Genomic DNA, 63,373 nt, shown 5'->3' with positions numbered 1-63,373 from the left:
GAGTGTAATGGCTAGCCATGTGTTTGTAAGCATTGTTCTCTATGAAATTTTGAAGGCTTTCAGAATGCTGTGGAAATCTTGTCTTGGAAAAGTAGACAAGCATCCCTCCACCCCCCTTTCCCCTTCCCACATGCCTTCAGCAAGCCCTGATCTGTTCACACCAGAATTCAGATACTGGTGAGTGAACAGTCCCCCGCCAGAACAGATGCTACCTGAAAGAAACAAAAAAATATAATGTCCCACAAGCCCCAGATCCTACCTTAAAAAAAATTAGAGAGAGATTGCAGAAGGAGGTGAGAGTTTTATGCTTGAGCTGTCCTTTGCAAACCAAATTGTGGAATATTTTTGTTAGGAAGTGAAGAGCAGACTGCAAGAGGAAAAGAATGTCCTTCTGAGTTACCATATGCAAGTTGCCCTACTGATGGTACTCTCATTCTCACAGAGATGAGGATGAGACTGCTTGCCTTTCGTGGATCTCTTTCATGCCAGTAAAGATTCTCCATCTTCTCAGCAAGGGGGCACTGGAATCGTTCTGGGAAGGTTCCACTGGCAGGCAGAAGCTCCTTCTCCTCCTCCCTGCCTACCACTTCTGTGCCACAAACACCTGTCCTGGTTCAGATGTGGGTAGTATGCATCACTACGTCCTAACAAAGCGTGGAGTCTAGGAAGGTCATGGCCGAGCATAGCCCTCTAGTCTTTATTTGCAGAGGTTTGCTCTTATTTATTTTTTTTTTAATTTCCGAATGTGTTTGTTAGTAGACATAGAAGTTAGTTAATGTAGAGCCTTTTGAAAGATTGTGAATTGACTTTAGGTATTTTTTTTTCTACTGAATTTATTTAGGTTGTTGGAAAGTAAGTTAGACTTAATTGAACTTTTTTTTTAATGTTGCACTATTTTGAGGAGCATTTTGCTAAAAATATTTAATGAAGCTGCAAACTTGCATGTATTTAATTTATTTTGTATTTTCCAAAGTTTTATATTTTCTTTCTTTATGTGCATGTGCACTGCCAGAAAATGAACTGTGAACTTGCCGTATGCAATCTTCAATAAAATCACTAATTCAGAACTACTCTGTGCTAACTTATCAGCTATTCAGAGCTGAAATTTCTACTATAAACTAGCAATCCTCTTGTTTTGCTTCTAAAACGGTTGTCTGGGAGAAGATATCAAACTGAATTGCTGTCAAAGATTTTGTACTGTAGTAAAACTTTTGTTCTATCTTGAATTCAAAGTTCAATATGGAAGTGCATTGTAGGTGCAGCATTAGCTTAAAAAAATGTATTAAACTCCTGCTACCATCACTGTTAGTTATGTACGGCAGTTTAGACAGCTTTCTTCAGCTTGAGTAATAAGTTAGCTTTGACATCTCTTCATTGTGCTAGTGCTGATCAGCCAGTCAGTTCATCTAGCTAAAATAATGTAAGTTTCTCCAAGTTAACTTTTACATCAAGACTGTAGGAGGACTTTCTATAACTGAAATGCTAAGAAGATGCCTTAGGCTAAAGTTCTCAAAATGACATACAAAAGATATTTACTTGATTGGAAATGATTAGTTGTCAATTGAACTTCCTCTGCTTATGTATAGGTTCTTGGTTTGTAAGCCTATTTTAATTAGGCAACTTAAGTTTGTATTGTGTATTGTAAATTCAACTTTTGTACCATTTTTAAGTCTTACACATTTTATATAGAGAAATGAAAACCACATCTCTGCAGAGATCAAAACCTGTGTCTTGCTATTTCCACTACTTGATGCTCTCTGAATTTCTTTGCTATTTGAATGTTGTGTTATATTTTCTAGGCTGATTTTAAAGTTGTATTTGTATAGTGCAAATCAAATTTCACATCTAATATGTCATGCATGGGATAAATTTTGGTGGAAATACCGTACATGAATGGAAAACATAATTCAGATGGAACTAAAGTGCATATTGTTCTTTTTGCTAGCAATTAAATGTATTTCCTGCTCACTTGAGCTTCTCTTAATTATATGTTAAAATATCTTGTGTTTATGTTCAGATATCTTGTATTTGTCCTTGAGTTCACATTTCATTAACTTGCTTTCTCTAAAACAAGGAAAGTTTTAAACCTGGAAAGATCTTGGCTGATGCATTTTTTTAAGTTTGGACTTAATTCAGCAAGGGTGAGAGCGGATTATCCTGAATATATTGCAAATTAAAAAATAAGTCACAGTAAAATTATACAATAGTTTTTGCTTACAGAACCTCAAGAGTAACTTTTATATTTCATTTTATAAAGCCTAATGGACAAATATACACATTTGGCTGAAATATTTATAAGTAAGACTTAGAAATACACAAAATAAAATATTGTAAGCTGAACATTGTCTTATTTGAATAAATGGTGATGAAGGTCCAAAAGGAAAGAAAAGGCCTGATCAGATTTCCATTACTGGAGGAGAAAGACCTTGTGTAAACAAGAATGAAGTACATGTCAATTGGAAATGGAAGGGGGGAAAAAAATCAAAATTGGCAGGATAATCTTAATCTACCCTTGCGCTGATTTCCATCTTCACTGTGCCTGAACTGTAAAGTGCACTGGACAACACCCGCTGTGCAGGATGGGACACTGATCCACCCATTCCTCTCTCGCTCTCACAGTATTGTCCATTGAAACACTTTTTGTTGTGGGAGAAACACGGGGGTTGAGGCATTCTGTAAATTATACCTGTCTAGTTTGTAAAGTGTGTAATGTGTACTGCAGATGTGTATTCTCTGGGCTCTATGTATCTTTACAGTAGTGTTCAATTTAGGAAAAAAATAAATTGTGGACACGTTTTGCTGGTAACAAGGGGAAATTTTTTGCCATTGCATCAAACGATGCTGAAATATATTAAACTCTTGATAGCAAACCCAAACCCTCTTCCCCCATCCCATGGAGATAAGTCTTTTATCTTCATTCTAAAATTCTATCTCAGATGGATGGACACTGGCAGACTGCATGATGTATCATTCAAAAACCGCTACAGTGGAAAATAAAGCTGAACTAAACTTTGCGGTGTGCATGTTGTGTGACACGTTACGTACGGCATCTCTGGTACGTACAGGCACTCTGCCTGTGTTTGTGACATGTAGGAGTGACCCATTCACTGGAACTGTGCTTGAGAGTGTGCTGGAGCCCACATCCAACACAGCTTTCTGGATTTTAGCTTTTCCTCTAAGTCTGTAGCAAGTAATTAGAAGACTTGGATGACTCACTGGGAAATGAACAAAGGATTATTTTTATTTTTTTGATAAATGCATCTTCTCTGCTACCCCTCCATGGAAATATTTCTTCTTCCTACTCTTTTTCAGTAGCCTGGAGGATGACGGGGAGATTCTTCCACTTGCATGCATTTCTACTTTATAGGGATGTTACACTCACTTTATATACAATGTAATGGAGCAAAAGTTCCTGTGTCCTTGCCACCTCCCCCAGGTCATACATAGGAGCTTTATGAACAGCTTATTTTCAGTACTTATTATGCTGAGCGTTTCTCAATTCTATTGTTAACTTTTCTACTCAGGAATGCAAATTTCTGGCACTCCAGAATTCCTGTAGGAATTAATTGGTTTTGCTGCTGAGTAGATTTCTGATGAGGATTATGTGGGTTTGCACTGTTACGTAGGGTGTGCTCACGCTGCTTTCAGCTGGGGCCTGCTAGGCACCCAGAAGCACAGGAGCCAGGCTCTAGCAGTCCTCTTGCTGGAGATGGGTGGCCAGTGGTCAGTGGGGCAAGTGCAGATCTCCAGGACCTAGGTAAGATGTCACTGGGCAGCTAAGCATTTAGATGCACTGACTTACATAGATACACTAATATAGTCATGCTGATAAATATTATGTGTACTAGGACAGACCACTGTTGTAGCAAGCTCAGAACTCTTAAAATTTGGAGTCTACTCCAAATCAGAATGAACTTTTGATTGCTCTACTTTTGGTGCAGAGAAGGCACTTCTTAATGCTTTCTGAGCAGCTGCTACCTGCAGTATGAAGAACTTTGGCTCTAGCAGGAAGAGGCTTTCAAATTTGGATGGTTTATATTAGGCAGAGCAGGGAGTGCTGAGCATTCCTCACTAGTACTGCAGAGGAAGGCAAACGCTGTGTGGTGCTATGCTACAGACCTTCCATGAGTCAAAAAGATACACTCTTTAAGATCTCTTAGATAAAGCTTGTGCCTGGAGGACAAACTCAATTGTAGAGCAGACTGTTTGCAAGCATAACCCTACAATTTCATTGTCAGAATATAGCATTGCAGGAGTTAATTAACTCTTATCAAAACAACACAAATTAGTGTACCCATTTCCAAGATTCAGCTTACACAAGAGTGCAGTGGAAAACAATGGATAGGGGTTCTCATCCACAGAAAAAATACTCATTGCAAATCCTAGAATCCTAGAATGGTTCAGGTTGGAAGGACCTTAAGGACCATCCGGCTCCAACCCCCTGCCACAGGCAATGACACCTTTCACTACACCGAATTGCTCAAAGCCGCATCCAGCCGGTCCTTGAACACTGCCAGGGGCGGGGCAGCCACAAAATGCACGAATCTATCACTACTGATAAAAACACTTATTAGCTCAAAATTAAATACTTCAAATTTATCTTCCGGCAGAGCTGAACTCAGTGGTGACTATCCTAAACTGAGGACCTTCAATAGTTTTGGCTTAACACAGCAGTCATGCTTCAGCTCATACTTTCTGTGCTGCTGATGTCCAACTCAAACTGGTGTGAGGCTAGGGGCAGAGGCATTCATTCTTGTGGGTACCTGAATGCCAAGAAGGTACTCGCAAAGTCGCAGCAGGTAAGGGAGGTTTCAGGAGCTGCTGTCAGGTGTGTTCCCTGGGATAATGCTGGCAGCGCACCTCCCTCTTGCAGGTTCCAGGATCATCCAAGCCCCTTCAGAAGCTTTGCGTTCGCTTTAAAACACCGCTTTGTCGTTGACAATCTCCCCAGTGCAGACGCCCAGCATCTGAAGCACTGTGAAACTGACTCAGAGCGAGGAACGCGCAGACCGAGTTCCTCAGCTGACGGTGCGCCTCGTCTGAAACCTCCTGCCATAAAGCCGAGCGCCCATCAGCTTCGCTACCTGCTTTGCCGTACAGCTTACAGGCTGAGGGGTCGCTGAGGCCCGGCCTTGCCTCGCGCCCGGACCCTCCGTCTTTGCAGCCTTCGGGGCCCGGAGCCTCTCCGGCGGCAGGCGGGACCGCAGCGCCGCCCTCAGCCGCCGGGCGCGGCCGCTACCCCCGGGGCAGCGCCTCAGCCTGCGGGCAGCCCACCCGCCCGGGCGGGGGTACGGGGCGCCGGGGGGGGCGGGCATGGGGGTGTCCGAGCCGCTCGCTCCCCGCCCCGGCCCCACCTCCGCCGGGCAGCCAGCACCGCCCGCCTCCCGCGGAGCCAGGGGCGTCGCTGCCGGTGTCCCACAGCGGCTGCCGTGTCACGCCGAGCCCGGGGTCCGTCGGCTCTGACGGTGAGTTCCCCGGCCCGGGCAGAGGGAGTCCCTGCGAGGCGAGGAGGGAAGGGACTCAGAGCACAGGGGGTGAGGTGCGGGAAGGGAGGGAGGACGGTCCGGCTGCTTGCGCCGGTCCGGCTCCTTGCTCCGGTCCGCTCGGCCCGGTGTCTTCCTCCCCGGGTGGGCGCCGAGCCCGGCTGTTAGCCGGGAGCAGGAGTCTCGGTGGAAGCCTCATCGTTCGGGGCGGCAGATGCAGTGACACTTGCGGGGAAGAACGAGGCTGTGAGAAGCAGAGGGTGCTCAGCATCAAGTGCCTCAGATCCAAAATATAGAGTGTGTTTTATAGGTATGTCGTAAAATTGCAGTTATTACAACATTGCTGTTCGTGATTATATAGCTGTGAAAAGAAACAGCTCCCCTGGATTCACAGCATGTCAGCAAACTTTTCGCTCTTTTTACAAGTGCATTAGGCTTCTCTGTAGAAAATAACAAAATACTAAAATACATATGTTATGAAGCAAAGGCAAGTAAGTAAATGAAATAAGTAAGTAAAACATGTGAGAGTGCATCGGCAGGTGCTGGTCCCTTGCTGGCAGGTTGTAGGCGTGCAGCCCTTTGCCTGGCGTTCCTCCTGAGAACCACTGTGGGTTTCTTGTGTGTTTCTTATATGTGAGTGTGTGTTCATATGTTGAGCTAGGCTGTGAGGTCCCTGGAACAATGTCTGGCAGTGTTTGTGCAGTACTGAGGGCTTGGTTCTTGTGAGGCCTATGGGTGCTCTGGTAATACGGTTAATGAAAACAGTCCCAGGGTTGATGAGTGTACATGGTTCGTGCAGATAGAACTGGTTTGCAAGACTCAGCTGGTTGATTCCTAAGGGCAATCTCAGGAAAATAGGTTCTTATGATTTCCCGTCTGTCAGAGGGTAATGCGGGTAGAGCCTGGAACCGCAGATGCAGAGATCAGAGCAATTGCAGGGAGCCATGTACTGCACCTCTTTCATAAATACAGTACTGGTAATCCCAGATGCTCAGATAATGAGTCAAGTTTCCCTCCCTCAATAAACATGTTTTTGTTTAAAATAATAAAATATTTAATGCTGAGATTGCTGTTTCTCAGTTTGGTTCTGGATCGTTAAGTCTAAAGTTTTTGGGCTTTGTCTAGGAATTTACCTATTGCAGCACCCCATTCAGGACAAAACCCTAAAGGTTTACAGTAGCAAAGAGTCAAGTCCTCCCTTGCATTTGAGGACATATACACCAGCTTGGAGAAAGAGAATTCAAAGCTGAAAGGGTACATCCTCATACTGGTGCAGCTGCCTTGCCTTGACAGTGCCAGTTGGACCCTACCGAGTATGGCCAGGCCATGTACCAGCGGTACAGTCCTGCAGGTGAATTCCAGAGGTAATTGTGGATGGATGTTTTATAGCAGGGATGAAAGGAGTTGTCCTGTTCGTTACAGCGGGCATGTCTTGGTGATTCATCAATCTCTGCATGGTAATACTTTTGCTCTTCTAGTCAATCCACAATTAACTTTGCTACCACTGTTGCTGATGAGAGCTTTGCCCTCTGCTCATCGTGCATTACTTGCTTTAAGTCAATTAGCATTTCCCAGCGTGATAATTGCAGCACTCTGTTCACAGCCAGCCACATCCTCTCAGTGACATCCCTTCCAGAGCAGATAATCTTAGGACTTTTTGCCTTAGCCTGGTTTTGTTAGAGCTGTACCTCCAATGCTTGACATTCAAGACTCTGGTTATGTGATGTTAACTGTCAGGAGTCAGTAAATCCTGTAATCAGTTTATATAGGATGGATCCCATGTGTTGATCCTCGAAACACTTCTGATGAATTCCATTCTCTAGCTGGCACCAGGTGCTGGATGCTTTATCTGGCAGAAAGAAGAGGGGGAGCCTAGCCAAGGAGAGGGTAGATATGGTTTCTTTGTCGGGGAAGCATGCAGTTGGCAAGTACTAGGTGCTGCAGGGGAAAGAATCTGTTACAAGAATAGGCACCTTTTCCTGCACCCTTGGGAGCTCTGACAAAGAGACACCTGTACCTTGCTAACTCATATGCTGATTTTTATGGTTTAGTGTGAGGTATCCCTGCCCATGGCAGGGGGGTTGGAACTAGATGATCTTGAGGTCCTTTCTAATCCTAACTATTCTATGATTCTATGCCACACAGTTTACCACAATCTCTTCTTGCCTTATTTTCCATTTGACCAAACTTGAGAGATAAAGATGTCATCATACAGCTTTACTCAGTACTTGTCAGGCCACACCTCAAATACTTGTTGAGTTTTGGTCTCTGCTATACAAAAAAGATGTGGACAGGCTGGAGAGGGTCCAGAGAAGGGCCACAGAGTTGATCCAAGGGCTGGGAAGCTGTGTGAGGAAAGGCTGAGAGAGCTGGGTTTGTTCAGCCTGGAGAAAAAAAGGCTCAGAGGAGACCTTATCATCGTGTTCCAGGATTTAAAAGGTGGCTAGAAAGAAGGTGGAGGCTTCCTTTTCACAGGGAGTCACACGGAAAAGATATGGGGAAATGGGTACAAGTTACTCCTGAGGAGATTCTGACTGGCCACAGTTTTCACCATGAGAACATCAGCCATTAGAATAATCTCCAGAGGGAAGTGGTGGACTCTCTAGCACTGGACACGTAAGATTCGGCTGGATATGGTACTAGGCCATCTAGTCCTGGTCATGCTTGGCCTAGAAAGGTTGGACGATATGATCCTGGAGGTCCCTTTCAACTTGGTATTCTGTGGTTCAGCTGCTGCAGAGGAGACAGGGAATGTTTCCTTTTACCCTGTTGATACAAGCTGTGTCAGTTTTGTTGGAGAGCCCAGTCTGAAATCGGGAGTTGCAAACTTGGGGTTCAGATCAGAAGTCACTCGGACTGTTGGGTGAGCTGTAGTACAGCGTGTCCCACCCCTCCCTGCCAGACATCTCCAGTGCAGGCAGCAGGTATGGCACGGGGCAGCAGAGGTGAGGGAAGGAGAATTGAGTATTAAGGGTGCTTAATGCCTGTCCAGGAGAATAGGGTAGTTGAAGGGTGAGGAATTTTCCAGAGCTGTTATTTCTCAGTCCAAATGGGCCCTACACTGCGCCTAAAAAACCAAACAAGAGAAACTCAAAACACTTCCCCTCTACCTTGCTATCTTTCTAGAGGGGTAGTTTAGAACCAAAGTCTTCCATCTGGAAACAGATTCTGGTATGCATGAATTCTGATACAGATTCTCCTTTTTTTTTTTTTTCCCAGGTCTAAATTCCTCAATATTTTCTTCCCTTTCTTCATGTCTAGGAGCTGGATATTGTGAACTCAGAGGAAAGGAATGCTTCGGTTATTCACGTGTGTGACTCAAAGGACTTCTGGATGAGGTGCATGTCTAACAGTTCAGAAGTGGTGGAAAGGTGCGTACAATAGTGCCACACCAATAAACTTCAGAAGGAATTTCAGATTACAGCTTTCCTTAAGGATTGAGTTATATTGTATGATGCATGTGCTGCTGGCAGTTATTTTGCCATTAATTGCTGTGAGAATCTTTTAGTCTAAGTAAGAGGCTTCATCTTCTAGCCTTTGCATGTGCTTTCAGCAGACATCTGATTACTGGGCTGGTTATTCTGAGTGCCAAATGCTGAAAGGAAGGTTCGATGTAACTGTTTGCATTTGTTGTTTTTCTTGCTCAGAACGTAGTGCCCCTGAGAAGCCAGAACACAAGGCACAAGCTACAGTCAGTTTCCATGGTTCTACTCTAGCTATGCCAACAAAACTAGATTGGGGTTTCTTGCCTGAAGCTTGGGGCTTTTTGATGTACCCAGGCTTTGGCGAGGTACCAAATGAGGGTAAAACGGCATTCATGTGGTCTAGATTTAGCTTTGATATTTAAACAAATCTGAACTGTTGTGTGAAACCTGCTTAATAAAATTACAATATCACTTTACAGATCTGGAAATAGGATGGTAGAGGATTAGAACATGAGACTTAGTGAAAAAATCTAGGCTCTAGCTATATTCTGACTTGCTGAATGGTTCTAGACAAGTCCATCTTTTTCCTACCTATTTCTTGTCTTGTTACTAATAATAATGATGACTTCTCTATTTCCAGGGGTTGCTGTGAAAACTGATCAGTTTGTAAAGAATTCTCAGTGCAAACAGCACTGCAGTGATAGCATTATTAAGGGTGTGGGTTTCACTCCAAGGAATTAAAGTACTTGAGCTTTCCGATGCTCCACTCTAACCATGTTCTGCAGTACATATGGGATGTGGAGTTCTCTCATTAAAGATGGCAATAGGTCAGGTGGGGTGGTGGGAATGGCTGGGATGAAGGTGTCTACTTGGAAGTTTCTGTAAAGCCTATAGCATGACTAGAAAGTTATTTTCAGTGTCAGGTCATCCAGCTTTAAATTGTCAGAGCATTTAAAAAATCCTGCAAACTCTATTTCCTTTTCTGTTTCTTCTCACAGTCCATAAAATGGCTTAATAACAAATCCCATCTCTCAAGAGTGTGGTGGGAAACAGCTGTCTGCCTATTTGAAATGCTGAGATTAAAAAACTCCACATTGTACTGTTTGTTAATCAGTGAGTTATGTAAGTCACTCAGGTGTGGACTGGAACCTCACTAACAGTCACAAAAGTTATTCTGACATTTATACATGTGCCATGCAGGCTGCTGGTTGAAACCCATCCTGCCCTCAGTGCTCTTGATGGAGAATTGTGGACTTTCAGATCTAATGGCAGGGCTGCGTTTTGTCAAGGTTTCCTACACCCTTGCAATCTAAATGTGCCAGTTTGTCCAAGACCTGTTTAAGCTGACATAGCTTGTTTGAACCACACAGACTTGCAGATCAATCAGATCGTCACCTCTGCAGTGACCACCTGAGCTGGGGGAGGAGGAGATTGCTGCTCCTGCTGGGAAGGCTGGATGGGGCTTGGGGATGTTTCCACTGACAGCTCTCAAGCCAGAGGAAGGTTCATTGTGTCCTGCAGAATGTATCTGGCTAGCTTAATGGAAAGAAGTCCTCATCCTTCATTTCTTAAAATAGGAGTACATGCCGATAGGCAAAATGAGCAGAGTGACTTGCATAAGTATTAGAAAAGACATGTGTACAAATAGATTGAACTTCTTACTCAAAATTTTGAAATATGATTAGTTTCACACTCTTAATTTGTTTTGCTCATAAATTAGTGTCTGTGAAAAGCATTTTCTTTCCTATGTTAAAATGGCCTTGTGTCTCTATAAAGAAATGTGTCTACCTTCCCTGTAGCATAAGAAGACTACACAAGTATTTCCAAATGATAGAGAAGCTAAGACTGAATCCTTAGGCCTGTCTTGGTTTATGTAGATTGAAAACTAATACCACTTATAGGAGCAATACTTGGTTTGTATCCATGTATTTGCCCTAGTTTTAAATGCAGGATATTGTAATTTCTAATTGTTATTTAAATGGAAATGTAACAAACAAACAAAACAAAACAAAACAACCCTCCATAAAATACTTACTAGGCCCTTGGTATAATAATAATCCCTCCCAAAATTGCTCCATAAAATCTTGTGGCGTACTTGTAGATTATGGCTTATTTATATCTGAAACACAATGTCATGTTCAAGCTCTGGACTGCAGAGTGCATTTCAGAGTTTGAAAGAACAAGTTGCCATACTAGACTGGCTCATAATGTTGGATCTGAAAAGTTGCCTCTGGCAGTGATGAATAACTAATGCTTCAGGGAAGACTTATATCCTCTATTATGCACCTACCCAATTGGGCAATGTCAAAAACAGAAAGATGTGCGTAAGATTATCTTTCTGACCCCTGCAGATCATGCCCTGAAGTGTGGTGATTACCCTTCTGAGAGTCTAAACACGCATAAGTGCAGATGGTAGCAGTTACAGTCATCTAATCCTTTTTTTGAAAAGTGCTGCCCCAGCTTTGTCTTGATGTGAATAAACCTGTTGTGGCAAATTGCACTAATTCAGAGCTCAACTTAATACACAGGAATGGAGCTAAAAGCTTATGAAGTAGAGAGAAATACAGGCGTACATACCTTATATAGCTAACGTTGTAAGCATTAGGCGTATCCTCTTAGTGTTTAAAACTTTTGTTACAGGCATTGTTAGACTTAAACTTCATTTCAGGCCAAATATGAAGAGTTTTGTTGCCTATGTAAGGAGAACATGTGAGATGTGAGCTCAAAGAGCTGATATTCCTTCTTTCAACTGGTAACTAAGGAAATCCATTTTGGGCATAGTTTCTCATGGCCATGTTTCCTGTAGCTCATGGCTTTGTGGCTGCAGAGCATCAGGTGGGTGTTCAGGTCCTAACACTGTTCTCTGGTTGATGTCATCAGTTTTACTTGAAGTCCACTGTCTCCAATTGTTGTGCCTTGGTCAAGTAATGTAACATTCTCCTTAGACCTTTCATTACAGTTATTTCTGTAGTTCCCAGCTCTCTGTGGTTGCAGGACTGTAGGAGAATCTTCTGGTGTTTCATCCAAGAGTGATGGGACAGATAACATTGTCAGTTGCTTGATCGCGGCTATCCAGAGTAATGTGGCTGCTCCTAAATTTTAGTCTGCTCAAAGGGCAAGTCCTGTATCCGTACTTTAAGCCTACAGGTCAAACATTTAAAAAAAACCCCAAGATTACAGTGGTTCTTCCTTCTTTTGGGAGTGTCCAAGAACAGTCTGGTTTTCAGACACTAGTGCACTGGGATTATAGAATAAATGGTGAATATTCAGGTATAGCTGGAGACATGACTCTTTCTTACTCTCTGTTTAGTACCTGTCTGTTTAACATTCCACTTGTGGGCACAGGTTCAAGGTGATGGTATCTGATATGCCTTACAAGGTTTGTAGAATCAAATTAAAGGATGTTTATATAAACATACTATTTTCAAGTATTTTGCAACAGCACAGACTACAGAAGTCAGGAAATCAGTTTGTCCAAACAAGCTAGACATGAGAGATACTGGCACAGCAGCTGTTCTTCTGGGATGTCAGTTATTAAAACACCATGTGGTTGTAAGGGCTGGGGAATCTCCGTGTGCACAGCTAATTCTGGGTGCTAATTTCAGCTTTGGGCTACATTCTGTTCCTTTTAATTGTTTTCTTTTTAAGAATACTATATCATTGCCTGATATCCATGAGATAAGGGAAAGATTACTGCAGTTTCAGGAAAGCCTTCCTATGGTGGTTGTTGGTGGTGGCTTGGTTTTTTGGACAGTCCTTTTTCCCTTGGGAACTTCTACCAAGGATGCTGGACACTCTCCCTACTTCATGCCCACCATCTCCCACGTCAGCCTATCATCTTACTGAGAACTTGCTTCTGTTGTCATTTCTAACAAATGATAACCTATGCTTTGGCCAGTACTTGCTAATAGTGGTTTGAATAGTACTTTTCTAATAGCATCTCACTGAGGCTACAGTCATGAGTACCAGTCACTGAGCAGCTACATTCTGATAATCGTCATTATGCTTAATGTATGGCTGCTGGATTTTACCTGTTCTGGGTTTTTAATTATTTTTTTTGCTTTCTAATAGGGAATTTTCTTTGATCAGATGCCATGAAATCAATGCTCTGTGCCTCAATAATTATGTTTCAGATCATATTCTATTTATTTGCCAAAATATTACTTTAAATATGTGTGAATTATTACCAAAACACAAATTAAACTAAGTATAATGATATTCATTGAGGTATATGCTATAGTTTTACAGGAGTTATTGTTACATAGTAAAATAGGATTTGAAAATTCTCATTTGTTACAACAAAGCTGAAAAGGATAATGAAGTGTTAGGCTTAAAAAGAGTATCACTGTTAAGTTCAGAAGGACTTGCTTACCTCCTTCTTTATAATATTTCAGAATTTCCTGTTTGGCTTCATCAGTATTAGAGGAAGAAGGTAGAAATACTTCACTGTCTACTGTCCTTGGAAGACAGTTGACCAAAGGGAATAAGGAGCTGTAAATTGTGTCAATACAGTGAAAATACCCCAAACACTCCTGTTCAGAAGAAGTGCTGTTTACATTGTTTTACTAATTCTTCCCTTTCAGCCTACTCACATCCAATAATGTTACAGTTTTTGTGCTTTTTTGGTACTAAACCTTTTGTCTAGTACCTTTAGTTTAAATACCTGAGTAGTCTGACCAGGCTCTGCTACCGACAGCTCTGTGCCAGTGACATTTGTGTGAGAGAGGGTGTGTATGCATACCTAAAGCTATTTTGTGGTTCCCACCTGCCTCTGGTCTGTTGATTCAGTACAGTTCTTTTGCAAGCTGGTTTGTTGAAATGATCCAAATTCAAAACAATCCTATTCAGAAACAAAAGTTCCCACCTTTCCCTCCCTGAAATACATCTCACATTTGGAGAGTTTTCCAGATGTATGAGATTATGGCTAAAAAGAATTCACACTGGCAGAAATTTATGTCTAGTGTGGAAAAAATTAAAATAGGGGGTTTTACCTATTAATGAGGTACAGAAGAGCTGCAGATTTACAGCTAATGTGCACAGACTCGAAAATATCTCCTCTGTGAAACAACAAAATGAAGTTAATAATTACAGTATAATTAGACAAGAAGAAAGATTTGTCAAGTGAGGTAGGATTTCTACTTCACTAGTTACAGGAAATGAGATATTTGGTGTGCAGAACAGATTCATACCTTTTCTGCCAGAATTATGTGTAGGACTGAGAGTATCATTTGAACTGTACACTGTAATACAGGTACTGGAAGATACTTAAGAGTGAAAAGTTTTTGTTTGAACCAGCCTGCTAATTTAACTAGCATCTGCATGGCCTTTTTCCCTTTTAGAGACAGAGATTAAGGCTATCACTGTCTACCTCAGGTGCCTCCAGGCACCATGAACTCTGTGCTAAATCAAACTGGAATTCAGGGCATCTGGTCTTCAGGCTCAAAACATTTCTCTTTTTTCTCACTTGAAACTGAAAATAACCAGCTTTTTGAAAGAATTGGGTATTAGGACTTTGGGCTAATAAACACTTCCTAAGACTACTATACTATCTTAATCTCTGGATATGTAGTGTATATGCTCAATACTGCATCATCAGGATGAGGACTTGTCGTTGAAGTGTATCTAATATGAAACATAATGAAGTGGAATGCTTCTCAGAAACAGAATATCTGTTTATACATAGATATTTGTATTATCCCAGCTATCTTACTTGTGTCCAAGCTAATGAGTCATGATCATGTTATCATGGAATCAGAATGGTTTGGGTTGGAAAGGACATTAAAGGCCACCTTGTTCCAGCCCCCCTGCCACTGTCTGGGACACCTTCCACTAGATCAGGTTGCCCCATCCAATCTGTCCTTGAGCACTGCCACAGATGGGACAGCCACAGCTTCTGTGGGCAACCTGTGCCAGCGCTTCACCCTCACAGGGAATAATTTCTTCCTAATATCTGATATAAATCTTCCCTTTGTGAGTTTAAAGCCATTCCTGTTTACTGTATACCTCCATGTCCTTGTAAAAAACTGCTCTCCAGCTTTCTTGTTGGCCCCTTAAGGTCCTGGAAGCTGCTCTAAGGCTTCCCTGGAGCCTTCTCTTCTCCAGACTGAACAAGCCCAGCTCTCTCAGCCTGTCTCCATAGGAGAGGTGCTTCAGGCCTTGGAGCATCTCCGTGGCATCCTCTGGACTCACTCAACAAGTCCATGTCCTTCTTATGTTGGGGGCCAACACAGCACTGCAGGGGGGGTTCTCATAAGAGCAGAGCAGAGGAGAAAAATTCGCTCCCTTGACTAAAATGGTCCTTTTTGTTCTGTCGTGGTTTGGGCAATAGCATTTCACCATGATATATTCCTTAGTGATACTTGCCAACTTTAAGCATTACAAAAAGTAGCAGGGCCACTTTTAGTTGGTTTTAAGGGTTGTTCAGTCTTGAAAAATGTTCTGGGGTTTCTAAACATTGGAAAATGTCATTGGACACATTAATTTATTTATGAACAGTCTTTGTATTCCACTGCCATGCTAGAGTAAGTACAACTGGAGATAGATCCTGGGATTCTGAAGGCTGAGTGAATGCATTGTGTGCAGTCCTGATAGTCACAGAGATGCACATAGGATAATTTTAGGCAGTGCAGAAAGAGAAAGAAGTATTTAATTCATTTATTTTGGGCAGCCTTGCATTATTGCTGGGGACACCTCAGATTTAAGCATTTATAAATGATTGAGTGAAAATGGTTTCAGGCTTGACTTCAAGGTCTGGTGGTCTTGGGAAGGATACACTGGGAGTCTGGTTTGGTTGCTTATCAGTGAAATAGTTATATGGTTATTATAAACTATGAAGCTGGGCAGTTGGTGCCTGTAGTTCAAACTGATGGGCAACCATGAGATCGTGGTGGTTCCTCTGGCTGGTGGCCAGAGCAGAGTACAAAGACTTGTTCAAAGTAAGAATCAGGATATTGCTGACCTTCTCTGGATGTGTACTCAAAAAAATAGGTAGTACTGACAAAGTTGTTGTACTGGTACAGTATTTCCAGATTGTTTTTTTTCTGATGTTATTGTGTTAATATTCTACCTGGGTATGTTTTAATTGTGGATTTCTGTGTATGCTTGAAGACTTTTGATCTTTTAAAGCATAGATCAGTTAATTCTCTAGCTATTTCTGGGGTTTGGGGGTTTTGAACAATATTCCCATCTTCTTTAATATTGTCAAGACTGTGACCTTGCTTCTGTGACAATGAGAAAGTCTAATTTGTCTTACTCTTCTTGCTGAGGATTTAATTTATTCTCTGTGAATATAAACCATATTTTTTCCTCTGGTTATACCCAGAGGTGGGAGGTAAACATTTATTATTACTTCTGTATGTGGCTTTGTGTGTTCTGAGTGTAGTTTGACCACCATAGTGAAGTAATTATGTGGTAAATTCTTTTAAGAAGAATGTGTAATTACGAAAGAAATCTTTGTTTGCATACTTAGTTGCCAAAATAAAGGGAATTGAGATCTGCTCTGAACAGTCAGAATGTACTTTTAACTAGTTAAATCCATGTTTACAACCTTGCCTGTGGTTAACCACCACTAGATAAGATCATGGACTGTCTTATTGTGAGTGCTAACATGTAACAGACTGATAATACAATTCACATTTAAATTCCTTTTCTTTGTGTTTTGTTTTTTTTTTTAATTGTCTTTGGCTTTGAGAGAAGCTTTATGTGCTGTGAGGAATGTTATCAGTTTAGTAAGTGGCTGTTTCTCAGAATAATCCACTGCAGCTGGAAAGGTAATGATTTGCCTTCCGTAATACCTGACTACACTGTTTTCCTGCAGTAGTTCCATAGAATAGACTTCAGTGGTTAAGACTGCTCTGGTAATGTGCTGAATTGCATGTCTGGACATACACAATATATGAAATTTGAAACTTGGCAGTATGTACACTTTTAAGTCAACATAGCTAAAAGCAGTCACAGTGATTCTCTTTACCTGTTGTTCCTGCTTTTTAGTTATCACAGAAAAGCAAAGAGAATTTATTTCAAGTACTAGCCTAATCTGGACCTTGTCCCAGCTACTCATATGAATCTCCTTCAATTTTCACTAAAGTTAATCAGGTAAAATGATCTTTGAGGCATAGCATTTGGAGAATGCATAGGGCCATCATATTTTAGTAGTACTATTTATTTTACCAGAGTAATCACAGTGTGTACATGTATGTGTGTGTGCTCGTATATAAAAAAATGTATCAAGTTTACACATAAATATAATATGAAATCTGTTAAATGCATGAACAGCATTCAGTCAAATCAGCTAGGCAGGTGAGTAGGTTGTCCTCTACCAGACTGTAGCCTGCTGCAGAGTTGTTCTGCAGAACATATCTGAAAAATAATAATCCCTGCAGCAAAGTTTCTAGGTAATCTTTTGTGGAGTATTTTTCTTAAGTATTTCCATTTGAAACTGGCTGTTTAAATGAAGTATTTTGTTATGAGCACCATGAGCATTTGATTGTCCCCCAGAACAGAGGTAGTGATAGAATTTTGTGGTTTGTGGCAGGTATCTTTCATTTTCATCTGTCTACTTGTTTAATCTCTTCTTGTACTTTGCCATGGCAGATACTTTGGTTGGGACTGTGTGTAAGCTTTACAATTCTTTGGTCAGTCTCAGCTCCTTTGGCTGAAGTGAACGATGTATGTTACATGGGGTGCCTTACAGTTCTGTACCTTCTGTTAGCAGCATTACTGATGAGTAATTTTAATGCCAACACTGTGGTTGGAGTAGGATGTGGGCATCAGGGAAAGACAAGATTTCTGCACAGGAGGGAGTATTTTGTATGTGATGATTATGGAACAGCTCACAGTCCAACTGTTTCTACTCCATCTGGAAATAAAGGACTGTGTGATGGTATAACAGTATGATTGTCTTTATTTTTAAAGATGTCCACTGTAATTTTGCCCATTGGAAATTAGGGGTTTACACCTGCAGAGAGCTTACATGCCTATAGCTTCTGCTTTGCTAGAAGGAGGATGTTCAATTTTTCTGGCACTTAGACACATCCTGGTTTAAGCTTTATTTATTAATGTGAGATAAAGCTGCCCAATCTGTATTTCAGATTACTTTAAAGATGGCTGTTGGTGAGATTTGATTTTCTAGAATGCCTTTTCCTTGGTGGCTTCTGTCTCTGTGTCTTATTCACGTTACCTTTTGTTTCTTTCCATAATGGACTTTGCGCCAAAGTGCACATGCTGCAGAAAGTCTTCGTGACACTTTGTGGGATTTGGCATTCTGCTGTGAAGATTACTGATGGGTGATGCCTGGATAATTCGCAGCGCATGCTGTTCCCACGGACAACCTGGAAATGGGTGTGGTTGACTTGAGTAGTAGCAACAAAGGTATGAAGCTAAGATTGCCTACTGGAATGGCACTGCATCAAAGGGCTAGGAAAATCTATAAAATGAGCAATAAAGTCACTTTGAAAGTTTCAGGTTTACTCATTTTACTATTGCAGGAAGATGCTTGTAACACATTGGTTTATACTGTGAATATAGTACATATTCTTTGAGGAAGTAGATAAGGGGAAATCCTGCCAGAACTGTTCTAATAACTGTGCTCCTATAAATGGGTTATTTTGTTCTGGGAGAATCTTAAACCCTATTTATTCAGGTTTCTTTAACTGAATTCTTTCCTTTCTGTATAAAGAATTAGGTCTGCTTGGAAGGGGCTTAATTGTTAATAACTATCACCAATACTCAGAAGTGTCTGAACTAATTTAGTGAAATGCATTTTCCCTGCAGCAAGTGCTGTCTGTTTTCAATAGCCTGTATCGATTACAGCTTTGCCATGTGGCTAAATCCATTAAAACCCTGATAAGGTTTTCAAAAATAGCCCTTAAAATGGTACTGAAATGAAGGAAATGCTGTGTTGGAACCCTAACTTCGGTGTTCAGTATGCCTTATGAACATAAGGGAATTCACAGCAGCTGTCAAGGGCCTGTGTTCTTCCTGTGGGAAGATGCCTGAAGGTATGCAGAGGAGGGAGGCTAGGGAAATACAGGTTTTTAAACCATGACTCTTGGAAGTAGGGAGCTTTATTCTGGTTTACTACAGGCATTTATCTTCACTAAAACATCAGATGTTTTATGTGCCAAAATCATTGGGTAAAGAGTTGATAACTGAAACAAAGACTGGAATGCAGATCTTCCTCCTCCCAGGTGATCATCTGCTCTGTGTGTATGTAGTCTTTCTGTCTGCAGGATGGATCTTTGATGTTCTTGCAAGGTGTATCAGTTTCAACAAGAGAGATCAAGAGCTTCCTGCTATAAATGAACAGATTGGCTGTTGATAGGACACTTTCTTGGAGAAAGGATGGTCTGAATCCTAGCAAGAATTAACCCAGATCTCCCACATCTGAGGCAAGCATGCCACTTAACTTCTGTTGAATAGAGCTACGGAGTGGGGCAAAACAGCTCTACCACCAACTACTTCCCCCCCAGTCCTGACAAGTGAAGGAATCTGGTGTGAGTGCCATCTGGATCAAACCCCTCAGATAAACCCTCAAGAAGGGCTTGTGAATACAAGTGTAAAACTAAGCTGCAAGATAGGGTAGTAAGCTGCTCAAGCCTGCCAAAATAGGGTGTGCCTGAAAACAAAATTTTGTGTGATTAGGGAATGGAAAACTTTGAGGTGCCTGGGGAATCCTGGTAGCATCTGAGGGGGTGAATGTGAAGATTGCAGTTTCTCATTCATGTCTAATTGATTTTTAACTTTTTTTTAACATAAATCCTTTATGTGGATTAAAACTGAGGTGCTTGAAAAAACTGCTCTTTAAGCTCTGCCAAAAAACCCCCAAAGTCACATTAGTCCATCTCATCCGAATCAGCTCAGCTCTCTAAAGTACAACTGCAGAAATAATTTCTGATGGTGGATTTATGTATATGAATACCATGTAGTTCATGGCTAGTATCAGTTCTAACACAGGAACAGTTTGACTAGAGTTTGGTTTAGTTTTTTTTTCCAGTCTCTGTTGGTGAAGACTTAAAAGATTAGCAGGTTGTACTTGGAAGCGTTTTCACATCCTGAGTATCAACGAATCACCCAAATACCTCTCTCTGCCCGATGACCTGTCAGTACAGTGACCAGTGGTTTACAAACCTAGAGTATCTTCTATTTTAATGGGAAAGCCTGCGGCTGTGAATATGTATCACACAATACAATGCTCAATAGTGTACCAGACACAGCGAAAATTCACTGTGCCTGTAGCTATATTAGTATATTAAATAACAGGGTTGTTAATCTTTCCTCACCTTAGAAACTTGTAGTCCATGTGTTAATGTGTTATTGTATGAAATTTAATTGCTCAGACTTGTAACAACTCAAAACTTAAGATCCTGTTTCCCACTGCAACTTGAGTCTTGAGAAATCAGTTTTATTTAAAAGCAGAAAATTATTGTTTTGATTATGTTACATTTTCAGCGGTATATGGAGGTTCATGTGTGGTTGCTCGGAAAGTTAATTTTTAAGGACAGGTATTAGGTAGCAGAAAGCAGATACAAGTTGCAGGTAGGAATCCCCAAAGCCTGCTGGTGCCCACATCTGTGTCTCTCATGTGATAATGGTGTTAATCGTATCATGAATGTCAAAGTCTCCCTATTGAAATGGACAGTTTATTTGGGTTCAGTGTGCATTCTTCATAGTGGTAGATGCTGTCCTTGGAGTTTCCTTCCTTTGTTTGATAATAAAATGATCATTATTCTGTGAGAAGAAATTACTGTTTTGTGTAAAACCAGTGAAGCATTTTGACATCACCCCGTGCAGTAATACTAGTGAGCTGATGAAGACATGCACTAGTGCTGGTCCCAGCAGCAGCAAAGCAGCCACAGCCAGCTTCCTCTTCTAGAGAGAGCTTGCCAGGCGCAGTATGGCAGCACACTTCCAGTCCATGCAACTTTCCCTTTCCCATGCAACTCATTTGAAGGAGTTTTAGAACCTAGAGTACATGTGAGGGTGGTGAGGCCCTGGCACAGGTTGCCCAGAGAAGCTGTGGCTGCCCCATCCCTGGCAGTGTTCAAAGCTGGGTTAGGTGGAGCTTTTAGCAACGTGGTCTAGGGGAGGGTGTCCCTACCTGTGGCAGTGGCGTTTGGAGCTAGAGGATCTTTAAGGTATCTTCTAACCCAAATCATTCTAGGATTTTATGGTATCTCTGCTATAGCTCTACTAGGTCTGGAATCACACTGTGAACTAATCTAACTTATCTTTTTTATTGCTCTGATCGAGCCAAGCATCTAATTATATGCATAAAACTGTTGAAGTCAGTGAGAAAGCATGTGGCAGAGGGCTTTGCTGGTCTGGAATCTGAGTAAGGTTGATTAACGAACATCCGTGGAAAATTACACTTTAGATGTTTTGGTTGATCAGCATTTGTTTCTATAACGTACACCAGCACCAGCCCTGAAGGTAAGATATTTTATAGGTGAGCCGAGACGAAGACTCAGATTAGTGTGGTGGTTTTCCAAAAATAAATAGCAGCCAGGAGTGATACTGGGAAGAGAATTTCAGAGTTATGGCTTCCTGCACTTATCGTGAAGCATGTCAGCACCATATTCACTATCTTAAAGAAATTACCACAATAAAACACCTTAATATTTATCTTAACATAACAAAGAAATACAATAAAATCTGATTAGACCTGTGGAAGAAATAATAGGTTCTAAATTAGCTTCAAATGAAGATAAAGTGTACCTTTTATTACATGGTTTTGGCTTTCATATTGTATAAGCTCAATGCTTATTTTCAAGAGTTAAAAAAAATTAAAGGTTAGAAATTTTTTAAAAGGTTTTGACATTCAATCTGTCATCATTGTCTTCTCAAGAATGCGAGCAGTTATTTGGGAAAAAAAAAGGCAAAAGGCAAGGGTTTTGTTGAATGACATTGATCTGCTTTGGGGTTCTTGTTTGGTTTTCTGATCATTAAGCTCCTCACATGGAAACAGGGTAGAAAAGGCTGAGAACTATGACTTTACATGTAGCTTTTAGGCATGTCACCAGGTCTAATAATACACTACAAATTGGGCTTGACTTTTTTAACAGCAAGAATCAGTGCTTGAAAGTCATGCTTTTCTTTTGTGCTTCTCTTCACTTTAATTTGCAGCACCCAGTATAGCTTCAGAAGATTTATTGAATAGATTTTTTGCAAGGTTTAATAGTAATCTTTGAAAATTAGTGTTAGTTCTTCTAGCTTATGCTAACAACATTTTTGTGGCTCAGTGCATAGTGTTAAAAATGACACAGGACAGGAATACATTAAAAAAAAGAAATTTGTACTTGAAAAACAAACTGGTGGATATAAGCCCAAGTTTTCATATTGAGTGACAAAACCAAGAGACCTCAGTACTGCAGGGGTAGAGAGGAGGTGATAGAAGAAGCAGTGTAGGAGATGTAATTAATATAGAATCATCATAAAATCATCATTAAATGGTTTGGGTTGGAAGGGACCTTAAAGCTCATCCAGTTCCAGCTCCAGCTCCCTGTCATGGGCAGGAACACCTTCCACTAGACCAGGTTGCTCAAAGCCCTGTCCAACCTGGCCTTGAGCACTGCCAGGGATGGGGCAGCCACAACTTCTCTGGGCAACCTGTGCCAGGGCCTCACCACCCTCACAGAGAAGAGCTTCTTCCTAATATCTAATCCCAGTATACCCTCTGTCAGTTTAAAGCCATTCCCCCTTGTCCCATCCCTACAAGCCCTTGTCGAAAGCCCGTCTCCAGCTTTTTTGTTGGCCCCTTAAGGTACTGGAAGCTGCCCTAAGGTCTCGCTGGAGCCTTCCCTTCTCCAGGCTGAACAAGCCCAGCTCTCTCAGCCTGTGTCCACAGCAGAGGTGCTCCAGCTGTCTGGCATACTTTTATAAATGTAAGGGCACAGCTGTGTATTTCAAATAACTAAAATTTAAATGCTATGTGTAATACAGACCTAAGAAATCCATTACCAGAAACACCACTGGATAATATGGGGGGGAGGGGGGGGGAAAGAAAGGGCTCTTCATTGACTTTTATTTCCTAGTGTGTCAGAAACAGCGCAAGACTAAATGACACCAGCATAGGAGAGCAGTTGATGTAGGCTAGGACACCGGCACTGACCAGTGCTTCTTTGTGGTGGTTTTTGGAAGTTTCTGTGCTGTATTTGTCAGGGTTTGTTGCCTCTCAGCCATGTGGCATGTTAACAGGGTATAGTTATTCGTTTATATGGTGCCTATGGTGGCAAAAATGTTTTGCATACGTACAGACTGTCTAGTGGGAGGGATTTTTCTTTATTTGATGTTATGCCAAGCTTACTTAGAAATATTTAGAAGACTCGGTTCTTACACAGCCATCCTTTTCTTTCTTCTCTTCCCCCTCTTTTTAGTACTGTTTTCTGGTACGTATTTATACCCATCCCAGAAGAAACCTCAGTGCCTTTTTGTATAGGCTTTAATACCTTGTTTTCTACAGCTGATTGTTTGATAGTCAGTATTCTGCCTACTACTGAACTGCTGCACTGATGAAAGCTGTCAGTTGTTACCAAGTTCCCTGTGACCTTCATAGGCCTCTTACAAGGCCATATTTGAAGTATTTTGCATGGTTGCTGGGTTACTATTCATGAATCCTCTCAGTATTCCATGTTTTAATTTGTATTATGGGCATAGAAGTGAATTGAGACAAAGTATTTTAAGTATCTGCCTGCTTGTCTTTTTGTGGGGTGAAAAAAAAGTCCCAAAACCCAAATAACCACAGCAGCAACCTTTTTGTTTTGAAAAGCTAGCAAATCGTTCCCACAAATTAAATTCTGTTTTTATTTTGTTGTAACACAGTGTCTAGAACCAAACAACGTTTGTAGTGAAACTCATTTTAGGGCAAACTAGGGACTGGGAGGTTTCACTGGAGCTTGCCAAGGGTGAATAGGCCTCAGCAAGTGTCTGGGTGGAGACTATGAAATTAAAAGAGGCTTCTGAGATTGTGCTGAAGCCTCCTTTGTAAACTACCTTACACTGACTGCAAGACTTCAGAATGTGTTTGAAATAGGATTGTAGCATCTTCCGACAGAAGCTAAGCAACCTGTGCCAGTGGCTCACCACCCTCACAAGTGAAGAACTTCTTCTAGTATCTAATCTAAACCTCCCCTGTGTCAATTTAAAGCCATTCCCCCTTACCCTATCCCTACTTGCCCTTGTAAAAAGTCCCTCTCCAGCTTTCTTGTTGCCCCCCTTAGGCACTGGAAGCTGCCCTAAGGTCTCCCTGGAGTCTTCTCTTCTCCAGGCTGAACCAGACCAGCTCTCTCAGCCTGTCTCCATAGGAGAGGTGCTCCAGCCCTGGGAGCATCTTCATGGCCTCCCCCTAGAGTTACTCCAAAAGGTCCATGACCTTCTTATGTTGGGCCCCCACAGCTGGACACAGCACTGCAGGTGGGCTCTCATGGAGCAGAGTAGAAGGGAGAATCGTATCCCTCGACCTGCTGATCAGGCTGTTGGTGATGCAGCCCATTTCTGTTCACCCAGTACAAACAAGACACTGACGAAGTGCAGCAAGCCCAGCAGAAGTGTCCAGGATGACCAGGGGATTGGAGCACAGGGGAGGCTGAGAACCCTAGATTTGTTCAGCCAGGAGCAGAGCAGGCTGCAGGGGGTGTTACACTATCTATACCCTAAGCTGGGATCACTAAATTGTTAATGCTTACATTGACAGTGAAACTCTGGAGAAAAACTCAGTGATCTAGGAGATATATCCAAGTGACTGACAGAGCAAGGAAAGAGAAGGTTATGCTAGCTGGGTCTGGCAGGCTGTACAGCAGGTTGTCCAAGGGTGTGATCACAAAGTGCGGCAAGGGAGAGTCTTTGTGCTAGGAATCTGTGCAGTTGAGCAGCTGATACACCCTATAGTTTCTCCTAAGTTCATGGGATGTATGTAGATTGTTCTCTCTTCTGGCAAGTTACACGTAACTTGTGCTTTTCCTGATTCATCAATGATGAAGAGCACTTCGCATCCATAGTCACTCTCCTGTGCTGCAAATAACATTTTTAAATTTATGGAGTGCATATTTTCTTTAATGAAGTATGAATGCAAGAAAAGCAAAATGAGGAATTCATTCACTGTTTTCCATCGGCAGGCAGGTGTTCAGCCATCTCCAGGAAAGCACCTAACAGTAATTTGGGAAGACAAACACCCTCACTCCAAACATCTCCCCCCATCTTTCCTTCTTGTTCCCCCACTTTATATGCTGAGCATGACATCATAGGGTATGAGATATTCCTTGGGTTAGTTGGGTCAGCTGTTCTGGCTGTATCCTCTCCCAGCTTCTTGTGCACCCCCGGCCCTCCTCACCAGTGGGTGGTGTGAGGAGCAGAAAAGGCCTTGGCTCTGTGCGGTACCTAAAACATAGAATCATAGAACCATAGACTAGTTAGGCTTGGAAAGGACCTTAAGATCATCTAGTTCCAGCCCCCCTGCCATGGGCAGGGACACCTCACACTAAACCATATCACCCAAGGCTTCATCCAACCTGGTCTTGAACACTGCCAGGGATGGAGCATTCACTACCTCCCTGGGAAACCCATTCCAGTACCTCACCACCCTAACAGTAAAGAATTTCTTCCTTATATCCAATCTAAACCTCTGCTGTTTAAGTTTTAACCCATTACCCCTTGTCCTGTCACTACAGTCCTTAATGAATAGTCCCTCACCAGCATTCCTGTAGGCCCCCTCAGATACTAGAAGGCTGCTATGAGATCTCCATGCAGCCTTCTCTTCTCCAGGCTGAACAGCCCCAACTTTCTCAGCCTGTCTTCATACGGGAGCTGCTCCAGTCCCCTGATCATCCTCGTGGCCCTCCTCTGGCCTTGTTCTAACAGTTTCATGTCCTTTTTATGTTGAGGGCACCAGAACATCCCTGAGTTATCAATGCTATTTTGGTCATAAATCCATAGCACCCTATGAGCTACTATGACAAAAAAATAACTGTCCCAGTGAACACCAGTGCAGTGCATGTGGTGATGTTTTCTGTTAATCTCAATGTATTTTACATAGTTTGTGCTTTCATCACTTAAGAAAACAAGCAAATGTTTATTCCTTCTGTGAGGTAACTGAATGTAGTGCTACTTTGGGTAGAAGGCTTTTTTGGTCTTTTCCTCCTCCTATTGTCTACTTCAAAATATGGTTCCAGATTGCAAAAACAAAGCAATCTTTCCCTAGGGATTAGTTATCCTGCAAAGACTTCAGATTCTGTAATGTGTAATTTTAACTCTCTTGAAGTGTCAGGAAGAGATGTAAACGTGTACTTGTCTTCTTGTCTTTGTATTCATTTTACAACTCATAGAGAAATAGAGAAGTTGGTTATTTTAATCTGTAGGGTATTTCTCCAAGCTTAAGAAATTGTTTGCCTTAAATGAGCATTAGATAGCATGTTTTACTTCACATAAAACAAGCAATGTGGTCTCTTTTGTTGCACAAAAGTGTTCTTGAATTCTCATTGTATTCTCCTTGTTTCTAAATTAAGAAGAAAAAGAAAAGCAGCACTTGTTTAAATAATAATAAATTAAAAAGTGTGCTTGAAATAAAATGGGATTGGTGTTACTGGAAAAGAGGGTCCTTATGCTTAACAAGTTTTAAGTACAAAGTGTGTGACCTACAGGTGTTGAATATGCAGCAGTTCTCCTTGGCTTTAGTCCATTAAATTAGCCACCCTACTTTCTTTAGCTTGCTGGGAAAATTGCAAATGCAATGGTTTGTAACTCCTTAGCAGTTTGGAGATCAGAAGGACAATGATTCTTAGTGGACTTCAGACAGAGTCCCATTGTTCATCATCAAACTCTGCCAAGAACTTATCAGATGCTGTGTAATGAGCTCTCCTTTTAGAGATGCTCCAGAAAAAAGAAACTGCTAACAAGTATTGATTTTCATTTTGTGATAGTCATTTTAAATGAGAAAAGCTTATTCTATTTTAACTTTTTTAATGGTTTCATTTGGTATGTTGGAGAACACTTGTTAAATGGGATTTTTCATGGCATTTTAAGCATGGTATGTGGCAGGTATGGATTTGTATTGCATTTCTCTGGTGTGGTGTGGTTTAGGGATTGTTGCTTTCTCTACATCAATGTGCCAGCTCTGTAGAGATGAACTTGGTAAGGAAACTGAAACAAGCCCAAGGAAAAATCCCCAAATACAACCAAAATGGCATGTGATAATGTGTGTTCTGTTCCCATCTATAGTAACTGACAAGGTAAATTAAAGGCTTGCTGCTGTCAAAAGAGCCTTTGCAGTTTCCCTGCTCCCTGATTCCCTGGTCCTTTTCTGCCAGCCTGTCTCCAGAACGAGGAGGAGATATGGGTGCTTCTGCAACCGCTTGTGCAACTGCATAAATCATTGGAGCAATCCCTATGATGGGGTGGGAAGGCTTTCTGCTGCGAGCAGTTACTCTGAGAGCAGCAGATGGTGGCCAGGAAATCCTTGGGGCTTTTGCTGACTCTGTGGCCTGTTTCAGCTCTCTACTACTTGAAGTCCTCGGCGCTGGTGGCAGCTTGACAAGGGCATGGTGCTGGCACTGCTGCTGAAAGAGCAACGTTAGTGTGGCATGGTTTAGGTTTGGGAGGTTTGGGAGGCTGCTTATGGAGCCTGAGCAGGGAGGTCACTGGGGATATAGCCAGCCATGCCAGGGAATAAAGAAAATAATCAGTTGAGAACAGGCTGCTATAGGCTGGGAAAGGCCTTCATCTTCTTAAAACACTAACACTACCTTAAGAAGTGCTTGTCAGGCTGTGATGTGAGTGTTTGGTTGTAATACTCTTTCAGATGTCAATTTCTAGCATTTCTGCCTGACTGTCCAGGGTGTTCTGATTTTAGAAATTAAATATTTCATCTACTTTAAAATATTGTTCTCACTGACACTATTGCCAAGTGATATCTAGTGGAAATAAGACTGCAAGTGAATTAGACATCTCTTCTTTCCGTTCCTCTTGGTGTGATAGACCATACTGGATATATTCAGTGTGTGTTTTAAGTGTAACATTTCTGTTTTCTCAATTATAAAATGCAGCAGAAGAGGCTATCAAGTTCCCATTTTTTAACAGTTTTTAAAGCTCATCTTAACAGTTATTAATAACTGTCCTAGAAGAAGCATCATGTTAGAAGTCCTAGAAGATGCTGTATTTTGCTGCAAAACTTTACAAGTGTTTTTATTCAAAGGATTTAGGAGGGGCTTACAGATGATACAATGCAACCAAGCAAACTTTCTTTCCATTTAGAAAAATATTTGACCTACTACTTCCTTTCAGTGAAAGAGTGATGAATTATCACAGAGCAAAGAAAATTGATCTGTAAGGATAAAAAACTTCATTGGTCACATCACCTGATTTCAATCCCTCTTAATAAAACGATACTGCATGGGAAGCAGCAAGGCAAGATTCATGTATTGAGAGCCGGGCTCCAATGAATAATTTTAGTTCAAGTATACTTGCTGCATATTTCAGTGGTGACTACTTTTTTGATCACTATATGCTTTACTGAATCTTATTATAGGTTTTTCAGTGCTGTTCTGTCCCCCGCTGTCACTTGGATTAGCTGTTTGGATGGCATGATGTTCTTGCAACAGATCTGTACCAACTAAAAACTCTCTCTTCGTATCCACCAGCAGATCATGTATTTGATCTAACAGCTGCATAACTACAAAGAGCCAAAGAGCAGCTGCGATGCTAAGAGAACCAGAAGTGAGGAAACTGATTTTTACATTTGGATAATCAAATGTAAGAGATTTTGGTATGGTTCAGCCATATGTCAATGCATCTTTTTTTTCAGTATAGACTGTCTTGTCTTTTGTTCTTACTTGTTTTCTCCAGCTATGCTTTCACAGCCACTTGCTGCTTTGGTTCCATCACCATTTGTTTCCTTCTTAGTCTTACAAGTTGTTGATGAGTTATATCATCTCCCGTATATAAAGGGAGATTCATCTTCATTTAATTTAAAATTGTGCCCAAGAATATTTCTATTGTTTCATCCCCTTTTTTGGACTCCAAATTTATGGAAAAGTGCTGACATCCTCAAAAAGGAATCTCAACTGTAATTCTGTGCCTAGATGCTAATCTGGTCCATGAGAAACAGTTTCAGTTTTGTTGTTTGCTTGCTTGTTTCCCACCTCACATCTTTTGCAATATAATAGGCTCATAACATGCTTGGACATTTAAAGTTCTTTAAGCTAATTGTGAAAATGCTGTCCATAATTTTATCTGTTTCAAAGTTATCTTTCTACTTTAAATCATCTTTTGATTGTGATTTACAGCCTTTTCTCCTCTATTGTAGGAATACTTCCACACTTTTTGTTGAGTAACATGGAAAAATTAAGATTAAAATATTATTTGTAATGTAAGAATAGAAAATGAGTGGTAAGAATGCCTTAATCTTACCTTCTATATCAACATTTAGGTAGATGTATCCCGTTCTATAGAATTTCTTTTTCTGAGATTAAATTCTGGCCCTACAGAGGTCAATGGGAAGTTTTGATATTACTTTCAATGAACAGGATTATTTTACAGCCCTTTAACACTCTGTTGTTTTTTTTTGTTGTTGTTGTTGTTCTTCTCATAGAGCAAAAATTAGATTTTAAAATATTTTTTTTCACTCCAGCTTCTCTTTTCCAGAATATTCTGGGGTTTATTTCTTACCCATTTTCTGCTTGTCTTTCATTTTAGTTATAAGTAGAAACAAAACAATATGCCATTAAAGAGTTAATTTTTTTAAACCTCAAAATATTTTGGTAAGGTATTATAAAAAATTAAAATAATAAAAAAATAATGCTCCTTTTTAAATCCAGCCTCTGGATTTGTAAAGAAAACTTTCATGTTTTTTGAAAGCTCCAGTTGTTTTGACCAAAGCACATTTTCTTGTGCTCCTGGAATGCATTATTTTGGGCTAAGCAGCTTTCCAAAGGATGGCACAGCCAGAGCAATGCATCCCCGAGGCTGCACAGTGGCTGAGCTGGGGCAGTGAGTGCAGGCATCCCCCTGTGCTAGTGCTGAGCGCCTTTCAGAGGCAGTGTCCTGATGGGAAAAAACACTCACCCCCTTTCCCTCGGATGGGTACAGACTGTATTGCTGGAAGCTTTGTGCTTAGGCACATAAAGAGGGCAAAGTGCAGCATCTTGGCTGTGCTAATTAGTATGCATAATCTTCAGCTTAATAAGGTCATTTAATTATTAACTTTTTTCTTTTTTTTGTGTAATTTATGTATAAATTCTAGTTTTTTATTTTTTTATTTCAAATGGTGCAAGAGTACCCAGGGTGATGTATTAGTAACAACCGTTGGAGCATGAGTTTGCAAGTGCCTTTTCTGTCAAATTAAGACCACTTCAAAATAGCTTCTGGTGAAAGAGGAAATATTTTGACTGATATTTCCCCTTACAGAGAGAGAGAGAAGCATGCTCATAGCGTGTGCCTACTGACTCTGTCCATGTTATCTTTAATGCACGCATCCCTGGAGAGCCAAAACAAATTTCATCAGTTGCTTTGAACAGTCATTACACTTCTCTGTGAGCACTTGATTTCTTTTTTGAATGACCTTCATGGGCAAGTCCCATTTAATTTTATTTAAAAATATTTTATTTAAAAATAAAATGGTTGCTCTAGATACCATGTCTCTATAAAAATAGTGAGAAGACTGTTCGCTGGGCTCAGTAGCTGACTAAACAAAATAGAGAGGAGTAAAGTAGACTATTTAGGTATTGGCAGATATCAGTGCAGCAGAACAAAGGAGGCAAACACCAATAGCGATTCTAATATAGTCTTCAAGTTATTTAGACAAAATAACAAGTCTCCTAGTCATTTAGACCTAAGTCTAGACCAAGCCATTTCAGTGTGATTAATGGCGTAGAAACTTACTCTGCCAAAATGTTCACTCTTTGTGCCGAGTGTGGGGTGAGCTGGGTGTGGGGATGATGACAAGGAGGGCATGAGGCTCCTCTCATTGCTGTGTGTTGTTCAATCATCTACTTAATCCATGATTGATTGTTTATTTATTCACTTCTTACGCTAGGGCTTCTCTACGTGGTCCCTTCTGATGAAAATGGAAGGGAGCTGATAAACCAGCCCTCACATGGGTTTAGCTGTGCAGCCATCAAATCTTTGGAACACTTTTATTTGGGTGTATTTTATTGTGTGTGAACACTAGAATGCATGATCAGCTACTTCCTGGTTTTCAGTTCTTCATGCACTGCAGCTTCTGAGTGTAAAACTGTGCCTTTGTTTTCTAACCCCTCAAGAAATACATTAAGGCAGCATAGCAGTAGGTTAAACATTAAAATACTTGCCTTACATGGTTTAGCGACGTGATGGTGTTTGGCTGGCAGGTTGTGAATGTTAGCCTCCCTTAATTGCCTAGTCCTTGCAGTGGACAGGTCCTTTTTCTTCCTGAGTTACCTTCTTCTGAGTTGCCACTTCTCCTCTCAGTTTTTTATGTCTTTACCAAATCTTTGAATTACTGAATTGTCATTAAACTGGCAGTCTAATTTTCCCAGTGTGCCCTTCACTGGCTTCTGCTTTTTTTGTTTGGCTAAATAGCCTATATACTTTTTTGCATATGGACTAATGATAATAACCATGCACAGCAACAACTAATGATAATAACCATGCATGGCAACAACTAATGACAATAACCATGCTCAACAGTGTCTACAGTATAATCAGGTCAAAATCACAAGCCTGTGCATCACAAAACTGTTTAACTGGGAGTAGTCACACAGCCTTCCATAAATCTGCAGCCATAACCCCGTGGGCTGTTGTAGAGTGCAATTTGCATTCATCTGTGTCTAGTATTTATATCACCTAGGTGTCTAAATACAGGCATACCTGCTGGGTGTTTATTGATCTATTACCAAAGCACGTGAGGAATGCAAACCAGCGACCCAGGAACCGGCTCAGAGTGGTGGTGAAAGACAATAGTTTATTTTAAGACAAACTGCTTGGGGGGTGAGGTTCATAGGTAGCTTTCTGACAGCATAAAACAGTAACCACGTTGTCTGTTCCTGCTCATTCCTGTGCTGTGTTTGCATAGGCATTTATACAGCTGCAAAGTGAATGGAGCCAGGAAAAGGAACGTGTCTGAAAAGCAATCTTTTGTGGGTTTATTTTAACCTGGAGCAATTCCTTGGTTTCACAGTGTGGCCACACACGCCTGCTGGGGGACAAGTCAGAGGTGAGAATGACCAGTTGGGCACTGGCAGGTGGCTGCTGCTTAAGCTCATTTAAGAAGTAATTCCTCTGAGTGCCTGACCTGTGGTCTCAGGAGGTGTCATTGCCATGCTGCTGGCTGCAGTCAACTTCCAAAGCATAGCTGCCTTTCCCCACTTACCTCCTCAGCCTCCCAGCTCCCGGCCCGTCCGTGGAACACGTCTGACCCAAGCATGAGGCACTTCAGGATGCTTGATGGCCATATTAGTACTTCTGCAAAGTGTGGATCATGCTAAATAGTTCTTAATCCAGACATTTTTTAGGCAAAAATTCATTATGCTAATCTTTAGGAATCTGTGTGTAATTTGGTTCTTACATTTCCTGTAAGAAATATGTTTTTTTCTTTGCACTGTGCAAATGGTGTTAAGAACATGCTGTAAGGGAAGAGAACAAATTTTTTATTTTCTTTGTCCTATTTTCTGCTGAGTTTATATTTTGTTTTGCTAGATTATACAAAACGAGAACCATTTGGGGTTTATTAAAATAAAATAAAAAACAAAAACCAGAAAAGTGTGAATATGTTTGCAGGCTGATTATTTAGAAATAGGTGATATGGAAGAGATTTTTATACTGGAGATGGGACAAAAAACTTGTCAGCAACATAATGGGAGAAAATGTCACAGTTGTATAAAAGGCACAGCACAAAGTGTTAGTTTTTTAGCAGCTGTGACAGTTACCATGATAGCTAAAGCCTTGAAACTTCTGTTCAGTGTTTTTACAAGCAAAACACCATGCTTAAAGTAGGGACTCTGCCAAGAGTCATACTTTTGTAAGTGAAGGGATTAGGAAACTTAAGCATTTGGATGCTGATTTTCATACTGTCTGTCAGGCTTGAATAAGCAAAGACTGATGAGGTATAGCCATTTTAATGCCCAAGATTAAGTTTAGGTTGACTTTTAGAACGGAAGGTATGTAGGATAAGTTTCTAAAAAGAAAATTTTTAAGAAACCCCCACAATGTTTGGTATTCAACAGCAGCTGTTAGGCAGAAATTTCTAGCTGTTGAAACTGGCATGTTGTTGGGAGGAATTAGATCCATATTGTCTCAATAAAGTGCGAATACTATTTCTATGTCTGGTATACTATTTTGGTAATGAATTTTAAAACAAGAAAAAGATTTTAGCCTTAAAATATGTCATACCTGTATTCTGTCAACCCAGATCAGAAGCCCAGAACAGGCAAGGGCAATATCTGTGTTTACACCATGCAACGCCATCATTTCTGGTCTAAGACCCAATAATTACTGCTCTGCACAGTGACCTGCAGTGGCTTTGTAGATGGAGCACAGAGACAGTACAGGCTGCTGTGGTGGTGATGAGCTCTGTAGCATTTAGGGGGAGCACTACTGTAAGGACTACCCATGCTGCAGCCAGTTTTGTCCCACTAGCCCCAGCACCGCAATGGTGTTCCCTCCTTGGCTTTTGTACCCTGAAACTAGGGAGGAGAGCAACAGGGCCAGGATTATGGTACCATGATTATGAAGAAATTCAGATGGTGACTAACATACCTGGTCCATTTTTAAACTTTTAGTGGGGTTTTCACAAAAAAAGATTATGTGAAAATTAATGCAATTTTTCTGTTTGTGCATCTTAATGCTCTGCAAATAATAAGCTATTTGGAAACTGTGAGACTGTCTACAGCCTTTGTAGGTGGCATGGAGTTATTTAAGACATTTTTGCTATCCCTTATCACCTAAGTAGATGTGTTGGATGATGTTGGTAGCATGCCTCTATAGTGACAGGTGTTGAAAGGGAGATGAAGAAGCAGAGTAAATAGTTCCAGGACTTGTGATCTTTGTCTTATCCAGTTTGTGAATTTTGGAGAACTCCAGTTGTCACGCTTTATACCTGGAATTCAGAAGTGCCCAAATGCTTACTAAAAGGTTACTATGTCTTCACTCACGTAGAGCTTGCTCTCAATTCAAGAAAAAATGTCTAATAAAGCTTTCTTTTGGGTCCATGTACAGTTGCATCACAGTTAATTGTAGTGTTTGTATTGTATTAGTAAAAATTTACAATACTTTTTGATTTTGAAGTAGCAGTTGAGATTTCAAGGACTACTTTCATCTATTTGTTAGTAAATACATCTTCATATATCACCTTGAGCAATTTCCTTGATTGGTACAGTGTGCTACCATGATCTTTGCTTGCTATTTGTTAAATGTTAGGTTTATCGGTATTTGCTTTCTCTGCTGATATGTCAGTGGTTACATTTGAATCTGAGGGATACATTTTAAAGTAGTTGACATAGAGAATTATAAAATTGGATTTCATTGCATATTACACACAGATAGACAAAGGAAATAAGAAACAGAAAAGGTCTGCTATATTTGCAGGGAAATCTAAGAGAACTTTCTATTTAGCAAGCAGAGTGAGCTCTCGAAGTATTCATGAGACTGTTCCAGTTGGAAGGTATTTCTCAGGATGCCATGATTTATACTTTCCAGAGTGTCATCTCATGTCTTCTTTCTCTTCCACCCCTGACTGCTGCTCCTTCCTCTTACTTATTCATCACAGGAGTGGCTAAAAACAGTCGAACCTATAAATAGTAATGCCTGACTGTGAGGGAGAGCAGAAAGAATAGGGAGAAGAGAGGAATGACACCAAAAAGCACAGGCAGCTTGTTGTCAGGATCAATAAAGGGAAGAAAGCTTTTGGACATTGGGAGAGTATAGTCATGAAATGCTTTACGGGTCATTCACCAAGATTGCCTGCTGTGTAACCCATATGTTGGTACAGCTTGTGACGCTCCAACTTGGAGCAAAATAACAAAGGATTCTACCAGTTTTTTGAAGGAGCACTTACTGAGGAATACTACCTTGTCCTCTTCACGTGTATTACCACTTAAGAGCCACTCACAAGAGACTCTTTCCAAGTGTTTCCTGTTCAAAGCAGTTTTCTGAGCCCTGGAGGTATTCATGATGCAAGGCAGGAGAACTTCCACATGGATGGGATTCTTAAGCTGTATTTATAATTAAGTTAGGATTATTTTTTTCACTCCACCCCTGTTTTCCCCACCCTACATTTTCAAGCCTTTGAAGAAAAGCCTGCTGTCTGGCATGTCTGTCGTAGTTCTCCTGTTTCTGGAGTGCTTCCAGTGTCAGGGATTTTTGGCAGTTTACAGAATTTTATCGAATAGGAGCCATGAGATGATTACACCAGCAGAGCTGTTGCATCCCTTTGTTACAAGAATAGAGCAGAGAGGCAAACTCACATAGTTTCCAACATGGAACCAAAAATTGGTAGGATGAGCAGTCTTCCCGAGATGTGGATGCGTGAATGTGGATGCATTGTTTGAATGTGACAGTAAGCACTTCCACTTTCTCCTGGTCCTGTACTAAGGGTGTTGAATGCTCTCTATCTGTTACAGCTGAGGAAACCTAATGGAGCTAGTGGAGACTGATCCTAGCTTTGGACCAGCTCTGTACCAGTGCTAATCTCTGACTAGCTGTACATTCCAGCCCTAAATGGATCGAAGTGCATATTAGTTATCAACATGGGTCCTTGTGATCATCAACTGCATGCTTTTGCTCCTATTCTTCCATTCTTCTCTTGATACTTATTTTTCTTGTAGTTAAACTGTGAACAAAATAATTCTCTTTCCTTTGATGCAATGTGTGCCAGCACTGGTGAACAAAATCCTGGCTATTTCTGTTCTTCAAGGAAGAGAAGTAGTTACACTAAATTGAATATTAAATTTTGAAATAAAATCTGGTGTTTGTTGAAGGTTTGACTTGGGTTTTCAACAAACTTGCTTCCTTTGAGTTTATTTAGTGAAAAATTGAATTCATATTTAAAGAACACAGCATTTATGGCTGTCAACAAATACCTCCCAGTCTGACACTGATTGGTGTAAGATTAAAAATGTTTAACATATGCTGTTATTCTTTAAATCTTATTATGAATAACTTTTGAAACCAATGATAATTTCTCATGATCTTTTGTCTTTGGAATTAGTTCTGGAGAGTATTGTACAACACTTAATTTTTATGTCTCTAGTTATTGATTACTGAGATTGCATTGAGTAAACTGTTCTTGGTTCAGCTTAACTGGTCCTTTTCATGCCTTATCTCTTGTCTTTGACTCGCTGAGTCTCTTACATACAAAGTATTTTTTTCCCTCCAAATAGATGGTAATGTGGCTTCATTCTTAAGGGCTTTAGCTATAAAAACCTCGTGCATAAGCTGGGTGAGTTAACTTTTGACCCTCTTTTGGCTAACAGTAGCAACCATCAGCAGATGGAGAACTTTATCTTTCCATGGCACTTTATAGTGTTTACACAGTGTCAGATAAGAGCTGGAGGAATTCTGCTCCCTGTTGTAGCATCACTTCACTGTGTTCAACACAAAATTGTTTTGTAGGGAAAAAAAGTGCTGCGTAAGTCAAAGTATGCATTGCACTTTTTCTCCAGATTCACACTTTACCCTTCATGGAAAACTAGAATCTTTTATATTCTCTTCTTAGCTAATGAGTTTCTTTTTTACCTAAAAATACTTCCGTTGTACTTTTTACAGTGGTAGTTTGTTGTTGTGATGGAGTTCTCTGGCTGTATTTTAAGTTCTTTGGGATAGACTAGTGAGTATTTAAGCTGGATTTTTTTTTTAAGGATTGTGTTCTAGATCTGATAGATAAGCTAAAGACCCCAAATAGGCTACATCCTATAGTTTTTATCTCCACCATTGATAGGGAGAACAGAATGATGGATGTGGAGTTGGTGCTCTGCAATTATTGCTGTGGTTTTGTGTTTTAATTTTGTGAATTGCTGTTTTACTTCTGCATAAGACATGGTAAAAGCATGTGATTTGCATGGTGAATGGGCAGTGTGAATGTATTGCCACTTCCTTGTACCTGTGAAGAGCACAGCAGCAACAACCTGTCCTTGATAGGAGAAGTCAGATCTGCTGGTAGAAACTCGCTTAGTTCTGTCCCCAGGCCTGTGGGTTGAGACGTGGATGTGTGCAGTGGTTAGATCTGTTGCAAGTGTTTTCCTAACTAGGTCCTTGAAATCATTTGACTGGATTTCCTACCTGCAATCCACTCTTCAAGGCCATAATAAATAGTTCAAATTAAAGGTCAGGCACAGACACACATTCTTTGTGGTGGAATTACAGAATGAAGTGAGTGGGGTGATGCACTGCTGAACTTAAAGCTACGAAACATCAAAGAGATAATTCACACTGGTGTGGCAAGTGTGGGAAGTGACATATAGATAATAATTGCAAATTAGCATAGTGCTCTTAGGCATTTGAGTTGAAGCCTGTTCTTGCACCCTTCTGTTTATCAGCAGGTCTGACAGGATTGGCAGTCCTCCCTGCAACTGCGAAGATGTGAGGATCATTTAAACATTTTACAAAAGATTTTGTCATTGTTGTATTTAACTTCCAATTTTGTTTTGCATTCAAAACATCATCATACTTTATATTGTGGGTATGTTGGTGGAAGGATGTTTTGGGCAGTAGAAACATGATGCTGGAGAAATCTGGTTACCACCAAAGTTTAATGCAACTTCTTTCTGGCTTGTGGGAATTTAGTAACAGAGGAAATAGGTCTCTCCTTTTCTGCTCTGTATTATTCTGCAGCAAACTAGGAAAGCACTTGAAATCTGATGGATAACTGAAGGCACCAACATGCTGGTAATGTTAAGGTGCTTTTCTGTTATCTTAAAAACACATGGGGAACCAGACCCTCAGAACTATGGTTAAAAAGGTTAAACTTTAACACACTTACCAGATGAACATGATGAGTTTTCTGGTCATCAAGCAATGATGGTTTAGAGACATTTCCTCTTGTTCTAAGCTGTGTTCCCTTCTCCTGATGCATCCACATCTTGGTAGATATTGCAGTGTTTCTCAGGTAATATAGAAAGATATTTCTTGAAAACAATGAGGAGGTTTTGCTAATGCAGCATCTCTTTATACTGATCGTACAATTGATGAAAGCACCTGAGAACTGTTTAGGAATGTTGTCTCTTTTTATTTTTCCCTGATGCTGGTTTTCAATCACTGGAGCCTATTCATGGTAGATAAGTGACAGCACAGAATTGCATCAAGAAAGTTCTCTTATTTCAAAAGACTGTTGAACTTTATTTTCCTGTAATAAAGTTTATTGCTTCCTATGTATTCGCCTGGTATCATGGAAGGGATAGCTTTACACTTGCTGGGTAATTTAGTTTTGTAGAATTCTCCAGCTTACACCTAAAGCTCAAAGATCTGCTGATTCAGCTCACTTTCTAGATTCTTCACTAATTAACTTCTCCTGTCCCTTCTGTCCATATTTTGATTGAATTGTCTTAGTAACGTTTATGGTGCAGTCCATTCTGCATTTCTTTTTCCTGCTTTCCCTCCCCCTGTCACCACACAGTGAAGGCTTCTTGCTAACCTCTCGTTTTGAGTGCAGCAATAATTAAGCCTAAAAGGATGTTCTTTTTGAACCTTCCCATGTTTGGAGGATTTAATACTATAGCTCAGACATAAAATATTGCTCCAGGCTGACACTGGGAATTGAAGATCTGAGTTTGAAAATGTTTTAGTTACGTTCTTGCTTTGTTTGTACACAGCTGTAAATCCTTCAAGTAGATAACTAATTTTCTGTTTGTGTCAACTTCTGCGTAATCCATGCATCATGTTAAAGGTATCAGAATGAAAGGAATAAGCTACAAGTTACCATCTGAAATTCTATTGTCTGTTGATGTTCTCAGAACACGTTTTGAGGCATTGTTTGATGTGCATGTAGGACTTACTTTTAATTGACAATTTCTGAAAGTCATTTAACCTCTAAAAAAGTGTATTCCTAACCTATGGATAATTGGTGTATTGCATGATCTGCTTTGTGAAAAATAATATAGTTAATGAAAGGAAATTTAGTATACCATTAGCAGTAATGAAAATGTAATTTTTCCTTCAGTTTAGGTATGAAGTCTGTTTAGGTTAGAGTACAGGGCTTATGAATGTGTATGTGTGTATCTGTCCCCTTCCCTTGTAATATGTACCCCCACTTTGTTTAGTGGCTGCCTTTCCCTTGATTTCAGAATATATATTATGAACCGAATAAATAAATAAAAAAATGCAGATCTTCATTTGAAGAAAATGGTTTACATTCTCCAGCTTAGAACAGGAGATGAACATATCAGGGACATGAGAGATAACAAATTGTGGCAAGTGTGGAGAAAGGAAGCCTAGAGTGGTCGCTTATGGTTTGTCATAGGAGGCAAGGATGAGATGCCATAAAATGTAACACTAAGTTGGGTCTAAACAAAAAGAAGGAAGTACTTTTTAAGAAAGGTATGTGTTTGTGCTTTGCAGTTTATTGCCATGGGATGTTGTTACCAACTCTAAATGGGTTCAGCAACTGACAGCAATAACCCATGGACAGTTCAATTAACCAAGCCATGGACAGGCAATTAAGCACCAAGTTATGTACATCGTCTCTGCCCCTGGAAGTCCTTGAATTGCAGATTGTCAGGAAGGGTGTGGAGGATGAATATATATGGGAGGAATTACCACTGTAAGATGAGATGTTTGTATATTCTTCCCTAAAAGAACTCATTGCTTGGCTATTTTGGAGAGAAGAGAGCTTCAGAGCTGTTGTGCAATACTGTTCAGAGCCATCCCCCAAACAAGCAGAGCTTCCATCTTTACAGGGAAGAAGCCCAACAGAAAAAAATACTTTGAAAAATATATTCTCTAATGGGAGAAAATCAAGTGAAAAATCTGCTCTCATCCATTAAGTGAGAGTATTGAAAGACATTTGGAAATACTTATGTATTGTCAGTCCAAAGAAACAATCATCTTAAATCAACTAAAACCCTACAAATCCTCCAGAATGAAATGACCTAACAGCTGTGTTTCCTTATACTTCTTTTAGCCCTTTTCATATGTTTGCATGTGCTGAGGGAAAACTGTGGAGCCTGGTGAAAGAATGTAAACTTGAAGAGACTAGTAATAATAGTAAATACAGGTATGCAATAGTTTTTGTTATGAAAGGCTGTGGCAGTTTCTTACTGGTATTTATTTTCTTACCAGTGTTTGTTTGTTTTTTTTTAATTTTTAGTGGTTTGTTTTGTTTTTCTTACCTTATTTTTTTTTAACCTTGTGTCTTTCTTTCCAGTTTATCCTGGTGCTAATTTGGTAATGACCTATCTGCCTAAAATACACCCAAGGTTATACAAAGGATTTCTGCAAGGCTCTGAGGAACCTTTTGAAAAAGCACATGGTGCCTTTGATTGTGAAGAGTTAGAATGTGATCTCCTGTACACAAAAGGAATAAGATTTCTTCTTTCCCCCAGTGAATTGCTTTCTGTTTAGAGGGGAATAGAAGTAAGGCAAGTTTTCATCTGTGTTCATTTATATGGATAACTTAATCAAATGGCATCTGATAGTTCTTGGAATTGGCCTATAGTGCATGAAAAGCACAATAAAGGGAAACGGCTACAATGAACTATGTATTCACCCTTTATGTTGAGTTGTGCACCTGTTTTGAAACGCAGCATGCAGATATTGCATGGTTTGCTTGTAGTATTTTATATGTGTTCCAGCTGGTAAACTGTATCAATAGTCACAGTTAGTTTACTGCAAATGGATGGAGCACTGGATGTCTGCACCTCTTAGAAAGCTAGAGTTACCAGGCTATGTGAAAATGCATGAGAGGATCTGAAATTGGGGTATGGGAAGAAAAAAATTAAAAGGGCAGATGAATCATTTTGCTCTTGAGTTTGAATTTAGTCCTCTTATACCAGTTCATAAATCTTGGAGGAAATTCTGCTGCAAAACAACTGATGATATTTCATATGCAGAAATTGGCATTCACTTCTAAAATACAGTGCTTACTTTTATGTTTTTAGTCAGCATTGCCTTACCTTCCAGGGATTTATTGCTTTTAGTAAAGTAGGATTTATTTTTTCACTTATAGTGCTATTCAGTTTAGCATTACTCTTCATTTTGAACAGGAAACGAAGGAAATGGAATATTTGCCAACTTCAATTTGTCAAATTAAACCCTGCACATTGCAGGCAATATGTATAGTAAACAAATCTCCCCACCCAGAGGCATTCCTATTACTTGTTACTGCACAGCCAGTTTATTTAAGAATGTGGCATTGTCTTGTGAGCAGAGGTGGAGTGTACATTTTGTCTCTTTCTATTGCTTTTCTTATTGAAAGAAAACTATTTTTTAGGTCAGATTATAAATTACTTCCTATGTTTTGTTATATTATTCTATTGACTTGACTGAAAAGAATAAGTCATGAGGCTTTATCAAGTGTTACGCTTTGAGAAATAGAAGCCAGTCTCTGCTCTGCAGAAATACCCAGAAGCTGAAGATTATTTCTTCTCAGAGAGCACCTAAGAGATGGGAAGGTAGGAAAGACTATTTGAAGTATAAATAGTCTTACTGTGCTTGGAAAATATCGCAAAGACCTAGAATGGTACTGAATGTAAACAGTTCTGTCACTTTAATTATAAAACTCTTATGTAGCTTCCTCTAGCAAGTGAGAAAATTGCACTGCCTTGATACCATCACACTAAAGAGATAAGGGGGGAAAAAAGTAAAAGAAAACATCTGAGAAATGGGAAATGTGTGTCAGGGGAAGGGAACGTTTGTTCTAGACAAAACCAAGATGCTTAGTTGCTTTCTTTAGGACAAAGACCACAAAACACACCCAGAATCACAGTATCTTTTGCATTGTGAAGGCAGTAGTAAAAAGGTATCAGGATGGGATTTTTTTCAAGAAATAGACATTTACCCATTTCCTTCCAATATATGCTACTAAGTTGAGAAGGGGACGGACCATTCCAAAGAGTTCAGATTTGTAAGATAGCCAGTGCTATTACTGAATTTCTGCAGGAACTGCCAGGGAGATAAGTAGGGGCTAAAGCTGCAAGAAATGAAGGGACTGTCTGGATGCTGTTGCAACACAAATGGCTGATACTGGAAATGGTTGTCTCCCTGTTTTCTGTACAGTTTAGATTCAAGCTTTTTTTTTGTTTGTTTATTTTAAAAGAACACTTTAGTGAGAAGTATTATAAGAAGTGCCATGAAATGCTATGAAATGCTGTGTGTCTGTCCTGAATAATGAGGAAAAGATCAGAAATGTTGGATGTTTGTTTTCTTCTGAATCCTGGGAATATTAGCTTAATAATAATATTCAAGGTTCAGCCTCTAGCAAATCAAGCAAGTAACTGCAGGATGGTGGAAGTGTGATTTTCTTTCAGCTTCTGTACATAGTGATGTGATTCCAGTCCTAGAGCACAGATGTTTATTGTGAAGGGCAATGAGAGAAACTGTACAAACCATATAACTTTAATTAAATATTATATTCAGTTATTAATGCTTAATGCTGTGTCTATAGACATGGAAGCTCTGTGCCTCTGTCCCAGAAATTTGAGCCTTAGAGGAAGAAAAACAGTGCAGCATTTGAGTTTTGTAGTTGAAGATATGGCATATATGTCAACACAGCTTTTGTGAACGTGTGAAAGGGAGCTTTTTATGTTTGTATTGTCCCTCCTCTTGAAATGAGGGCAAATCACTTTTCTCTCACAATGCAACAGAAGGCTGACTGAAGCTGTTCAAATAACAAATTGTGCCAAATATTGCTTGTGTGTGGGAGTTGTCAGCTAGTAAAAACTGAAATTAGCTTTTTGCTGTTTTCAGCTGTCTGGATTAGAGTGTTGATTGGAAATAAATGCCATCTTGCACTAGATCATACTGGCTGGGTCATCGATTTATTAAGCATAGTTCATTTAAAGCATTTCAAAACAAACAACTTTTAAGCCTTTTTGTGTTTGTAATTTCATAAAAAATTGAAACAGACTTTGTTAGTACTTTTAGAAAAATAAAGCCTTTTTCTCCTTACTTCCTTTCATCTCTTGCTTTTGAAGAGTTCATGTACCTCTGGACTTATCTTCCAAGTAAATTTTTCCTTTTACACTGCTGTAAAATATATGTGTAGATATATTCTGTCATGTGTATTAAGATTTTCCCAAGAGACATAATCAAAATCACTCACATCAGTGCTAGCTTCTCAACCTTTGGTGGCAAATAATAAGAGTGAACAGCTCAGCTAGAAGGGGTTACAGAAACAAGAGTACTGCAGACAAAAACTTGGCTGGAAGATGGGGTTTTCACCATTTATTCTCCATTATTGGCTGTATCAGGTAGAAAAATCTTCCTCTTTAATTTAGGAAGTCACATGTGAAGTATCCAGTGCTTCAGAGTGAAGCAGTCTGAAATTTCAAAGAGAAAACTCTGGGGAAATACACAATTTGGGTTCATCTCCTGGGAACTACATCTGCAAGACTATTTCCTCTAGATGTTATGGCAGCTCGTGTAGGGCAAGGCAGAATAATAGGAATTTCTCAAATACTTCATCAGTTTTCAGTGACTGAAAGTACATGCCTCAGAAATGTAGAAGAGTAATAATGTGGACAAGGCAGAATTTTGTGCACAAAACATTTTTCAGAAGTGTAATCAGTGACACTATGATAAACTTGCTGCTCAGAATTAGTTCTGTTGCAGTGCTAGTGATGTTATTTGTGATGTATGACAGCGAGTGCAGCGTGGCTCTGTAGGCAAAGTGGTTTCACAGAAGGTACTTTTCATGTCAGTTGGAGGGTTACTCCTTTAGTAGGTTCTGTGTTGACTTTACAGTCATCAGAATTTCTCTCCCTGCCTCCAGCACATGTGCAATGCAAATCAATCCTTTTAATAAACATAAACAACATGTAGGCTATGCAAATACAACCTGTAAAAGATTTTGCCTTTAAAGTTACATTTTCAACAAGAAGGTTCATTCAGATATGTGTATTTCTTAGAAATAGGACTTCCTGCCTCTTGAGATGAGTTCAGGTGCTTCTCAACAAAAGCTTCTTCTCAAGGAGTTCTGTTGCTAGTTCTTCACAACTGATTTTTCTAACCTAAATTCATTCAATGGCACGAGTTTGTTGTTTCAGTACCCTGGAAATAGTGTAGCAGAACTGGGAACTGCTGGTGATTCTCCAGAAGCATTTGCAGTCATTCCTGGTACATTTAGGGCTATTATATTGTTTATGATTTCAAGGATTGCATAGTAACAAAAGCTTGATAGGAGGCAAAAAGAGTATCAGACAAGTACCAGTGCTATAAAATTTCACACGTTAAACCCTGCCAGTACAAACCAGTAACTGACTCTGTGTGTGGTTTTTTCCATTGCAATTCAGGTAAGTTTTTGCTGCTGTCAAGCTGACATAAAGTGGTGGTGACCATTTTCTGTAAGGTATCTATGAAGCCTCTTCTCCATGCTGAACAAGCCCAGCTCTCTCAGCCTGTCTTCATAGGAGAGGTGCTCCAGCCCTCAGAGCATCTTCGTGGCCTCCTCTGGTCTCAGTCCAGCAGGTCCACGTCCTTCTTATGGTGGGAGCCCCAGAGCTGGATGTGGGACTGGGGCAGGGGGAGAGTTTCACCAGAGTGGAGCACAGGGGGAGAATCCCTACCCTCTACCTGCTGGTCACGCTGCTGATGATGCAGTCCAGGACACATTTGGCTTTCTGGGCTGCAAGTGCACACTGCCAGGTCACGATGAGCTTCCCATCAACCAACACCACCAAGTCTTCTTCCTCAGGGCTGCTCTCAATCCATTCTCCGCCTGTATTTGTGCTTGGGGTTGCCATGACTCAGGTGTAGGACTTTGCACTTGGTCTTGTTAAACTGCATGAGGTTGGCACAGGCCACCTCTCAAGCCTGTCCAGGTCCCTTTGGATGGCATTCCTTCCCTCCAGCTTGTTGTTGTGTCCCTCTAGTGTTGTGTTATTGTAGAAAACTGTGGGTTTAGTAAAGTGACCTGCCAAAGGAATTCAAAGGACATTTTGCCATGAGAGCTTGGACCTTGACACTCACTACAGTAAAACTAGACAAAGTGACCTTACCTTTTCTTCTTATTCTTTCAGTGCAAATCTGTTTATTTACACACACAATACCAAACCTTTTGTGACTTCACAAAATGTTGCAACTAAAGATCAAGGAAGGAGCAGCAGAACAGGTTTATTTTGCACCCATTATTCTTTCTGAAGTGAAGGCTGATGTCAGTGAATTCACTCCAGAAATCAGTGTTGGGTAAAACAGCACACTTTTCAGGTTTATGAATACAGCTGATGCATAACTTAAATCTTAGTTTTGAAATACAACTCAATGTGAAGCTTTTAGAAAATGTTCTTTGTGATGCAGAAGCTGTCAAACCCTTTAATTTTTCTGATCCCATAGGGCCATTCTAGGTTCAAACAGATTTTGGTGTATTGAAGATTTGAAATAGGTCTACAAGCAAACATCGTTTCTCCTAGCAAGTCTTTTCTGTCTATATCTTTGCTTTGACATATTAATTTTAATGGGAATATAATATTTATTTCACAAATGGAAATCATGTAGGTTTTAATTCTTTTGTCTAGAACATCTTATGTTTTATTGTCTAGAGTGGTATACGTAACTTTATAGCATATCTAACCCTGTATGTTGGTCATAGTTTGTGTTAGAAATAGGATTTCACTTGGAAATGCAGACATGAAAACCATGGCATATTTCTGAGGCTGTATTTTACTGGCTTAAAGACCTTAATTTTTAATTTAATAATAATTAGTGGATGATATATATTTTTATATACACAGTGTGTATGTGTATATATATATATACGCACAGACAGATATCTCTTCATTTCATTGGAACAATGTTGTTGTTGTCCTGTCTCTCTTATGTTCTAAAATAGGCCTTGAAGAACTTCATTCTTGTGCAATATGCAGTAGTGTTACCTCATAGTCTTACTGAATATGGATATCTTTAGCTTGGCAGGAAAAAGAAGTCTTTTAAATATTGACTGTGGTCTGGAGCTAAACTTGTAGAAGGATACTGAAAATCGGAATTTTGTCTTTATTCTCAGCTGATTTGGTGTTCACTGGGGCCTTTGGCTCCTGTAAACTGCACTCCCAATAACTTGTGTATGGAGAGCTAGGTCTGCTGAAGTCCTATCCCACCATTTGTAGTAAGACCTAACTAGTTAATGGTCTGATCCACTGGGGTATTTAACAGAATACTCTGTAAAATTAATGCCAGAGGTGCTCTGATGAGCTCAAGGAAAGAAAAAAATGTTGCTTATTCCTATAATCTCTTTTCTCTAGAGTAATACTGAGTTCCTATTTCCAGTCTTGCAGATGAATGGGGGAGAGAGATTTAAAACACTTGCATATGTGATATATAGAAGCTGTTAAAAGCTGAAGAGCAAAATTTGGTTTGACAAAGTGTAGTTCTTGGAGGGAATTATATTCTTGCAGAAGCGAATAAGAAATTTATCTCTTATTAGTGTATTCTTAGATAGAATAAATTATTTTCCAAAGATGTTCAGGGATTCTGAATTTTAAAATAAAGACTACTTTTGCTGAGCAGTTTTGGCTATAAAAGGAATGAGATGTAATACTGGTTTCATTCCATGGATCTTTTTTGTATGAGCTTAAAAACAAATGTATGTTTTATCCTTGCAAATACTTCAGTGGTACTGCTCAGATTTATCACAATAATCATACCTTATTTTCTTTTTGAAATAATTGCAGTTGTATGCATTGTGTAGTCAGACACCTCCGTGTCTCGCTATCAGGTTGCATCACAACTTCCCATGCCAGCATCATACCCCAAGCCAGATGGTGTTGTCATTACCAGATCTGTATGTTTTATAAGATCATAGATAAAGAGCTCAATAATTTCTTGTAATTAAGACCAAATTTAAATCCAGGCATGGTTAAGTGTGGTGTGGGTGAAAATAAAGAAATGTGTTGTATTTAAAAATAATGTTGATAACTTGGATTAATTTCTGTTGTATTACTAGTTGTAGATGTCTGTCAATGTAATGTAAAATCTGTTTTCCTATGTTATTGTATACTAATGATAACATGCTGCAAGGCAAAAAAATCAGAAAATAGACGTTTCAGCTCAGTAGTTAAGGAAAGGCAGAACTTCTATAGCTTGTAGTTTTGATTTGTGGATCAGTAATAGTATTTTGAGATTTTTAATCCTTCAAAAGTTTTTCTCTCCCTATCTCCCCTTTTTTCACTTTAAACATGCTCTGCCTATTTCCCAAGGAAAACGAAGGTTTTCTTGTATTTGTTCCATCCACTTATTCACTTGCTGAGTTTTGAAGTGGAGTAAGTGGTGGCTTGTAGATCAAGTTAAATGGTCTCCAAAGAAAAACATAAGAATGGCAGTATTTGTCTAAGAAATGGGGAAACCAAGGAGCTATTTTTGTCCTTTTAGATAAGTTGAAGTGTCAGTTTTGGACTTCCTGATTTCTTGTAGGGAACACCTGATGATGTCAGGTATTGGTTTTAACTTTTTCAGCCCTTAACATACATACCTTTCCACCTATGTATTTCTCTTATGTCCTGAAGTGGTATTTAACAAGCTTAACATAAGCATTTGCAATTATCTAATAGCACCTGAAAATTGCTTACTAAATGACAGGAGGAAGTTTCATTTGCATTCCATATCTCATGTTAAATCTGCTAATCCTCCAGAGAGTCTGCCAGGAAAAACAATGGAGACAGACTTGAATTTTATTAAAATCAGAAATCAAGCATACAGCTTCCTACTATTCTGTTACACACTGCAAGATAAATCTTAAAACCTCCTGGAATATACTAATTATTTCAGCCATTGTATACCTCATTGTTTTCTTGATAGGTGCTTCAGTTACAAGTTTGTTACAGAGCATACATTAACAGCCCTTCCCTCTTGGGTCTTCTTCCCTAACCCCAGGAAAGCTATGTCTCCATGTTTGCTCTTGTTTATGTAAGTTAATCTTCTGTGTTGTGACAGTTTTTTCATTCATTAATGAGAGTTCCTAATTGGTCATAATGAAATGTTTATTCATACTACTAGATAATATTGTATGAAAGTACAACAGAGATAAGAGACTATGAAGAAAATAGGCATGTTAAAGATTTTTGGATATGAGCAGCATTTTTTTTGGCCAGTATTTTCTTATTTTATTTAAGAATGACTGCTGGTGCAGCTGTGTAACTAAGACTGTGTCGCACAGCATCCATTACTTATTGGCCTGGTTAGCAAACAAGGACACCTTTGACTACATCAAATCATGAGATCAATTTACTGTGCTTTACACTGACTAAAGACTAGCTTTTTTGTATTTAAATTCCCTAAGATTTTCCATTTGGCATGAGCTTCTCTGGGGAAACCAGGACAGGAAAGCAATAGGACCTTAGGAGAGGGGAGCAGGAGAGAGCTTGAATTTGTAGAAAGCTGGCACAAGTGTAATTGTGGCTTTTATTTGCTACCCAGGTGCATCAGATCAAGTTATGGGCCAGTCTTCTCATAAAGGCAAATTTTCCTCAATGTAGTAAAAACTGCAGAAAACATGTAAAGGAGATTAATTTTGCAACTATTATGTTTTGAAAAGATACAATGCTTTATCTTCCTACAAAGTAAGATTGAAAAAAATTCTATCGAGCTGCCCAAAATACATTACTGTATTTGCTACTTGATTAAAACTGGCTTACCAATTTGAAAGCAACTTGCTTGAGACATAATTTATGCCCTTGCAAAGGGCGTAAATACAGTTGTTTTGCAGGAGACCCATGGAGAAAGATGTTGGCATTAAAGACGTGATAAAGGTTCTTCTCACACCTTTACCAGCAACACTCAAGCAGCCTGTGTACATTAAGGGCCTGATACTACCCCACTGAAGCTAGCGCAAACTGGATCCCTGATTGTCCACAGACATAAGAGCAAGTTGACTGGGATCAGGAACTTAAAATTGGCACCTACTTGTGCTGGAGTTACTGGAGTTATGTGTTACTGGACCTCCTGTTGGAGCACGTCCAGAGGAGGCCATGAAGATGCTCAAAGGCCTGGAGCACCTCTGCTGTGGAGACAGGCTGAGAGAGCTGGGCTGGTTCAGCCTGCAGAAGAGAAGGCTCCAGGAGACTTTAGAGCAGCTTCCAGTGCCTTAATGGGCTGACAAGAAAGCTGAAGAGGAGCTTTTTACAAGGGCATGTAGGGATAGGATGAGGGGGAATGGCTTTAAGCTGACAGAAGGGAAACTTAGATTAGATATTAGGAAGTTCTTCCCTGTGGGAGTGGTGAGCCAGTGACACAGGTTGCCCAGAGAAGCTGTGGCTGCCCCATCCCTGACAGTTTTGAAGGCCAGATTGGATGGGGCTTGGAGCAACCTGGTCTAGTGGAAGGTGTCCCTGCCTGTGGCAGGGGGTTTGGAAATGGATGGTTGTTAAGGCCCCTTCCAACCCACACATGGAATACCATGATTCTACTGTATTTTTAATTTCACACTTTGGCATCAGTTTCTGTATTTTTTTAAATAAAATTAAATATGTAGGACTTCTGAGTTTCAGCTGGTGAAGACTTTATGGTGTCTCTGTGAACTCCAGTAATGGATGACAGGAGATACTTATGGGAAAGAATAGCAAAGTACAAGCCGCAAATAGAGTTACAGTGATACTGATGGCAACAGGAGAGACATATCTTCTACGTCAGAAAGCGGGGACATTCCTGAAGAGTTGGCCAACTCAATTGTGCATAATTGCCTTTCATGTGCTGAGGTTTGGGGTGGTTTTGTTTTTAAATCACCATGTAAGAATTCTCTGTGTGGGAAACAAAGATCTCTTAAGTTAGGCTTTGTGCATCTTTAGTTGTTGTCTTTTTATCAGATTGGCTATTTTCATGGAAAGTATAATTTTATAGAAGTTACGTTAATGTATTTTGCTTCCAGTACTCATAAAATTTTGTTACCACATTGACTTTAAATCTTCAACTCATTCAGAATAATAGTTATGGTATTAATGAAGGGGTTTGGTACACTATGGTTTTTATTCTCTTGGTTGTAGCATGTAAGCCTGATCCAAAATACCATAAAGCAGAAGAGTAGGGTCAAATAACAGGGGAATTATTATCTGTGAAGAAAAAAAGAAATTTGTCAGCTGGAATAGAAATTCTGTCACCTCTTGACACTGGGATAAAAGATCATTTTGTAAGAAAAAGTTTGATTTGAAGAATCTTAAATATTGATGGCAAAGGACAGTGTTTTTAAGCACTGCTTTGAACTGTATGGAACAAAAGGAGACTTAAGTAAGAGCTGTTGTCTCCAATATAAACTGGTAAAGCTAAGAATGCTAGAGAAAGGTGAAATTAGGTTGGAAGATATTTGGATCATTCATGAAGTGTAGTAGCAGCACTGTCTCCTCTTTTCCCTTTCTCTTATCCTGTGTAATGCCACATTTCAACGATCTGTTTTGGAAGACATTAAGGGTCATGAAATAGACTTTGGAGGCAACAGCTAAATGGCAGAATATTATGTGGGTTGATTTGTTAGCAGAAAAGCATCGAGTCATGATATAGAATCATAGAATAGTTAGGATTGGAAAGGACCTTAAGATCATCTAGTTCCAGTCCTCCTGCCACTTGCAGGGATGCCTCACACTGTTTAAACCATGATACACAGGTTTGGCTTCCAACAAATTAAAAAAAAATCCAGCCACTAAAAATAAGTGTACATTTGAAATGTGCACCTCGCATGTGTGCTAGTGAGGCAAGTCAAGAGGGTTATAAATGGCCTGTCTTTGATGCTGCAGAATATCACTGTGCAAATACTGTGTGCTTAATTGGAGAGAGCTGTAACTTTGGTTTAGATTTATTTGGGATTTTGCAGCTGTATGAGGGATTTGGACAACATTTTTGTGTTTCTGTTTCAGTGAGGAATGAACTGTGGGGGACCTGTTTTCTTTATAGTTTGCTAATAACCTCTAACCTTTAGGTTACCTTGCTGCTGATGAGTGCTTCTATTTTGGTCAAAGCATGTGTTGAAAGTTTGAATATTTCTGGAGTGTGAAATATTTATTCATCTGATATTGTGTGGTCCCACCCAGGTCATTGCCTGAGTAACATTTTTCCCTTGCAAGAGAAATGAAATCCTTATGGAAGGACAGAGTGGTCTCATTGCTTCATTTTTTTGTCTGTCATTTGTCTTTCAAGACTTCAGGGTATTCTAGAGGAAGGAGGTAATCTATTTCTGCAGTAGAATAGCACTTTATAAGATAGAGCTACATTTTGTAGTTCAGGCACTTCTTTGTATATTTTGTTATGAAAACCACCACACTGCCAGGTTTCTTTCTTAATTCTCAGTTTAAATAAGGACATACAGTGTTTCAGCTAATTAGTTTCTTCAGGATAGAATTGTGATGATCAGTTGCTGTTTGTTTCCCACACATTCTTCTTGATCCTTCTTTAGATCCTGGGCTACAATCAGAAGAAATCTTGACCATCCACAAAAAATAGTCTTGGAGGTGCTCTGAAACTAGAGGTATGCCATGGCTTTCTCAGTATCTACTGAAATATATTCATATTTGCAAAACAAAACTGAAGCTAAGCCTCCAGTGCATAAAGTTGAACTTTCTGTTGATTGGTTTGTTGTCAAAACCATCTTTCAAATAATTCCCATCTGTGTCAATTGCAAAACCCAAACCACCCAAACAAGCAAAAAAAAAAACCCAAAAACCCAAACAAACAAAAAACAAACAAACAAAACCCAAAAAACAAGGAAAAGAAAGAAATCCTTTGACTTCTCTGCCATGGTATAAGTACCATTTTCAGTTCAGTGCTTGGATTCATTTGGAGCTTCCTGCACAGGTGTAGTGTGCATCTACACAGGCCTTTGCAGGGGTATGCAGAGAAATTTCTGAATGAATGAATGCCTTTGGCAGCTCAAAGTAACATCTCTGGTTTGGCAGGAGCCTCCACTCAAGCTGGTTTCTCCTGCTGGGAATTTGCATGGGCGGGGTGCCATTTAAGCTGATTCTGCCTTTTAATATCTGAAGTAGGTCTCCAGTATCATTGCTATTTGCCATACATACCTCTCTGTGTGTATGTGTGTACATCTAAATATCAAACTGACCAAAATGTTCATCAGTTAGTTCTTCTCCACAAAGTCTTATTAAAGTACCTAGGCGGACCCAAATAAATATGCCCAAAACCTCTGAACATGCTGCTTTGCAGTTCTCCAAGATCTGTCTACCATCATCAGGTGTCTTCCTTAGCATCTCCTTAGTATACACTTTAAGAAGAAATAATTTGAATTTACACTTGTGATTTTTAATGCTGTGACACTGGAAAGTGCACTTACAATTCAGATGATCTAGCTTATCTGAAGGCAATAGACATATACTGATCAGTGTCACATAAGGAATTTGACTTGAGTTCTAGGCTGTTGGTGTTAAAAATGGCATTTGTCTGTGTTTTGCTTTCTTTAATGTTATTGTAATCCTGTCTGTTTCAAGTAAGATATAAAGGAGTTCAGTTTTCATGTTGATTTTTAGGAATGCTTATAAGAATTCTGTGAGATTGACATTCCTTAGAAGGGTAAATGGATTAAAGAAATATGGTTAGCTTTTTTAAGTTTGTGGAAGTTTAAAGACTCTGTACAGGATCCTGGCCAGCAGAAGGCAGTAACTGCTCAGCTTTGCATTGATCATCATTACATGTTCACTCGCATTAGCAGTCTTCATAGTACAGACCTACGGACTGTTTTAGGAGTACTTAATAGGAAATTTCTTGTTCTATACATGATTCCCTCTGAATAATGTGTTCCCTTTCTTTCTTAGGCCCAAGAGTTTTACTTTTCATGTACAATGATAATGATACTCAGCATGTTGTTATTCTATCACATGCTGGCCGGAGCCTTTCTTCCGTTCTTCATCCTTTCAGGAAACAGGGTTTCAGCTGAGAACATCAACTTTTACAATGTGAGACCTCCACTAGACCGTAAGTAGACAGTTAATGCTTTTTTTTGTGTATGCAATTGTAGCTTAACATTTTAGTTAATTACTGTATTCTTTCAATCCTTTGGTTTTTAGGTGTTTGTCTTCTTCAAATATGAAGGATAAAAAGTTTAAAATAAAACTGCTTTTCAACCCACAGCAGTTTAGTTTCTTTCTAAGATTTTAAAAGTGACTGAAAGAAAATAAACAATTGCATGCATTGCTCATTTAAAGAGTGCATGAGGGCTTTCACATTTAAAGGGCTTTTATTCTATTTTTCTGTCTCTGAAATGTCTTCATACAGAGCAAATTATGCAGTGGATTTCTCAGAAATAATACAGAACAGATGTTTTCGTCTTTTATCTTGTTGGGGTTTTTTTGTAAGGGAAAGAATAGGTGTGCTGCAAGCAATTAATTCAAACTGAAGATAATTAAAAACCCTGTGAGACCTGTGAAGCCAGTTGTCACTAATAGCATCATTTTTTTTGCCTCTTATCTAGCATCAGAATCATTCTATCCCTTCACTTAAGGGGAGAAGATTTTCATTATACATATCATTAAAACAGGACAGCTAGATATAACAGGTATATATGTGCATCTAGGGAACTGTACATCTTAAAATCATTTATATATTTGTATAATGTAAATAAGGTTTAAAAATTGTCCTCTTCAGAGCTGGAGATTAAGATCTGAAGCTGGTTTTGAAGATGTAGGTTTTTTTTCATCAAATGAGTCTGTAGACAGTGTTTGTGTATCTGTATTAACATACATGGGGATTTAGTATCATGGGCCTACATCTAAGGTGTTCTCTTTTTCCTGTTTTTCCACCACTGCTTAAATGATATTTTGGATTGTGAGAGAATGAAAACAGGAGAAGGTGTTTTAAAGTTCAGGCAGGCATAGCAAAACCAGTTAAAAATGTAAAAGCTTACTACAAAACTTGTTGCATAGGTGTCCAACACTGATGTATCATTGAAAACATGTATGTAATATGTTTTTGTAAGCAATGTGTGTACAGGCACAGTATTATTTTGAATATTTTTTTTATTAATACATGCAAACTTACTATATTTTAATACTTTTAAAGCCACTCCATTTCCAAACAGTTTTAAGTGCTTTACTTGTGATAATGCAGTGGACAATTACGACTGTAACAGATGGGCTGAAGATAGATGGTGTCCTGAAAGTAAGTGCGTCTGTACTAAGGAGATTCTTTGTGATAGTTATATTTCTTTCTCCCTGACTCAGCCATCTTGTAGAAGTTGAACTGAATAGGATTAACATGCCTACAGAGTGGTGTCCTCAGTTATGTTGTTAGTAATACTGAGTCATACGTTTCTGCTGAGGTGAATGTTTTGACCATTTCAGAGTGCAAAGCTACAGTGAAAAATTATTTATATCTATACTTATGTATAAAACATTCAATATAACATATAACAACATATTATATATAGTATATATATATAGTATAGTAGATATATTAACAATATATCAATAATAAACCAGCTACATGTGTGTGGATATATACGTAGCTGTGTGCTTCCTAGGAATTAAAGATGTTGTTTAAAAAAACTCTAGAATTGCCTTTGCAGGCTTATCTCCTTCTTTTTGGATATCAGTTCAACATGAAATTGTTTCCCTGTGCTGTGGGCTTGCTTGTAAAGCAGCACAACCTGAATGACTGGGGATCATACTTGTATGAGAGAATAATAGATATGTAGAAAAGAATGGAAATATGCTTCCTCATTTTACTTTGCAGTCATATTCACAGTAACAGTGGGAAAGTGGAAGAAACAAGCTAGAGGAATGAGGAAACTTGTCCAAAACAAAGCAAGCAAGAATGGGCTGCAAGAAAGAGTAGCGAATGGAAGATAAATGTGTAGATTTTAGTGCTAAAAAGTAGTTTAAGTGATAGCAGCCTTTCTGGAGGTTTTAAGGATTAGTTAATCTGAAGATTTCATTGTTAATTAATTTATTGCTAAATGGTATTATAATTAAGTTGCACAATGGCTTTATATAGCAAAATTAAGTATTTTTATGAAAATATTTTTCTAATTAGTGTGAAGCTTTTAAACCCTGTAAAAGAATTCATACTTTGCCTGACTAACCATTTTAAATTTTATTTTGTAGGTACTCAGTACTGTTTGACTGTTCATCTCTTCACAGACCATGGGAAGAGTACATCAGTCACCAAAAAGTGTGCCACTGGAGAGGAATGCCATTTCGTAGGCTGCCACCGTCACAGGGAAAGTGGCCACACAGTAAGCACTGCTCTTTGTGCCAGAGCAGCACATTGGTTTTGAGGTTTGCATTTCAATACTTGTTTTTCCTGCTGAGCTGAAGAGGATGTGCCAAGATACACTTTCCAGTATTTAACAATAGACATCAAATTTCTGCCACAGAAGCATGACTACCCCCATCTTCCTCCTTTCCTATTTGTGTTGCTGTATGACAGAATGTAATAACAATTTCTAAAGAAACATCTGAGCTTTCTGGGGCATTGTTAGTGTGTATCAAATGCATGGACCTTCCTTTCTGAGTAAGGTGCCCAGGTAGGCTATGCAACCTGTGCCGATACTTGTGGTGCTGCAGCTGTGTCACTGTTAGCACCTGAGCAAACCAGACTGCGAATAAGGTACTCCAGTCATTTCTCTGTGTAACACAGCTTGGATAACACTGCCCAGCACACAAAGTGTGACTCTACTTGTCCATGAGGGCCATATGCTTAAGCAAGATACAACTGAGTTTTTGTTACATGACAAAAAGCTTGAACTGCTGCCTTCTGTCATGCTTTGGATCCTAGGTAAAAGTTTATTCTTAATAATCAGACATGCCCTACCAAAGTGTTATTCACTGCAGTAAGTCAAGTCCTGTTGGAGGAAGTCTGGAGAAGGCCATGAGGATGCTCAAAGGGCTGGAGCACCTCTCCTATGGAGACAGGCTGAGAGAGCTGGGCTGGTTCAGCCTGCAGAAGAGAAGGCTCCAGCGAGACCTTAGAGCAGCTTCCAGTGCCTTAATGGGCTGACAAGAAAGCTGAAGAGGGACTTTTTACAAGGGCATGTAGGGATAGGATGAGGGGGAATGGCTTTAAGCTAACAGAATGGAAACTTAGATTAGATATTAGGAAGAAGTTCTTCCCTGTAGGAGTGGTGAGGCACTGACACAGGTTGCCCAGAGAAGCTGTGACTGCCCCATCCCTGGTGAGATGAGCTGATGAGTTACCCTAGGAAGGCTGTGCTGCATGATTTGGAAGAGTTGTAGCACATATGCTCCATCTGGTGCCTTTGGTCAGGCTGCCAGGCAGAAATGATGAGTCTGTTTAGCTGTAACCTTTGCAACCTGTTGATAGAACATATATCTTTAAAAGCTACTGCTGAATTACCCTATGTCAAATGATCTTTTTCTCCACAGGAATGCATTTCTTGCTGTGAAGGGATGGTTTGCAATGTAGAAATACCAACGAACCACACAAATGCAGTATTTGCTGTATTGCACGCCCGAAGAACGTCAGATGGCAGCAAGTGGACAGTCAACATTGCAGTGCTTGTGTCAGTCATGATGACCATGATGTTGTGATGCAAAACCCTCCTGTTAGATCTGTTTGAGAGGGTCTGCCTGTCTGTGTGCCGTCAGAAACTGTAAGAAGCTTGGTTTAGTATGTGCAAGGAGAAATCACCAATACTTATAAATTACAGAAAATGTAAGAGGACAGTGGAAAGGAAAGGGTACATGGGGAAGTCCTTGGATATTTTAGTGAAGATACTTCACGTGGCCTGCAGTATTCAAAAAAAAAAGCTAAACACAACCACCCACTGATTGGGATGAACTCACGTTATTATAATTTACTATTTTATGATAAAAATACACATATACTTGGCTTGTTTTTTGAACAGAGAAAAATATCTGTAGACAATCACAAGATAAAGAGGAACTTTCAATGGATGGTGTACCAACAGTTATCTCAATGGCAACTCTTTTTAAAATGGTTTTCATTGTGCATAAATAACAAGGAGTTTCTTGTCTTGATCAACAGGTGTATTTAAGCTTATCTTCAATTATGGTTTTCATAGAGAACATGTATGGTTTTCATAGAGAACATATATGATAAATTTATTTTTCTGTTTTGACCAGAGCTGTTGTTTCTACTGGAAATAATACAAAATAATTCCTTTTATCTTTCCTTCCTGCAAAATGTCTCACACTCAGTTTTTAAACCAGTCTGAAATTATGTAGAATTTCTGTCTAAAAACGACGAACTGTTTGAGCACCTAAATGAGAATTCCTTCTCCATGCTAAAGGGATCATTTTCTTGCAGTAGTGTCCCATCTCAGCTGAATCTTTGTCATATTGTTCAAAGTGGAGGTAAAACCATGACTCTGAAATTGGAGGTACAGTCAAGCAGCTGTGTCATCATAAAAATTATAAGTGAGCACTTGGTATAAACAAGGAGAGAAGTCTACCATGTTCTGTCTCAATTTGCAGAAGTTTCTCCCAGAAATATTACTGTCCTTGATGTATCTTCAACTTGTAAGTCTGTGCTATTGGATATCCTGGGCTTCTAGACATCATTGTTACATAACTTTGGCACCCTCATTTGAAACTTTTGGGTCAAGATTCTATTTTTCAGTATAGCTAAGGATTTGACCTGCCTAGAACTTCACTGTTTTCTTTTTCTAAACTATTTTATTCATTTATTAATATACTGATTTAATTGCAAATAAAATAGATTGTTCTGATCTTTCCCTGTTTTAAATGTCTCATTTCTTAAATGAGATGGTTCAAATTATGATTAAATGTTGAAATAATTTTCAGGAAGGACAGATTATTAAAACTTACTCTCAAAAAGAGAGTCAAAACTGTTCTCTGAAAAATTCAAGTAACTATAAATTGGATTTTTTTTACATAAATGTTGGCTTGATTATTTGCTGGTTAGTGTCACTAAATGTATTTAGACATTTGCCAGTTGAAACAGAGATTCTGAACCAGTTTTGGTTTTGTTTATATTCTAAAAATGCCTACACAATATTTTTAGAATATCTGAACATATCTAAAAGCCCATGATTTGTTGACAGGCAATGGTGTAGCTACAAAAACTGGGCGGAAACACTTTTTTCTTGCCAATACAAAATAGTTCTTGCTGTCTAAAGCCAGGTTTTCCAAGCTGTGGGTTCTCACGACTGTTGCTGTGCCATCCCACAGGAGGAGATGGTGAGCATGTTCTGAGTAAATTTTTACTTTGTTCATCATCCCTAGGTAATGTACCTGTAGTATTAGTTGTGGGGTCAGACAGTGACAAGCACATTAAATATTTTTCATCATTAAACATCATGTTTTTGCTGTATGATCTATGATGCTTGAACTTTTTTGCTTGTGGGAAATTCATTCCAGGTTTGCTCTCTGTTCAAAGTTGTCTTCACTGTTTCAGGTCATGGTATTTTTCCTGGGTTTGCCTTTAAGCACTAGATGCTTCCATAATTCAGTTTCTGGGAATAATTATTGCAATATACCAAGGCCTTAATGTATCCTGTAGTCTTCTATGACTTTACTGTAAGTAATTTACAGTAATCTAAGTGCTGACAATTGTTTACACTGCAAATGCCACTCCAGAACATTTGGGATTGCCGGGGAAACTTTGGAAGCTGCCCAGAGAGAGGGCTCAGGGGCAAAGGAAATGGGCTGCAAGTTCTCTACAACTGCCAAGAGACCTTTGGGAAGGGATGTCTCCAGGTGTTTGTTTTCCTTGGTTAAAATAAATTCTTTTTTTCCCCATTTGCCAGTCTGAAAAGTTAAGAAATTTGCTCAGAATTTAAATACTTAATGCATTTGGTTAATAATTGCTTGGAACTAAAAAATAAAAAAAATGAAGAATTCCACTCACATGACCAAATAGTATGCTTGATTTTAACTGTCATCTTTTTAAAACTAACAATGAAGACAGGAACCTGTCTGAAATATATGAAAGCATTTGGTGATGCCAAAAGTTTATTTTTTAGCATAATAGAATTCCAGTAGTGGAGGATATTAAGGATGAGTTCTAGTCATCTTGATACATCAATACATTTGTTATTGCAAAGATTGGGAATAATTTTTCTAGAAAAAATGAATATGCAAAAGCTGTTAATGCAATATTAATGCTGCACAAATAGGCACTTGGCTGAAGAAATATAGAATTTAAGAGTGAGTATTAATTTTATCCTTTGCTGTGTTTTATGTATGTAAAAACCTTTATGCTTCTGCTCACATTTGATTTTAGCCCAATGTTAAATGCTAACATTGTAGAAAAGCAGTATGTGCTGATTGTTAGAGAAAATAACCAGAGCACATATTTTTGGCATGACTAATGATTGACTGTGTAGACAATCTTAACATTAATTTATGGTAGAACTTTTATATTTTATTAAATAGATTCAAGTTTTAGCTGTATTTTCTCTTTGGACGTCTGAAGTACTCACGGAAGACCTTAAAAGAGGTTTGAAAAAAATCATTTTCAGGTGCTCCATAATGTATTTCATGCATCTCAATTTTGGTTCACAGATGTCATCACTTAAATCTGTATGACTTGTTAGTGCCTAAATTAGCCCCACAGCTTTGGAAAGGACATTTCTGTAAATGGACATCCATAACTTAATGTGTAGAAATGTGTTTGCTCCTATTTCTGTGTACATCCAGCTTCCAACAGTAACATGCTAAACACTGTATTGTCTCTCAGTAATGGCACAAGGTGTTTAACTCCAGAGATAGCAGACACTAGGTAAAATCAGTGGGTGCCAAACTCATGTGCTTTCATGGGCAAAGTGGTCCCCTTGTGTTACCCTTGGAAACTGAAGAGAATTTATGTGTAATGGCAAGTAAATCAATTTGTGCAGTTGAGGGAAGTGTCATTTTATGATATATGTGTAATGATTATTTTTGTTTTACCCTGCATTGGACAATCTGTAGAAGATTTGTTTTTAAAAGCTTAAATAATTCTTCACTCTTCAGTGTTGGTTTGTGCGATGCTTTCTCATTGCTGCGTTACTGTTGTAAAACTTCTCCAGGAATGTCACTTTTAATTAAAAATATTAAAATGTTTGCTGGTGGAAAACGTTTGTGATGAAAAACGTAAAAATCCTTTTGCTGCTCAAGACCAGTTGCTTGTTGAAAGCATTGAGCAGAAGTTGCACTGAGGGCAGATTCTGTGGATTTTTTCGCTTAAGATTTATGCTAGAAATTCATGGAGAGGCAGGCTAGGAGGGATACAGAGTACAGCAAGGTAGGAGGGATGCACAGCCAGCCAAAGATGTGGGAATCAGCAGGCCTGGACAGGAGAGAGCACTTGAGCCCTGGGGTGAAGGGGGGGGAACAGATGGTTATTTTGACTTTCCTAGTTGATGTAATTGCTTCCAGGGACCTTTGATTTTCCATTGAGTGGCGATTTGCTTTTCCCCAGGCAGCGTAAGTCAGAACCCTTTCAGTGATGTGAAAGAGCTCTGCCACTTCAGAAAATGGAAATAGTGAGAAACCGTTCATCTCAGCTTGAGCCAGCTGAGAGAGGAGCACCTTCCCATCGGTTTGTCACAGATACGTGAGGCTGAACAAGCGTGGTGCATATCAGCAGATGCACATTTAATTCTGGTTTCTAGATGAGAGTCACCCTTTTTTCCTGTCTTTATACTGCAAGGTGTGACAATGTAAACTGTGTAGCTCCACTGAAGAAAAGATCACAGATACAAATAATCTATGTGTGTATGTCTGTGTATCCTGGGGAGACTGCTTGTTAAATAAACTCCTGCTACAGGTAAGGAAATGCTGGCAGAATTAATTGAGTATAGTTTATAATTTCATCTGCTTTGATTTTTACTAGCAGTGGCTTCAGGAATCTTTAGGGAAGATTATTATTATGGTAGAGCAGTTTATCCTGATAATCATGCTGCCCAGAGGCATTGAAAAGGCATGAAGAATACTAGAGTTAATTCGCATGTCTGAAAATGTGATTACTGTGATCATTACTGAAATAATTTTAGGTATAGCTTTGTAGTATTTAAGTGGAAATAAGCTTTTGCTATTACATTTCATCAGAAAAATTTCAGAGAGATATGTGTTTCTGCAGTGGCTACTTACCAGAAAAAGTCCAGGTGCAGGTTAAAATTCCAGATTAAGAAAACAAGCAGTACACCATCAACTCATTTAAGCAGGTGAAGATGCTGATGTCAGATTTTTGCAGCAAATACCATCAGAAGAAGATTAAGATGTTAAAAAAATAAATAAACAAAACTGGCTATTTCACAGCACAAAGCCATTTCTGTAGAAAAATACTTCTTTGTTTACCATCTCTAGACTCTGAGAATTGTGCATGGTTTTACAGTGCTTGCTATGTGCAGGTGCTTCAAATTAGGTAAATAAAGCCAGCAGCCCTCTCTTAAAAGGAGCAGGACAACCCTTTGCCCTAGTAATACTGGTCCTGGGGTTTAGCTCATGTGCCTGGGCAGGATAACCTGGAGCAAGAGCAGTTTCTTGAATGCTCAAGCCTCTTCCTGATCCTCGTATTTCAGCTAAAAAGGAAAATTTTCAGGTGTGGAGCTCAGAGGAAAAGGTAGGAATATTATTGTTCACTGTAAATTTAGGATTTGTGGTTATACAGATCAGTATGACCTTGATGGGGAAACTGTCAGATTCTCAGCTGGGGCAAATTTAGCCTCCTGTAGGGATAAGGCAGGTACCAGGTGACTAATTAGTCTGTATTGTCTCTGCTGAAAGCATGTCTGGTGTTTTGTATGAACTTTTAGTATTATCTGTTCTAACCTTCTCTTTAAGAACTCAAGAAGATGCAATAAAAATGGCTGTAAGGTTAGAGGAGAGGGTTGGGGAACATTGAGTGTATTTAGTATTCATAATTCATTATTTTAGATTGTTTAGATTTTGTGGTGATTCGGTTAGGTCATTTTTAACATCGTCATCAGTATTGTACTAAGCTGCTCTTAAAGAAGGGAAAACTAGATATTCCATGTTTGAATAGATTTATGCAAAAAGAAAAGTAATATTGTTATATAGGGGTTTACAGGTCACATTGCACAGTTCATTTGTGTTAATTTGTCGCAGTCTTAGCATTTATTGTTTGGGTTTTTTTAATCTGCCCTTTTATCTGTGCCACTGTAACCAGGGTTATATGGTATTCTGGAGTGGGTGTGTTAAGTAGCAAATACATGTGTGAATGAAGGTGGGATAAACAGAATATTAAATAAGGTGAAAAACAGGTGAAAGGCAAGTTCACTTGCAATTATTTTCACTGAATTTTTACAAGATCTAGCACATGTCATTTGAGAAAGTAGGTGTTTAGGTCTTGCAAGTTAGTATTTCGTCATGGCTTTCATTTTGCAGATTCTGTTGTATATTCCCTCTACTCCAAAAAAGAAAAAAAAATCTGTGTAGGCTACTTAGCACAGATTTGTTACTAACATCACTTCCTGACTGATGTCTGGTGTTGGCTGGTATTCGAAGAATTCGTTAATAGAGTCCATACAATGCACCCACATTTGAGTCTGTACCAAAAAGCACTTTGCATCTGATTTTCTTTTCTATCCATCTCTCTATTTGGTTAATGTTCAAGTGTGCGTTAACATGCCATTCATCACAGAGAGACCCTTGGGGTTTTTTAATGAATTTTGCCTCTTGAGGATGCAGGAACATATCCTAATTTTATAGTGAGAGATTTGGATGAAGATTTGCTTAAGATTCATGTTGGGAAGCAGTTTGAATACAGGCACTTCGAAGTGAGAGGAGTGAACTAAATGCTGACTTGGAAGACTTTTGTAGCTAACTTTTCACCTGTGTCTTATTCTGAAGATAGATATTAGAAGTGATAACCTGTCTCCTGAGCTATAGCCAGGGTCCTAAGCAGCAGACTGGCTTTCTGCTTTTTTCCAGTTTTGAATTAAAATGTGGTTGCCAGATATTGTTCTGGTATTTTGCAAACACTTGGCTTTTCTTTATGCCTAGTTGACATTGATGCATATAAAGTCATATGTTCACATCTAAGTGCTTGTCATGCACTATAGCTTTTGTAATTTTTTGAGGGGCAGAACAGATATTTCTGTATGTATAAGTGAGACTTCTAATTTCCCCACCCCTTGTGGAATGCAGATGGAGTACAGATCACTGGGAAATCTGTCATAAAATACATTTTTGAGTTTGGCTTTTTTTGATGGACCAGTATTTCTATCTCAATATGCAGTTCATTCTTTTTAAATGGGGGGGGGGGGGGAGGGGGAATACTGCCAAAGAACTATATGATACATAAGTGGTTTCATGAGTTATGTTTGGAAAAGCATTTATTTTCATGACCTGGGAAATTCTTAAAGACACTCAATGAGTGCCTTGGTCTGTTGAAGTTGATGGGGAATTTTACCATGATAGGACTGGGAATTTAAGCAGTGGCCATCGCTCACATGTAGTTGTTGCTGTGCAATTAGGTAATTTATAATATTGC

At 39.4% G+C, this 63,373-nt stretch overlaps 1 protein-coding gene across 5 annotated transcripts; it reads left to right on the top strand.

Annotated features, from left to right (window-relative positions):
- The first annotated feature begins 5,348 nt into the window (after positions 1 to 5,348).
- On the top strand, positions 5,349 to 58,779 carry LYPD6B (LY6/PLAUR domain containing 6B). Of its 5 annotated transcripts, none has more exons than XM_031053326.2 (7): positions 5,349 to 5,465; positions 8,745 to 8,854; positions 51,384 to 51,455; positions 52,753 to 52,912; positions 53,996 to 54,094; positions 55,039 to 55,169; positions 56,320 to 58,779. In XM_031053326.2, the coding sequence occupies exons 4-7, from the start codon at positions 52,780 to 52,782 to the stop codon at positions 56,482 to 56,484; spliced, it is 528 nt and encodes a 175-aa protein (XP_030909186.2). In that variant the 5' UTR covers positions 5,349 to 5,465; positions 8,745 to 8,854; positions 51,384 to 51,455; positions 52,753 to 52,779; the 3' UTR covers positions 56,485 to 58,779. The 5 variants fall into 5 exon arrangements, with proteins under 5 accessions (XP_030909186.2, XP_030909188.2, XP_030909192.2 ...); XM_031053328.2 differs by having other exon boundaries at positions 5,363 to 5,465; positions 8,703 to 8,854; XM_031053332.2 differs by lacking the exon at positions 51,384 to 51,455 and having other exon boundaries at positions 5,363 to 5,465; positions 8,703 to 8,854.
- The last annotated feature ends 4,594 nt before the right edge of the window (positions 58,780 to 63,373 follow it).

Source organism: Melopsittacus undulatus, chromosome 4 (assembly GCF_012275295.1).
Source record: "Melopsittacus undulatus isolate bMelUnd1 chromosome 4, bMelUnd1.mat.Z, whole genome shotgun sequence".
NCBI classification, from domain to species: domain Eukaryota; kingdom Metazoa; phylum Chordata; class Aves; order Psittaciformes; family Psittaculidae; genus Melopsittacus; species Melopsittacus undulatus.
Note: the sequence above shows the minus strand (reverse complement) of the source record. Positions and strands in the feature narration are given on the sequence as shown.

Bases quoted from the DNA above. Each gene is read 5' to 3' on its own strand.
- LYPD6B (XM_031053326.2), top strand. From the start codon at position 52,780: ATGATAATGATACTCAGCATGTTGTTATTCTATCACATGCTGGCCGGA. The intron at 52,913-53,995 runs GTAAGTAGACAG...ATACTTTTAAAG, and splicing joins TGTGAGACCTCCACTAGACC to CCACTCCATTTCCAAACAGT. The intron at 55,170-56,319 runs GTAAGCACTGCT...TTTTCTCCACAG, and splicing joins ACAGGGAAAGTGGCCACACA to GAATGCATTTCTTGCTGTGA.